Raw genomic sequence first — 62062 nt, 5'->3', positions numbered from 1 at the left:
TTAAATCCGTAAAAAACAGTGTCTTTGTTAAGAAGTCTAGTTTATTCCTGTAAATTTTCAGCGATTTCTATGGTCATTTGATACCCCATTTGAATCTAAAATTAGACCCCTATCAGTCTGCCTTATTTGAGTGACATAGTTTTTTATTTCATTTAGTAAGAGTCATATCTCCCCAACGGAAGATCATTTTTCAAATCCGTAAAAAGGGTTTTCTTCCTCTATGTGTCTAGTTTATATCTAGAAAGTTTTATAACTTTTTATGCTCATTTGATATTTCAAACCTGTTAAAAATCGAGACACATAGAGGAAGTTTCAAACTTTTTAAGTTTTATAACATTTTATAACATGTCTCGGTTTTTAACAGGTTCAAAATATCAAATGAGCATAAAAAGTTATACAACTTTCCAGATATAAACTAGACACATAGAGAAAGAAAACCCTTTTTTACGGATTTGAAAAATGATCTTCCGTTGGAGAGATATGATTCTTACAAAATGAAATAAAAACCTATCTCACTCAAATAAGGTAGACTGATAGGGGTCTGATTTAGGATCCAAATGGGGTATCAAATGACCATAGAAATCGCTGAAAATTTACAGGAATAAACTATACTTCATAACGAAGACACCATTTTTTACAGATTTGAAATTCAATCTCTAGTTAGGGAGATATGACCCTGACAAGTTAATCCTGATTCGGACAGCGATTTGTATCACAAATCGCTGTAGTGTTTAGCGAGAAACACTACAAATCGCTATAGCGAGGTCCAACAACACTATAAATTGTTGTGGGTCTCGTTAGAGACCTGAAAACACTATAAATCATAGTTAAAACACCGAAAAATACTACAAATCGTTGTAGGGCTCGTTGGAGACCCCAAAGCACTATAAATCATAGTTAAAAGATCGAACAACACTATAAATCATTGTGAGGCTCGTTGGAGACCCAAAAATACTACAAATTATAGTAGAGACTCATTAGAGACTCAAAAAAATCATAACAATAATTTGCTGAAGAATATTGCCAATCAAATAACAATTTATTGAAGAAGTGCTACAACAGTCATGATATGGGGGCCAAAATCAGAACATTTATAAAATCTGGATACAAGGTTCTGGTAATTAATCAAAATAAAATAGTAATTGACCATGAAAAATTCTGAAAATTTACAGGGATGAACTAGACACATAAACAAAGAGAACCCGTTTTACAGAATTGAAAAATGATCTTCCATTAGGAAAATAAAATTCAAACAAAATGGATCAAAATCTGAGCCGTTAAAATGATACAGGGTGACAGGGTTATGGTTTTTTACCCGAAACTGGTACGAAAACACCATAGAAATCACTGAAATTTGGTATGAACAAACTAGATTCAATTTAAAAAACAACCCTTTTTACGGATTGGAAAAATCATCTCTGGTTATGGAGAAATCACTTCCGCAAGTTGGTCCTGATTCTGCTAAAATCCTGACGGTGCAAAATAACAGGTTTTGAATCTCGATTTTTAAAGTGAGTCAAACAAACTCAGAATGATCTGATTTTTGGTGGAGAGCATGAAGACATATGCATGAAGTTGCAGTAAAAATTTAAAATTAAAATGAGCTCTAGTTACATACAAATCGATAGATCTAAAATACACAAGAATTCAAAGTATAATCTAGAAGGCAACTGAACATGATGAAATCAAACTGCACATGGGTGGATGTTCAAACATGAGATCTAATGCCTTAAAATATGAATGGGTAAAAACTTTGAATCAGACTCCACAACTCTTTAAGTTGAATGATGCTACCCACGTTGGGAGGAGCCCCCAGACCCCTCTCCTATAAGGGTAAAAACTCTGAATTAGGATCTACAATTCATTTAGTTGAATGATGCTACCCACGCTGGGATGAACCCCCGGACCCCCCTGCTGTAAGGGCAAAAACTCTAAATCAGGCACATAAGTAGAGAGAGAGTGAGAGGGTTGGTGTTCATGGCCTTCTCCAGGAGGAACCCTTTACCTCCCTTGATTTCTTCTCTAGAGAGAGAGAGGGTTTTACAGTATTTTACGAAGAAGGAAGAAGAAGAAGATGACGATGGAGCAATGTATGATCGTCTGTTGGATGTGCACAAAAGTAGAGAGAGAAGAGAGAGAGAGTGAGAGGGTTGTTGTTCATGGCCTTCTCCAGGAAGAACTCTTTGTTTCCCTTGATTTCTTCTCTAGAGAGAGAGAGGGTTTTACAGTGTTTTACGGAGAAAGAAGAAGAAGACATGTTTGTCCTTTTTTTGAATAGAAAAAGAAGAAGACTTTGAAGAGTCAACATCATCCTCGACTTTCTGGATGGAGGACATGTTTGTCCTTTTTTTGAACTGTTTGTTTTTTCTTTTTTGAATGAAGGGCATTTTTGTCATTTTCTCAAACCATCACTTTATGAGTAGAATAGCAAGAAAGGGTACTTAAGTCTTTGCAACAACACCAGAGTCCGATACAAAGTTATGTCAACATACACGGGAATACGAGCCCCATGTGCTTGTATACGTGGTGCTCATTCAAAGCCCCGAACACAGACGTGGGATTCAGTGAATCATCAGGGGCGAACATACACAACCCTCTCGGCGCGTTTACATTAAGCTAAAAACCCTCTTTCGGAGTCGGGCCCCAGGAGGAATGTAGTCGGGCGGAGGCGGGGACAAAGTCGGGGCGGTCCAAAATTTGTCCCTCCATCCTGGCACGGGTCTTGATTTTAACCTTAAAAGAGAGGAACGAAAGCTCGTGCAGCTAGTCAGAGGAAGGAGAGAAAGAACAGATTGAGAGATTCGAGAAAAGGTTTTATGTTAGTGCGAGGAATATATATCGAAAAATAATCGTACTGTAGGGTAAAAAATAATATGTTTTACAAAATGTCTTAAAATTTCATAAATTTGTCTGTTGTCCAAAATCATAAATATTATTATTTTTAGGATTCCTTTGAGCATTGGCACCTATCATTTTCAGTGTGAATTTCCTCTATCTTAACCAAAAACGCCTTAGTAACCGCCATAGTGACAAAAGTTTGTATCGGCAATTTTTCATTTTTTAAAAAAGAAATTTAAAAAAATCATAAATCTCATGTTTTTTGGCAAAATCTAGGTAATTAAAAATTATAAAAATTATTTTTTATAAGAAAATTTTATTAAAATTTATTTAAAAATAAAAATATAGGATTTTTTCATGATAAATAGTCGTTTAAAAAGTAAATATCATGTTTAAGTCATGGTATTTATATTTTTTTCATAAATCTTGTGATATTTTGAAAATCTCACGATAAATTGTCGTTTTAAACTTTCAGGCAATTTCTTACGATATTTGTCACATTGGCAGCCGCTACCTCAGTCGACGCTTAATCTCTATCACCCTCACAACTGATGGATGCCCTAGTGGTGAGGCTATGACGGATTTTGTCAAGACTGGAGGAGTTATCACTTGGCGGCACAGAGTGGCCTTGGTTTTCTAATCGAAACACAAACCTCGAAACCTGTCAAATACTTGAGTTATCATGCATTAAAATTTTACCAAATTTGCATAAACTAAGTACAAGCGAACTTTCTTTTAAACTCAAAGTGACAAACATCGTAAATACTTGAGTTATCTGGCATAAAAAAGTGTAATAAGGTCGCATAAAAAAACTATAAAAAAAAAACAACTTGAACACATAAACCTTATAAATACTTTAGTTACCTCGCATAAAAAATGTAATAACGACGCATAAAAAATCTATGATTTTTTTCTTAACTCGAATTGATAAACCTCATAAATACTTGAGTTACCTCACATAAATAATTTTCGAAAGTCACATAAAATAAGTACGAGGGAACTTTTTTTAAAACTCTCGAACCTCTAAATATCATAAATACTTGAGTTACTTTGCATAAAAAAAAATTAAATTGACATAAGAAATTTGCGAAATTTCTTTTAAACTCGAACCGACAAACTGCGTAAATACCTGAGTTACTTCACATAGAAAATATAATAACCTCACATAAAAATTTTATGAAATTTCTTTTAAACTCAAACCTTCAAACTATCCAAACACCTGAGTTACTTTACATAAAAAATGTAATAACTTTGCATAAAAAATTTACAAATTTCCTTTAAACTCGAACCGACCTCGCAAATACTTGAGTTACCTCGCATAAAAAATTCACGAAATTTGCATAAAATAAGTGCAAATGAACTTTCTTTTAAACTCGAACTTCCAAACATCACAAATACCTGAGTTATTTCGCATATAAAAATATCAGCAATTCGCATAAAAAAGTATGTGAATTGTCTTTTAAACTCGAACTGACTCATGTTATATAAATAGTAGCGGCCAAGACATCGCATATTCTAGGGCTCGCATTCCAACGCTATTCTCGCATAATCTAGGGTTTTCTTTGTGGTCCTCAAAATAATTTGGCAGCTATTTCTGGCATTCAAGCAACCTTTTCCTGGCATTATGGCGACTGAGAATCCTCTATCTGTGAACAAAGTTGTCCTTCAACCATTGTACCATAAAGTATGTGAACGTCTTGAAACTTAAAAAGAGTGAGCCACACCCTCATCGTATTTGTCTCAAATAAGGCAGAAAGAGAGGTTTTTAGACGTTTACCATAAAAGATGCAGGCTGAAAAAATTGTCACTCTGTAAGGAGCAACCACAAATACTAGCTCAAAAAATGGATGAACGAGTTGTCACAATGATGTCTCCTATTCTGAAAGCATCTAAGGAGGGGGAGATGGAGTGGGAGCTCAGCAAAAGAGCATTTATTTGACTCATGCAATCACTCAAAGGTTGTTGGAGTCTTTCTCAGGATTTGATTTTCTCAGGACTTTGAATTTTCTGATGAGATTTCAAAGTGTTTCCCAAGTTCAAAATCATGATTTTCCAAGATTTTCACATTCTTAATTTCATTTTTAAATCCCAAAGTCGATTTTCTCAAAGATTTGATCTTCCTGAGAATCCATTTTCATTTCAAAAATCATTTTCCAATGAATTTCCTGATTTTCTTAAGATTCTCAAATCCATTTCCTCAAAAAAGTAATTCAAATCTCAAAATCGATTTTCTCAAAGTCCAAGTTTTCCTGAGAATTCATTTTTCAATGCAAATTTCTGATTTCTAATGAAATTCAATGATTTTCCAAGGAATTCCATTTTCAAAGCACTTTCTTAAGCATTTTCAAGTGCATTTCAATTTTCCAAGCAAACATCATATTTCTCAAACTTGCATTATTTTCAAAATTTCATATCACATGCCTGATTCTTTGTGCATTATAGGAAAATAGAGCATAATTTAGATAATTTAACTTAGTTAAATCACACATTTGATCTTTGGTTTGATTACCTCTCGTAAAGGCGCTAGGAACGGTTGAACCTCGTACCGACAGGCAGATCCCATTCCATGGAATTTTCCCACAAATTTTTAAAATGAAGGCGAGTAATTTTTAAAACCATTTTCAAAACTTTGGTCGAGATTGACTCGCAGGATCGTTCTTCTCACTCACACAGAGGGAGGGAGAAAAATTTTGCCACGATAACACTGATCCAACTGGGACTCAGAGGAAAGAGTTCTAATTGAACTAGGACTCTCAGATTTTTTGGATTTTCTGAGAAACAATTAAGGTGAGTTTGAAAAATAAGTGAAAACAAGATAGAATTGAAGTTCGGTTCAGAGTCCTGATCTGATTAGGACTTTGAAGAGGAGTCTAATTTGACTAAGACTCTGGAAATTTTTTATTTTCTAAGAAGTAAATGGCGAGATTTAAACCAAGCTTTTGAAAACCAATAAAACTGAAGTGAGAAAACAAACTTTGGATAGAACCCTGATTCAATCAGGACTCTGGGATAGAGTCCTGATTCAATCGGGACTCTAGGATAAAACCACAGAATTTTGAAACTCCCTGATAAAGGTATAACAATTTTGATTCTTGAAGGGATAAATAGAAGGATTTTTAGAAAGATTCTCTCAAAATTGAAATCAGGGTCAGAGTCCTGATCCAACTCAGACTCTTCAAACAGAGTCATGGTTCAACTAAAACTCTATGTTTTTTACTTCTCTTTGAAAGATTTTAAAAGATTTGATTAAAAATAGATAAGAATAACGATTGAAGATAGAGTTCTGATTCGATTAGGACTCTGAGAAAGAGTCTCAATTCAACTAAGACTATAGAATTTTGGCCAAAAACAAAGGATTTTGATAGGTTTTCTCAAAAACAAGTAAAAAGGGTAGTAAAAAATAGAGTTCTGATCTGACTAGAACTGTAGAAAAAGGGTCTTGATCCAAATAGGATTATGGAAAAAGAGTTCTGATTGAACTGGATTCTAAATTTTTGGACAAAAATGACAAGAATGGGCAAGGGATATGACTACATCTGGTTTAAAATCAGAATAGAGATTTGAAAATGTTCAAAAAGATGAAAATACAAAGTCCTGATCCAACTAGAACTTTGAAATTTTTTAGATTTTTTATAAATAAAGGAATCCAAAAGTGACACCACTTAACTGGGTCTCATCTAGGAATTGAAATCGATTAAAATTAAGTTTAAAATGAATCCATATTATTTTCTGAGAAAAACACTTCAAAATATAAGATCCTCGAGGTTGACAAATGGTAGAATGTCGATTTGAAACCCAGGTTTTAAAATTGACTTTGAAAGAAAAGTTTTAAAAGCTCGAATCTGGGTTTAATATTTTGAAAACAGGAGTTCTAGATCTCGATAATGATATGAAATGACATTCAATGATATGCAATATAATGAAATGATATGTCGAATGCATGCAATAATATCAGTGACATATGAAATGTAAACACTAGATGAGGGTCAAAATTTGGGGTATTTACAATTGCCTCTCTTTGCTACTAAACCGATTTAGGGCTGAGCTTAGTGGTAAAGAAAAACACACCAAATTTGGGTTATATACAAAAAATGCCCCAGTTAGAAGAATCTAACTAGGTATGAAAGAATTTGCTCTAATGAAAATGGTAGATATGGAAGGGAGAATGAAGAAGAAAAATTTATTTTGTAGAAACGAAATTCAGGTTTTGCCCTTAACCTGGATGAGACGAGAAATACCTTGTGTAGAAACAAGGCTCACGCTTGACCCTTATCCTGACCGGGGATGATACTTCATGGAAAAACAAGGTTCAGGCTTAACCCTAAATCTGAAAGGGATGATACCGAGTGGAAAAACAAGGTTTTGGCTTAACCCTTAACCTGATCGAGAAATAGAAATGATGGAATCCTCGACTGAAGAAACCATGATGGGACCTTCGGACTTCCGCACGATAAATCCGATAGAGGTTTTGCAAAAGGATGGAAATTGGGGTCCTTAAAGCTTGAAAAGGGGTCGATTTTGGGCTGAGACTAAATAACTTTTGAAATTAATGACCTTTTGCAAGAAAATGATTTATGGCTTAACCTCGAGCCGAAATTGGATTGTCTATGGTGGGACAGTGGGGACACAGGGAAGTGTGCAAATCTAAGAACCCAGGCGCTCAGATCAAAACAAGAAGAGAAGGATCTTGGACAACTACTGTTATTTGATCCTAAAAGGGATAAAAACAATGCTTGAATACATCAAATTAGATATCAAGCTCTCACTTCATGTCAGGATAACTTGAAAAGATTGCCAACAAGATAAAAATTGTGATTGATTCAAAAATGATTGAAATGTAAGTATATTTATATGAAAAATATTTTCTCTTTTCTACCTGAAGTATTACCTCTAACTTGACCTAACTCCATATAATTAAGATTTGAATTCAAATTGCTTGCAATTGACTTTCTTTTAAGGAGGCTATCAATTTCCTTGATATGAACGGAAAAGAAAGAATTCTCATTGTGAAAGCAATTGGTGAAAGAATTTTGATAGAAGAATTTTACAAAATTAAAGAAGATTCTTAGAAAATTTGGCAGTTTGATGTCCTCGGATTCTTTTCTGAGGATGGTCTTTCTGTACTCTTTTTTTTTTTACAGAATTGGAGGTTTTTGGGTTTCTCGAGAACTTATTACATCATCCTTCGATCAAATTCTCTTTTTTCCAGTTACATTGGGGCATTTAAAAAAAAAATGTTTTATCTACAAATGTCCTGTATGCAGGTAGGATAAACAAATCTCTCATTTTGCACGCATGTGCACCCATTTACATCATTTTGTATTCATATTTGCATACATCTGTATTCATCGGCATTGGCATTCATTTGTATCAAATTTATTACCCATTCAGGATAAAGGATAATTTTGAGACCTCGATAATCATTCTTGTCACGATTCTCAAATATTTTAAGAGCATCGGTCTCTTTCAAAATATTAAGTCTCAATTTAAAAACAAGGTATACTTTCAAAATCTAGTGCTCAAACTGGTATATTTCAAAAATCCAATGCTCAAACTGGTACGTTTCAAAACCCAGTACTCGAACTGGTACACTTCTGAAATCCAGTATTTGAACTGATATGTTTTCAAAACCTAGTGCTCGAACTGGTACATTTTCAAAATCCAATGTCTATGTTGACATATTTTCAAAACCAGGTCTTCATGTTGGTGTTCCTTTTGAAATTGAGTACTTGTGTTAGTGTCTCACCGGTTGGCCGTGTCAGTCGACCTCTTGGGCTTAGTCTTCGTGTTGATCATCCATCAAAATTCAAGTTCTGTACCAATTTTGGACCCCAGGCACCCAATTTTCAATTTCGACCTTCGGGTCGCCGAATTTCCAAATTCTCAATTTTCAATTTTCAATTTTCAATTTTCAATTTTCAATTTTCAATTTTCAATTTTCAATTTTCAATTTCCAATTTCCAATTTTCAATTTCCAATTTCCAATTTTCAATTTCCAATTTCCAATTTCCAATTTCCAATTTCCAATTTCTAATTTCCAATTTCCAATTTCCAATTTCCAATTTCCAATTTCCAATTTCCAATTTCCAATTTCCAATTTCCAATTTCCAATTTCCAATTTTCAATTTCCAATTTTCAATTTCCAATTTTCAATTTTCAATTTTCAATTTTCAATTTTGACCTTCGGGTCAATCAATTTCCAATTTTGACCTTTGGGTCAATCAACTTTCAAATTCGATCTTCGAGTCATTCAAATTCCAATTTCAAAATTCTAATTTCCAATTTAAACTTTTGGGTCAATCAATTTCCAATTTTGACCTTCGGATCCATCAATTTTCAATTTTCAATTTCCAATTTCTAAATTCTAAATTCCAATTTCCAAAATTCTAATCTCCAATTTCCAATTTCAACCTTTTTCGTCACTCAATGTCACTTTCAATCATTTTCTCTTGCGAGAAACCCTTTTTACACGGAGAGTTCGAGGGACCTTGTTCTTTTCGCATGCTATCCTTTGTTCACTTAGCCACTTTTCAGGGAGAGTTTAAAGGGACTCGTATCTTCATGAACCGTTTGCAAAACAAATTTTCAATTTCACACAAGAAATCCTTAGTTCAGGGAGAGCTTCAACGGAAGTTTGCTTTCCTTGTAACCCCAATTTTATACTATGTCATTTCATCATGGATGACCCTCTTTTCAGGGAGAGTGTGATTGACTCGTTTCTTCATGACCAATTCACTGACCTCACAATTACCGACCCCTTTTCCATAAGAAAAGCCTAATGTTAGGAAATTTTGACAAAAGCTTAATTTCTCTTCGAAAGTTCATTTTGCAAACACCTCTTCTTCAGAGAAAAGAGGAGTAATTTCTATTTCCTATTTCTGAATCTTCTCATTTGGGGAAAGGATAAGAAAATCTTTGTCATGGATGCATTGAGTTGCGCTTCAAATGCTCGCTTTCACGAAGGATTTCAATAATATTTTGCCAATTTGTCATTAAATATTTATTGATTTCAAAATCTTTATTGCACAAAAACTTTACCTCGGAATACCTTTAGTATTACTTTCGAAAGGACAAAGCTTTCACGAAAAATGTTTCAAATTCAAAATCTTTCCATCTTTCCATTGGCCAACCAAAAGGATGAAGAATAAATTCTCGATATGGCCAACAAAGAAAATTCAATGTTGTTGCAAAGCCATAAGTGATCGGTATTGATCGCAGTCAATGACACATTTTTTAAAGACCATTCTTGAAAAATAAGGCAGTCAAAATATTCTGAGTGACACAGAAAAATACATTCAATTTTCATATCTCTTCAATCGTTTAAACTACAATTAAATATCTACAAAAGAGATCTCTCAATTGTCGTAAAGATGAAGACAAGCTATGCGAGTTAGACCCCTGGGGCCAAAGAAGATTTGGATCATCTCAAAGAAAAAGGAGTTTGTGATGGATCCTTCTATGTGAAGTTCAGATCACCATCAAGATGAAGGCGGCTGCAATGATCCTCCCAACAAACTCTAAAGGATATTTAATTTCTGCTATCACCAAAAGATTTCCAACCAATGAGTCAATACCGTCAAGATAAACCTTGAGGCAAAGAAGAATCAGAACATCTCTGAGTTGAAGGAGCTTGTGACGTACCCGTCAAAAAAAAAAGAGAAAAGTCAGGACATCTTCAAAATGAAGGATTATGTAATCCCCAAAAACCCAAGAGAGCTTCATTTCTGCAACAAAAAAGGAAAGTACAGAAAGATCGACATGAGAAAAGAATCTCAAGATATCAAACTGCCAAATCTGCAAGAATCTTCTTTAAATTTTGTAAAATTTTATTATCAATAATCTTTCACTAATTGCTTTCACAATATCAAGAATACTCGTTTTTTTGTTTATATCAAGAAAATTAATAGCCTCCTTGAAAGAAAGTCAATTATAAGCAATTTGAATTTGAATCTTAATTCTATGGAGTTAAGCCCAATTAAAGGTAATACTTCAAGTAGAAAAGCGAGAATATTTTCGCACAGATGTGCATCATTTTTAATTATTTTGAATCAACAACAATATTCAACATTTTGACAATATTTTCCGGTTATCCTAATGTGATGCGAGATCTTGAGGTTCATCTTTGGTGCATCCTGACACTATTTGTTATCCCTTTTAGGACTTGATAACGAGAGTTTTCAAGATTCCTTCCCTTCTTTGGTATAATCTGAGCACCTGGGCTCTTAGATTCGGACACTTCCCTGTGTCTCCACTGTCCCACCATAAACAATCCAATTTCGGCTCGAGGTTAAGCCACCAATCATTTTTTTTTTGCAAAAGATCATCAATTTTAAAAGTTATTTAGTCTCAACAATGAGGCGCCCAAAATCAAACCCCTTTTCAAACTTTAGGGACCCCAATTTCATCTCTTTGCAAAACCCCTATCTGATTCATTGTGCGAAAGTCTGAAGGTTCCATCATGGGTTCCTCTTACCAGAATCTCATTATTTTCATTCCCGGTTAAGTTAAGGGTTAAATATGAGCCTCATTCTGATGAGGTATTTCATTTCCCGGTCAGGTTAAGGGTTAAATCTGAGTCTCATTTTGATGAGGTATTTCATTTTTCGGTCAGGTTAAGGGTCAAACCTGAGCCTCATTTTTACACGAGGTATTTCTCGTCCCATCAAAGTTAAGGGCAAAACCTGAATCTCACTTCTTTGAAAGTAAATTTACTTTCTTCATTCTCTATTTCATATCTACCATTTTTCATCAGGGTTAATTTCTTCATACCCAGTCATATCTTTCTAACTAGGGCATTTTATATAGCCCAAATTTGGTGTGTTCTTCTTTGCTACTAAGCTCGTCCTGAAGTCAACTTAGTAGCAAACAGGGGCATTTGTAAACACATCAAATTTTCCTCATCCATTCTCGAATATACCCCTCGTGCAGTGCCAACACTAGTAGGTCAGTGCAGGAGTTAAACCCCAAATTTGTGTCAGAAAACTGCCATTTTTCCTACTTTTATTAAGAAAATTATCATTTTACCTCTAGGTCATTGATGTCTTCTTTTAAATCGTTGTAATTTTGAAAAGATTTTTATATGAAAAACATGTGAAAACCATACATCAAATAATAAAAACCGGTTCTCACTAGTGGATGAGACCGGGTCGAACTCAGGGAACGGGAATATGTTGTATTCAAACACACAAGTCTAAACTATTCTTTATTGCCGAATTATTGAAATGTAAAGTGTTCAAGAAAAGTAAAAACAACTAACTATTACAACAAATGAATACCCTTCGCAGAGGGCGTAAAGTGCAATATTTACAAACCCAATTAAATGCCTAACTTCTAAAATAAAAGAAAAGAAAAGAAATCTTCTATCTTTATGTGCTTCGTGTCATAGGTGCACTTCAGCTTCACTCCTTTGCGATCATGCACAAGTCCAACAAAACACAAGCAGTACACAATACAAGAATAAAACTAGAATGATGCTATCTAAAATGCACGAAATGAATGTTGAAAATTATATTGATATAAGCAATGATAATACTACACGAATGTAAGTATGACTAGGCATGCATTGTTTACTAAATGAAATTTTTATGCTAAATTGAACATATACTAATGAAATCAAATGCTCTTAACCTAAATGCTAAACACTAATGTAATTGGTTGAAAACTAAACACTAACAAATCATTTTAACAATTCATCAATTCAATTAACAAAGCAATTACTAGAAAGTAACTAATAACTAAACAGAAAAATCATTATATGATACCCGAACACCAAAATGGATTTCCATTACATTACAATCCATTTCCAGCAACACACTCTAGAGATCAGCAATCAAACAATGGATTTTCATTACAGCAACACAAACAAATAGATTCTGATCAATCAAACAAAGAACACTAGGAAATCCAGTAACGCAAATTGGATTTTCATTACAACAAAAATGGATTTCCATGGCATTACAAATGGATTCTGATCAGTCTTGCTTCACCAGAGATCAGATAATCTATTGCTGAAAAAAAAAATAGAGATGCCGGAAAAAGAAAACACGCTGATCAAAGATTAGAAACAAATGTATTGATTTGTTTTGTTAATCGATTGGAAATATCTCAATCCGGCTTCTTCAATTGATCAAACAAGGCTCACTCGTGCTGGAATTTCTTAAACATCATTCGGTTAATCAATCCAGATTTTGATTATCAAAGAATTACTCACCGGAAAACAATAGCCGCACGGTGATTAGAATTCAGAAATTTTGATTACAATATTTCTATCGGATTCAGATATCCGATTGATTTTTCACAATTTATCACTGAAAATTCAATTAATAGATACTTCATGGAACTCAGTCAGATCAGTCATCAACAATTGCAGATCATCACAGCATTCTAGCAACATACTCGTCCATCGCCGGAATTCTTTACAGAAACTTTTTTTCTTTTTATGTTTTCTTTTTTTTTTTTTTTCAAATTGAGATTCAGCAGATTATCATTCAGAAAGAATTAAAAACGAAGAAGAAGAAGAAGAAGAAGTAAGAAGAAGAAGAATAAGGAATAGATGACTTACCGGGAATTGAAGGAAGAGGTGGCTTCCACTTCATGCGCCGCCATCGATTGAAGAATTCCTTGCCACCGGATGATGAAGATCGGCTGCTGGAAGAAGAAGAAGAAGAAGAAGAAGAAGACGAAGAAGTAAGAAATCCGGTGAATGGGAAAGGATAGCAAAGGGCGAAAACCAGAGAGGGAGGGAAAGAAATTTTGGCGCACAAAAAAATGAAAAGCCCTTTGGATTCTGTTTTACGCCCTTTTTATAAGGGTTCAAACCGGTTGGAACCGGTTTGTAACAACAACTGTTTATTTTCAAAACTTCCAAACCGGTTCCAGCCGGTTTGGTTTTCAATTTCATCTTTTTAGAAATACAAACTGGTTCCAACCAGTTTGTATTATTATTTATAATTTTTTTTTTAATTTCAAAAATTACAAACCACAAAATGGTTTGTTTTTATTATTATTATTATTTTTATTCTTTACAAAAGTAAAGAAAACCGTATGAATCAGTTAATTATGAAAATTTTCAAAAACAAAACTATTTATAAAAGAAACTTCAAAAACTAATCTACTATATATTTTTTCTTTTCTAAAACAAACACTTAAAATGAATATAAAACTATTTTTCTCCATTTTTTTTATTTTTTTCTTTTTACTAAAAACTAAAACCAACTACAAAAACTAAAATAGGCATAAGAATGTAAAATACAACTATTTTTCATGCATTTTCTAATTTTAAATCATTTTAGCACATTTACTCAAAAACTAACATAAAATTGGGTTTTTGAAACATTATTTCATAAAATCATGCATATTTAAATGTTAATAATCCCTGAATTATATGCATGATCAGTCATTCTGGACCCGAGTCAGTCAGAGTCAACCAAGCTCGTTGGTTAGTTCAGAATGGTTAGAATGTTTGTCATTTCTAGCTCACTCAAGTTCACAATGAACAAACCATTTCCATTTTTTACCATTCCTGCCAAAATAGGCTCATTTCTCACTGAGATCCAAGCCAATTGTCTCTCAGTTAGTCATTCCCAATCAATCATATTCCTCTTAGTCTAGCTTGAGCTCACGAGGAGTTCAAGTGCTCCAGTTTTAGTTCAAATCCACTTCCAAGTGATTAGGAGCCCATTTTAGCCCGTTTCAGCTCTTTCAACTGAAATTGAGCTGAGTTCAATCAGTTGAGCTAATGTCCGAGCTTTGATTTTAGTTCATCTTAGTATTACTGATCTTTGTTTTAGCTCAAGCCCAGCTCTGGTTCGTAATTCACTTCACTCCAGTGACTATTCCGTACTATTTCTCTAAAAATGATAGCTTTTCTTGAAAATTTATCCATGGATTTAAGTTGAGTCAATGTCTTGTCAGTCCAGTTGAGTTCAATAGCTTTTCTTGAAAACCCTAGAACCCAACTCATTTCAGTTCAATTTAGCTTAAACCTCGATTTTCAGTGTCATTATGGTCCGGTAGAGCCCGAAAATCATTTATTGAACCATTTTGCAAATTTTATCAATTTTAACACTTTTTGAACTGGTACAAGTGTCAATCAAAGTCCAATATTCAAAATTCTTCATTCAGGGTTAGCATTTCGCATGACATTTCATATCACTTCTCATTATTTCACATCATCTCTCAGCATTTCATAACATTCTATCACATTTTATTTCATTCTCGAATTTCAAAACTCCAATTTCATAAATTTCAATCGAGATTGAGTTTTAAAAGTTTTCAGAAATCAGTTTCATACCCTGGGTTTCCAAAATTGACATTTTTACTCCCACGATTCTAAATTTGGAAATATTTTTTCGAGATAAACAATATGGATTTCTTTCAAACTCAAATTTTTAAATTCTAAACTGGATTTGCTTCGCAACGGTGTATTAAACTTCAAATTTCTAGCTCATTTCAAAAACTGCCAAAATGACTCGTTTCGTACGAAAATTTTCTAAAAAGACCATTCTACCCCTGTGATTATCAAAATGAATTTCAAATTTGGAAAGTGAGCTCACTCTGAGAATGTTTACCTACTTGTATTTTCTTTTTCCATATAAACATTTCTTTTGCTTTTTTATCATTTTTTATTATTTATTATTTATTTATTATTCTTTTTTTAGAGGTGGGACCCACAAAAAGGGGGGGGTCGACCAGCCTTTCCTTTCCTTTTTTTTCTTCCTCCCCTTTCCTTCTCCTCTTTCTTTTCTTTCCTTTCTTCTTTCTTCTTTTCTTTCTTTCTTCATTTTCTTCTTTCTTCTTTTCTTTCTTCCTTTTCTTCTTCTTCTTTCTTTCCTTTTCTTCTTTCTTTCTTCTCTTTTCCTCTTCTTTCCTTCTGCCCTTGGTCTACCAACCCCTCTCTCTCTCTTCTCTCCTTCCTCCTTTCTCTTCTCCTTTTTCTTTCCTTTTCTTTCTTTCCTTCTTTCTTTCCCTTCTCTATTGTCCAACCACCATAAGGTTGGGACCTTCTTACCTTTCCCTCAAGGATCTTACGCCAACCTCTCCCTTTAGAACCTCTCTCAGCCGCTTAGCTCTCTCATCTCTCTCTCTCTCTCACCATATCCCAGTCTCTTTCATGCACTTCTTGCCTTCAGCCCTCCAAACCGGGCAGCTTCATCTCCAACCACAGGTGTCGATCCCATACAACGCCACATACCTCCACTGCTCCTTCAGCTACATCAAGCCAACCTCTTTGCAGTATAGCAGCAACCACCGCTGAAATCTTGGGAAATTATGATTTAAGTTTGGGAAATACTTTGAAATATCATTGGAAAATTCAGAATTATGAGAAAATCAAATCTTAAGAAAGACTTGAATTTTTTTTAGAAAATCGGTTTCTCTGAAATCGAAATTGGAAAAGGATTTCGAAAATGATGCAAATTGGATAAATGAATATAAATTTTAAAGATATTTCCTTGCGGAATTGGGAAATCCTTTTAAGTTTGAGATATGCAGTGCATTTTTTAAGTTAGCCTAAGAGTGCAGGCTGAATGCGGCTAATACGAAGATCATAAATTTAGGTTTCATTCATATTTCAGACTATGGTCAAAAATACAAAATCTACCGAGTTTATAAACTCCATAAGAGCTTGTGCACGTGCCATTCGTGTCAACCAAAGTAAATTTTGGAAAAACGTGCATAAATGATCCATCATATATCAGAGTTTGCAGAAATTAAACTATATGCAATGCAGTCCTATTCTAAGCAAAAATGTAAATTCTTATTCCAAATTATTACATCTTTACATTGAATAAAAACAAAAAAAATTAAGATTAAGTCTTGTTCTTGAATGTTCCTGCAAAACTGGAAAAACATGTTAGCACAGAAATGTAGGTTTTTCTGAATTTATCCGAAAATATGAGAAATTATTGGATATTATTCAGATATAAACCCAGAATCATACTCCCTTTGATATAAACATGAAATAAGTAATAAAATTTAAAAATATATTAGGAAATTCGAAATTGGGGTCAAAATGACCAAAATGCCCTTGATGACCTTGAAATGAAGGTTTTCTAAGAGAATTTTTGTAAAAATTGGAAATTTGAAAATCAAATGAAATAAAATCAAACACAATATGATGAAATATGATGATATTCATGAAAACTTAGAAAATTAAAGTTTGGAATTTCAAAATTAAGGTCAAAATGACCAAAATGCCCCTGATAACAAGACTATGGTCTTGAAACCAGGGTTTTCTGGAATAAATTTTGCAAAAATGAGAAATTAAAATACAAATGACATTGAAATTAACCCTAATATGACATGACATGCTTATTTACATGATAAAAAACCTAAAATGGCAAAAATATCATAAAATATTAAATTTGACTCGATTTTCGCATTTGAATTTAAAAATAAACTAACATATAAAGCAAATGAACTTAAATTTAAGCCAAATTTGGCATGGGCACTTAGACTAACCCTAGGAACAGAATATAATCCTAAAATCTATTTTTTGGTATTTTTAAATATAGAAATTCTAATAAAACCCTAAATTTTGTGATTTTTGCCTAAAATGCCAACTGTAAATTAGATTTTGGATAATAAACTTCCATAAAAATTTCCCAAATTTTATGGGGTGACAGAAAACAGTTAGACAAAGATTTTTTCCTTTTACACATTTTAGTTTTGACCTATGGTCGGAGCTGGACAGCTCCGACAAGTCGGATTGGAATTCGGCGACTCTCGGATTTAGGGCAGACAAACAGGTTTCAGAAGAAAAATGTGGGAAAAATAGAAGACATATGAAAAAATGACTGAAATTATAAGAAAATGTCTTTGACAAACAAAAGCAATTTTAATCTTTTTACAGAATTGGGATTCGGGTTACGGTTTGGAAATGAGCACACTGTTATCAGAGACCTGAATCTCTGAAATTCTCAAGCATGAGAATCTGTCAAACAAAAAAGATAAATTTGGGAAAATACTTAAATAATCCCCAAAAATCCCAAATTTTTGGAAAATGATAGAGGAATGGGTTAGAAACAACTTTCATGTTGGAAGTTTTGATAGACGACTTATGGGTTGAACAGACACAACACATTAGGGTTGGTCTATACCCTGATAAGGAAAAATCAAGGTTTTCCGAGAGGTCTGGGAAAATCGATTTTTAACAGAGGTCAAATCTATTTATAAAAATCCCAAAATTTGTAGACAATTAGTATATTTCATCTTGAGTCTACTATGATGAAATGCTATAAAATGTTGATAAATGACATGAAATGTCATGTGAATTGCTAACCCTGAATGAAGAAATTTGGATATTAGACCCCGATTGACATTTATATCAGTTCAAAAAGTGTTAAAATTTATAAAATTTGCAAAATGAATCAAGAAATGGTTTTCGGGCTCTACCGGGTCAAAGTGACATTGAAAATTAGGGTTTGAGCTGGATTGAACTGGGTTTTAGAGTTTCAGAACTCAACTGGACTGACAATGCACTAACTCAATTGACATTTTCGACTAAATTTTCAAGAAAATCTGCCATTTTTAGAGAAATGATGCGGAATGGTCATTGGAGTGAAGTGAAATATGAATCTGAGCTGGGTTTGAGCTTGGATAAAGGTCAGTAATACTGACATAAACTAAAATTGAAGCTCGAACACTAGCTCAATTGACTGGATTCAGCTCGATTTCAGCTGAATGAGCTCAAATGGGCTAAAATGGGCTCCTGGACACTTGGAAATGGTTTTGAACTGAAATTAGAGCACTTGAACTTCTAGTGAGCTCAAGCTAGACTCAGGGGAATATGACTGATTGTGAATGACTGACTTAGAGATAATTTGCTTGGATTTGAGTGAGAAATGAGCTTATTTCTGAAGAAATGATCCCATTTTGGCAGAAATTGTCAGAAATGAAAATAGTCTGTTCACTGTGAGCTCAGGTTGACTCCGTCTGACTGGGGTCCGGGATGACCTAGGGGTAAAATGGTAATTTTCCTAATAAAAGTTGGTAAAATAGTGATTTTCTAAAATTGACTCGAGGTTTGGCTCCTACACTGACCTAACAGGGTTGGCACTGCACGAGGAGGGTTGTCTAATAATGAATAAGGTAAATTTGGGGTGTTTACATAGGCATAACAGTACTTACGTTTATCATATCGATTTGTAATATGAATAAGCAATTATACTGAATTATTGTATCGATTTGTAGTGTTTGCTAGTGTCAATTATTATGATATTTGTCGTATGAATTGCGTCAAAACATGCTAATACTATAAATCAGTACTTTTATTGGCATGGTAAATAATAACTCGAAGATCATTACAAATAACTTAATCACCTTTTTTTTGGCAGGATCAACCCATTCTTTGTAAAGATCTTTAATTATTTCTCTTCGATGAGTACGTACAACCACCAATTGAAACAATATTGAACATAACAAACATCTGAGAAACTATATCGATTTGAATGGTGCAGTGGACTGCCATTACGAATGAGCTCGTTTGCTTGCAAAGGATATGTGGGATCTGACTCCTGATACAAAGTTGTTGTCAGAACTTCTGCAGAAGAACATGGAGCTACCAGTTGCAGAGTATACTTTTGAATATGCTCTTATTGATTTAATATCTGATAGATCCTTAGCTGCACAACAAAGGGTGATCCGACAACTGACGACGGTAAAAGGTGGTTCGGCAGCAGATGATGGTAAAAGGTGGTCTGGCAGCAGATGACGGTAAAAGGTACTCCGGCAACAGACGACAACAAAGGTTGCTCCCACGACAGCAGACGACGTAAAGGGTGCTCCTCCAGAGGTGTAAGGGTGATCCAGAATGGAGAAGGCCACATATTTCGAGGTTGAGACTGATCAAGTAGAGGTGTTGCTTAGGGCAAAAACAAATGGTTATCCTCCATTTTCTGGCTGGAGGGGATTTTGGTACATTACTCGAAACATCATTTCATGATGCTAATGGCAGGAAAGGATACTTTAGTCTTTGCAAATGTACTGGACTTCGATGCTAAGTGATGCAGACACACACGGGGAAACAAGCCCCATGTGCTTACATACGTGGCGCTCATTCAAACCCAAGAACACACACATGCCTGGGGGGGACATATAACCTGCTTTGATGAAACATTTTACAGGCAAGTCGAACTATTCTGACATTCATTTCCCAAATTCAACCTGAAGAAAGGGTTCAACTCGTGGGTTGAATTTGGGAAATGGAAATTTTTGATGAAAAATTCTTAATTCATGATTTGAATGGACCATCATAGGGGTTCAACCCTTTCTATCATGAACACGCACCTGCCTGGACAGAATTATGTGGATGTTAGAATAGTTCAGCTTCTGCAAAGGTGGGGAAGTCGACGGACCAACTGCCTCTCTATAGCCATGGCCGCACTCGCTTTCTTATATTGAGGGTTAACTCATTTCACACTCGGAGAATCCATTCTAGTCGAAGGGTGCACCTATGCCTTTCAGTCCTGGTTCCTCCGACATGTGCCAACCAGCGCAAGTTTGTTCAAGTACAACGACAAAGAGGTTCTTCCAGTTGCACGATACAGATTCTTGATTGACAACCTTCAAGAGGAAGAGATCGTGTGGGACTACTTTGATCGTTAGGAATCACCTCCCAGATATACCTATGCATATGGCAAGCGATTCAAGCTACTTGGCCCATTCTTCTGCACCTATTATCATTCAGAGCAATGTGTCAGGCAGTTTTCTCAGAGGCAGAAGCGCGTAGAAGCACATATGCTATCAGGGATCATGCCAGAGTTTGATCTCGCATCAGCGTAGTGGTCCAGAGCATACCATTCTGTCAGATATGACTGAGATTCTTTTGTTACTCTCACTCTTTTTTGGGGTTTTCGGGTGTCCAATGATTATCAGAAGTGTTGAAAAACTCTTTGTCCCCCTCCTCTCTGTCAAGTTTATTATGAATATAATCATATATTTCTTTAATAAAATTCTTTCAATTTTCATTCTATCATGGTTTGACGACCTCGCCTAGGTAACAAAACACATTTTTAGTTGTTTATTTTGCAAAGAATGACAACACAATTGTCGTGTTTTAAACGACGACTCAATCCCTAGTAATGAGATATTCTTTCAATTGTCTACCAAATTCTCAGCAAATATTTTCTTCTCATTCAAAGTCATTCTCAGGACCTAACCCTCAGTTTTGCCCTACAGAGAGCGTTCGTGATACTTAATGGTTCAGACAAGGTCAAAAAAGAAAACTACACCAATCAAGCGCATAGTATACTCAATAGCCTCAGAAGAAGAGATGATCTCCCTCCGATTAGTCAGGAGTCAAGGTTAGCAAAATAAGGACGACATCGATCCTCAAATGTATGCCCTTTTTCAAAAGATGATGAAGAAGATGATGAGTGAACAAGGTGGAGCTAGTTCATAGAAGATTTCCACCAAGAAGAAGGCCAAGGGCCAAAAACTGAAAAAGCAGATGAAGGTGTCTAAGAAGCGTATTGAGGATACGTCTGCCGAATCAGAATCAGTGGATGATAAGACGAGAAGAGGGTCGACCCACAAATTCAAAGATCAATCTGTCAATGATCCTGACCAACCACAACTCAGGGATGTGGTTAAGATGCTGAAAGATCTGCAAACCCGTGACAAGGGCAAGAAAGTCTTCACGTGCGAAAACTTTTATGATGGTTTAGACGAGGATGACAGTCTTGACAATCTCCTAAGAAAGTTCATCAAATTCGATGATTCCGGTGATCCAAAGGCATATCTCGCTATGTTTTTCGCTAAATGTGTCAATTTCAAGCGAGACAACCAGGCGCTTTTCCTTTGTTTCCCTCGCAGTCTAGAGGAAACCACAACTAAGTGGTATTCAAAACATGTGAATCCGATCAAATTGAAAGAGTTTGACAATGTGGTGAATATGTTCATCGAACGATTCCTGTTCAATGCCCAGGCACTTCCAACTCTCAGTCATCTCTGTGGCCTCAAGCAAAAAGAAGATGAGAAAGCCTGAGATTTTATTCATCGATGAAGGTCAGCTTGTAACAAGATGAGAGGCCCGATATCAGAAAGACATGCACTATCATTAATATTGAGCAACTTTTCACAACACCTGAGAGGACTTATTTATACTGCATCATCAAAAACTTTCATCAAGCTGACAGAACGAGCCGAATGGCTCGAGCTAAGCATGAAAAATAGAGTTTATGAAGGCTTCATATTTACCAAGGGCAGCAATCAGAATAAGCAGAAGAAGAAAGCTCACTTTATTCTTTCTGCCAATGATAACAAAAGCAATAAGAAAAATCATGATAACTATTCAGAGGTATCCAAGGGCCAAAAAGAAAAGTTCTTCAACAATGATAAGCCTCTTCAATCTAGTCCTCAGCATAAAGAGAAAAATCAAGAAAAGCCAAAGCGCAAGGATTGGAGTACGGATCAAAAGTTCACCCCTCTGGACCAAACACTTGGAAGCGTTCTGAAATACATGCTCACAAAAGATATGATCTGTACCTAAAGCAGCTGATCCCACAACAATCATTGGCAGATTCAAAGAAAAGTTCTGCAAATTTCATCGGGCAATAGAGCATGATACTGAGAATTGTTTCATTCTGAAGAATATCATTGAAGATTGCATCGACAAAAATATCTTTATTGAAGACGAGGAAGACACCAGTCGACCATCCTGAGCAAGTTTTCTAGGAAATTGACAATGTCAAGACTATGTCACTTCCATCATTTTATCATTTTGAAGGGACAATGCAGTCCCAGTTCTCTTATCAATTTGTTATTTTCTTCTTCAATGCATTAATAAATTTATCAAATTTTCTCATGACTTGACGCCATCTTTTATATTCCTCCCTTACAAAATGCTCTTCGATCAATCAAGAAGCTCATTGTCAGTTTTTACTTCATTATCTTCAGAGAATTCCCCAGTTACACTGAGGCATTTTTCTTGAATTTTTTTTTTCCAAAATGTTCTGTATGCAGGAAGGATCAAACAAATCTTTCATTTTGCACTAATGTACACCCATTTATATCATTTTGCATTCATTTGCATCAATTTGCATTTGCATCAAACTTCTCTCCGCTCAGGTTAAGGGGTAAACCTAAATCATTTTCCATGACTTCCTCAAAATGCTCTTCAAATTTATTTCATCCCCGTTCAGGATAAGAGGTCAATCTGAAAATAGGCCATGAACAACTAACTATGATGGTTCATTCAAATCATGAATTAAGAATTTTTCATCAAAAATTTTTATTTTCCAAATTCAATCCACGAGTTGAACCCTTCTTTCTTAATAGTGACCTTTACCCCTGTAGCAGCGATCGTTCTTAGGCTGTAAAATTTTTATTTCCTAAATTCAACCCATGAGTTGAACCCTCAGTGGTGGTTTCGTCACTTGGCGGCTAGCGGCAGTCCCACTTTGCGTCAGTCAGAAACCCTAATCAAATCTTCTTATTATCCTGAGAACGAACCTCAGGAGGTTGGACGCCTTCTGTCGAGTCCAACCAATCCCCGTCGAACTCTCTCATCAGTCATCATCAGCTTCAGAGGGAGCTCCCAAAAACCATCATGGCGGAGCACATTATCAAGCCATTGGTTAAACTCGCAGACGTTCAAGGCAAGGGACGGGCTCTAGTCGCGTCTCAGACCATCGTCTCCGGCCAAATCCTTGTGAGGGACAGTCCCATCCTCATATACCCTGCTCACCACCAGGGCCAGTGGCCGTCCTCCTGCACTCGCTGCTTCCGGAAACTTCCCTGCCCAGGCCCTAACAGGAACAGTAACATTAACATTAGCCCTACGCCACCGCCCAGTCTTTCGTGCCCTTGGTGCTCGGATCACGCCCCTTTCTGCAGCATCGCGTGCCAGTCTTCCGGCCTTGCTTCCTCACATTCCCAGTGGGCCTGCAAAGCCATGTCTTGTCTCCGGTCCGCTCCTCTCAGCCCCGACCTTCAAAGTCAGGCCACTTTCCTCATAGCTGCCTACAACCTCGCTTCCGTCTCTCCCTCCGATTTCTGCCTTCTCTTGTCGCTCCAAGGCGACGGCGTCGAGAATGCGGAGTCCCAGATCCTCCATTCCTTCATCTCCGCCGTCACCGCTGCTCATCCCCTTCCAAATTTCGCAGAAGCTTCCCCAGCGTTAACCGCATCGCTCTTGTCCAAGGACAAGCAGAACGCCTTCGGGCTTATGGAGCCCCTGCACCCGAGCTGCGAACGATCGGTGAGGGCCTATGCCATCTACCCACAAGCTTCCTTTCTCAACCACGACTGCCTCCCGAATGCTTGCAGGTCTCCTTCCTTCTCTCATGCATCTCATTTTTACCTTCTTCCGCTAAATGTCATGAACGCCCCAATTACTTTCCTTTTGGCAAGCCCCTAATGTAGCTTACACATGCTCGAAGAACCGGGGTCTTCCGAACTTTTCTCTGTTGCTGTGTGATCAATGGCATGCTTCCTTTTCTTTCTCTCTCAATTCATCTATGGTTTGCTGCAGGTTTGATTATATTGACAACCCTGGTGATGGAAATACTGATATTATCATTAGGGCCTTGCATGACATTGCACAAGGCAGAGAGATATGCTTGAGCTACTTTCCTGTCAATTGGAACTATGCGGACAGACAAAGAAGGCTTCTGGAGGATTATGGATTCGTATGCGAGTGTGATCGTTGTAGAGTTGAGATGAACTGGAAAGATGAAGAGGACATGGATGAAGATGAAGATATGGGTGGTTTGGATGGAGGGGACGGCAGCGGAGACGATCAGGATTTCCCCCATGCGTACTTCTTTTTAGGATATTTGTGCGACGGAGAGAATTGTGGGGGAACTATGGCCCCTTTGCCTCCAGATAATGGCATGCCTTCAAATGTCATGGAGTGCAATGTCTGTGGACAATTTAAAACCCAAGAGGACGTAGATAATGATGTCAGTAAAGATGGCATGCTGGATGAGCGAGAAAATTGAAGGTTAGCTGTATCTGTTTTTTCCTGCACATCATGCCTATGCAGTTTATCATCCGAGTTTCTTCATCAATTTTGCTAGCAAATCTTCAAGAACAATGCGTCTTCACTTTGGTGTTTATGGTCGAGGAGAAACATCTATGCCCTCAAAATTGGCAAGAACTGGATCGGAAGACTGTTTTAGTCATCACGAGTTGGCATTTGGAATGAATCGGCGACATTACAAATATTGAAATAGGATTTAGGCAACGAGTATGTCCTTTTTTTTTCTTTTTAACTTCAATTTTTCCAACGTAGCTTTCTTTTGTATGCACTAGCTAGTTCATTATCATAATCTTCTTATCCTTTTCCATGAGAACAACCATTCTGTTCTACTTCTACTTCAACCCATTCTCCATAGATGTCTTTTCACTGCAAACTTAATAATGTTTGTGTCACTTCAAAAATTTGAAAAAATGTGATTACACCAAACTTGCAGCAACTCTATCTTGCCAGAATAGACATTCATCAGAGTAAAATCATACTTGTGCTGTTGTGTTCCCTTCATTGATATGAGACGCGGTTATTTTATTATTAAGAAAAAAAAATCTAGCAACTTGCATTCCTTAATGATGCTGCATGTGGTATTACTAGGTATATTCAGACAATGGTTTGAAACAGTATGGCATACAGTCGAACTCGAACTCGAACTCATGTATGACATCATTATGTTCTTGAAGTTTTAATTTATAGTGCAATTAGCACAAGGGGACCGACAAGATGTGGGAAAAAACTTGGGTACAGGACAAAGGAAACGCAAAGTTGCTTCTGAATAGAATTTCAACCTTCTGAGAGGATCTATCAGGAGGGTATGAGAAAAGGATACAAGATGTCATATTGAGAAGCTTGTGATGAACATAATAAACTAGCGACTTCCATCCAAGTCTATGTAGGTTAACGGTAAACTTCAGAATGTTGTAGTCATCGATGCGACTGCTCAACGACTTGTAGAACGGCTCAAAAATGGTGTTTTGGCAGTTTTGAGCGTCAGCCACTTGGCCCCTTTAACACCTTATAAAACTGAATAACTTCAGCTAAACAAGTCAGGTTGAACTGTGATTCAATGGCTAAGGCGATGAGAATATACTTTGAGAAAGGTAACTGAGTGCTTTCACGACAAGGCTCCACTTGAAAGACTACTGTTGTCCCCGTTACTCCACAGTTCCTTAGGAACTTCCACTGCCATTTGACAGCCAAAACTTTTTCTATGACTACTAGCAACGTATCCGCTATCTGTACTAACAAAAAAATAAAGTTGTCCTTCGTAATTTGGCTCCACTGGACATCAACCAAAGGAGAATTGCATAGCGGTTTACCCCTATAAATAAGAACCCCTATAAATAAGTGACAACCTCAAGAGTTTAGGATCATTCAATAGCTTAATCCCTGACTGCTAATATTGTGAGAAAAGTCATTCCCTATCGTTATTTTGCCCCTCATTCATTTTGGCTTTCGTTCTAGTACGCAGGAGGTTCTATCAGATGGATGTCTCAAATTGAAAAACCAAGCTGTGGTTTGCCAAAATTTGGACAGTCCTATTTGACCAAGTTCCCAATAATGGAGCGTGTTGGGGAATAGGTCGAAACTAAAAGTTAGGACAACGATGAATAATGGGTTGCCTTTTTATTAATTTAAAACTGTCCAAGACGACAGTAAAATGATACACACATGAAGATTGCAAAACGATTTACGTGGTTAGGCTCTCACTCCAGGTCATCTGTTTGATTATTATTGTATTTATAGACTTGGAAAGACCTCTGTGTTACACGTTTTTTAGAGTTCAAGGGTCTCAAGAGGTCCACACTATTTTGGGGTTTGGACTCTTGAGAATGCTTATTCATACAAGTCTCCGAAATATGAGACTCTAATGAGAGTCCTCCAAGACGCAGGAGTCAAGACCAAAGTCCTGAGATAGACCAAGTCCACCATGAGCCTGAACAGACTCACGTGTCCTGCGTGTCTTCTAACATATGGTTTGGCTGCTCATGGTAGTGCAATATGCATGATGGGTTTCATTCATTGGACAAGGCACCTTCTTGTTGATGCAATGGTGCAGCAACGAGTCCAAGAACTGATTTTAAGGCTCAACACCAACCACGGCGGTGATCTGTGTTAAAGTCCGGAATCCATGACTTATCATGCTGTGATTTCCTTTTGAAAGTTTTGCTCTTAAGGGTAGTTCTTGTCATTCTGTAACAACTGTTCCAAGTCCAATGTTTGTTTGTATCATAGATGCTATGTTTTAAATGTCCATTGTTTGATGATGATCTGCGAACAACTTGGACAGTCATAAATAATGGGTCAAATAACTTGTTTTGGATCTTATGACCCGATCCGTTCACCATTTATATGTTTTAACAAGTTTATTATCGTTTTTTGCTCAAATATGGATCCAATTACAAAATTATGTTTAAAAATCATGAAATTTTGCCCTGAATATGTATTTAGAATTGGATTTTTGCCCCAAATATAAGTTTTTGCTTCGAATATGGATCTCGAATTGGATTTTTGCCTCTAATACAGATTTTTTCTCCAAATATGGATCTCAAATTGGATTTATGCCAGAATATGAATCTCGAATTGGATTTTTTCCCTGAATACGGATTTTTGCCCCAAACATGAAATAACCATCAAGTGAAGCTGACCTCCAATATGAAACTCGAATTAGATTTTTACCCCGAATATGATTTTTTGCCTCGAAATGCATGACAGGATTTGATGAACAAAATAACCATAAAGTGAAGTTGCATTTCTTATCTTTTAGAAAGCAACGGTTTATTTTACTTGCCTATGTGATTCTGAAATTTTTACAAAATGTCTCCGAGTACATGGTGAAGGATTTTGTACTGGGATTCTCGTTGGGGGTAGCATCCAGCAGGTGCAATGGAAACTTGATCAGGAGCACCTTGTGACATTGTAGTGAAATGAGCCAGAAATATTTGTACCTCCTGAAGGGGATGCTTCCATCATTGCTATAGCCTCTAGCAAAGCCACCCTTATATCCCGAAGCAGGTTATATGTTCCCCCCCGAACAGGGCAGTTAGCTACATCTCATGATCGGGGGTCCCAAAGAGCACCACGTATGTAAGCATGTGCGTCTCGTATCCCCATGTTTGTCAGCATTAATTAGCGTTGGAGTTTGATAAGATTGCAAAGACTTAAGTACCCTCTCCTCCATTGGTGCCAAAAAAAATGACGGTTCTTGAAAATGAGTGGTTGTAAAGACTTAAGTGCCCCGAAGATGATTATTTAAGACTCAGTCTCTGCACTGCAGGATTATCCGAGAAAGAAATCTCCCCTGGAGGAGGCCATGAACATCAACCCTCTCACTCTCTCTCTCCCTTCTATTTCTGCTTCTGTGCACATCCATTAGAAGATCATACATTGCTCCATCAAGCACCGACTGACCTATACATTGACTCTTGTGAAGCCTGATTCACAGTTTTTACCCTTACAGGAGGAGGGTTTGGGGGCTCCTCCCAGCGTGAGTATCATCATTCAACTAAATGAGTTGTAGATCCTGATTCAGAGTTTTTGCCCTTACAAGAGATGGGTAAAGCCTCATCTCACTCTCTCTCCCTTCTCTCTCTACTTCTGTGCACATCCAACAAACGATCCAACATTTCTCCATCAAACACCGACTGACCTGCACACTAACTGTAGCATCGTTCAACTTGATGAGTTGTGGAACCTGATTTAGAGTTTTTGCCCCTACAGGAGGGGGGTTTGGGGGCTCCTCCCAGCGTGGGTAGCATCATTCAACTTGAAGAGTTGTGGAGTCTGATTCAAAGTTTTTATTCATTCATATTTTCAGGCATTAGATCTCATTTTTGAACATCCACGCATGTGCAGTTTGCTTTCATCATATTCAGTTGCTTTCTAAATTATACTTTGAATTCTTGGGCATTTTAGATCTATCGATTTGTATGTAACCAGAGCTCATTTTAACTTGAATTTTTTACTGCAACTTCATGCATATGTCTTCATGCTCTCCACCAAAAATCAGATCATTCTGAGTTTGTTTGACCCACTTTAAAAATCGAGATTCAAAACCTGTTATTTTGCACCGTCAGGATTTTAGCAGAATCAGGACCAACTTGCGGAAGTGATTTCTCCCTAACCAGAGATGATTTTTCCGATCCGTAAAAAGGGTTGTTTTCTAAATTGAATCTAGTTTGTTCATACCAAATTTCAGCGATTTCTATGGTGTTTTTGTACCAGTTTCGGGTCAAAAACCATAACCCTGTCACCCTGTGTCATTTTAACGGCTCAGATTTTGATCCATTTTGTTTGAATTTTATTTTCCTAATGGAAGATCATTTTTCAATTCTGTAAAACGGGTTCTCTTTGTTTATGTGTCTAGTTCATCCCTGTAAATTTTCAGAATTTTTCATGGTCAATTACTATTTTATTTTGATTAAATACCAAAACCTTGTATCCAGATTTTATAAATATTCTGATTTTGGCCCCCATATCATGACTGTTGTAGCACTTCTTCAACAAATCGTTATTTGATTGACAATATTCTTCAGCAAATTATTGTTATGATTTTTTTGAGTCTCTAATGAGTCTCTACTATGATTTGTAGTATTTTTGGGTCTCCAACGAGCCTCACAATGATTTATAGTGTTGTTCGATCTTTTAACTATGATTTATAGTGCTTTGGGGTCTCCAACGAGCCCCACAACGATTTGTAGTGTTTTTCGGTCTTTTAACTATGATTTATAGTGTTTTCGGGTTTCTAACGAGACCCACAGCGATTTATAGTGTTGTTGGACCTCGCTATAGCCATTTGTAGTGTTTCTCGCTAAACACTACAGCGATTTGTGATACAAATCGCTATCCGAATCATGACCAACTTGTGAGGGTCATATCTCCCTAACCAGAGATCGGATTTCAAATCTGTAAAAAGTAGTATCTTCGTTATGAAATCTAGTTTATTCCTGTAAATTTTCAACGATTTCTATGGTCATTTGATACCCTATTTGGATCTAAAACCAGACCCCTATCAGTCTGCCTTATTTGAGTGACATAGGTTTTTATTTCATTTTGTAAGAGTCATATCTCCCCAACGGAAGATCATTTTTCAAATCCGTAAAAAGTATTTTTTTTCTCTATGTGTCTAGTCTATATCTGGAAAGTTTTATAACTTTTTATGCTCATTTGATATTTCGAATCTGTAAAAAACCGAGACATGTTATAAAATGTTATAAAACTTAAAAAGTTATAAAATGTTATAAAATCCGATTTGTAGTGTTTCTCGCTAAACACTACAGCGATTTGTGATACAAATCGCTATCCGAATCAGGACCAACTTGTCAGGGTCATATCTCCCTAACCAGAGATCGGATTTCAAATCCGTAAAAAGTGGTGTCTTCGTTATGAAGTCTAGTTTGTTCCTGTAAATTTTCAGCGATTTTTATGGTTGTTTGATACCCTATTTGGATCTAAAACCAGACCCCTATCAGTTTGCCTTATTTGAGTGACATAGGTTTTTATTTCATTTTGTAAGAGTCATATCTCCCCAACGGAAGATCATTTTCCAAATCCGTAAAAAGGGTTTTCTTCCTCTATGTGTCTAGTTTATATCTAGAAAGTTTTATAACTTTTTATGCTCATTTGATATTTCAAACCTGTTAAAAATCGAGACACATAGAGGAAGTTTCAAACTTTTTAAGTTTTATAACATTTTATAACATGTCTCGGTTTTTAACAGGTTCGAAATATCAAATGAGCATAAAAAGTTATAAAACTTTCCAGATATAAACTAGACACATAGAGGGAAAAAACCCTTTTTACGGATTTGAAAAATGATCTTCCGTTGGGGAGATATGACTCTTACAAAATGAATTAAAAAACCTATGTCACTCAAATAAGGCAGACTGATAGGGGTCTGGTTTTAGATCCAAATGGGGTATCAAATGACCATAGAAATCGTTAAAAATTTACAGGAATAAACTAGATTTCATAACGAAGATACTACTTTTTACGGATTTGAAATATGATCTCTGGTTAGGGAGATATGACCCTCACAAGTTGGTCATGATTCGGATAGCGATTTGTATCACAAATCGCTGTAGTGTTTAACGAGAAACACTACAAATGGCTATAGCGAGGTCCAACAATACTATAAATCGCTGTGGGTCTCGTTAGAAACCCGAAAACACTATAAATCATAGTTAAAAGACCGAAAAACACTACAAATCGTTGTGGGGCTCGTTGGAGACCCCAAAGCACTATAAATCATAGTTAAAAGATCGAACAACACTATAAATCATTGTGAGGCTCGTTGGAGACCCAAAAATACTACAAATCATAGTAGAGACTCATTAGAGACTCAAAAAAATCATAACAATAATTTGCTGAAGAATATTGTCAATCAAATAACGATTTGTTGAAGAAGTGCTACAACAGTCATGATATGGGGGCCAAAATCAGAATATTTATAAAATCTGGATACAAGGTTTTGGTATTTAATCAAAATAAAATAGTAATTGACCATGAAAAATTCTGAAAATTTACAGGGATGAACTAGACACATAAAAGAAGAGAACCCGTTTTACAGAATTGAAAAATGATCTTCCATTAGGAAAATAAAATTCAAACAAAATGGATCAAAATCTGAGCTGTTAAAATGACACAAAGTGACAGGGTTATGGTTTTTAACCCGAAACTGGTACAAAAACACCATAGAAATCGCTGAAATTTGGTTTAAACAAACTAGATTCAATTTAGAAAACAACCTTTTTTATGGATCGGAAAAATCATCTCTGGTTAGGGAGAAATCACTTCCGCAAGTTGGTCCTGATTCTGCTAAAATCCTGACGGTGCAAAATAACAGGTTTTGAATCTCGATTTTTGAAGTGGGTCAAACAAACTCAGAATAATCTGATTTTTGGTGGAGAGCATGAAGACATATGCATGAAGTTGCAGTAAAAAATTCAAGTTAAAATGAGCTCTGGTTACATACAAATCGATAGATCTAAAATGCACAAGAATTCAAAGTATAATCTAGAAGGCAACTGAACATGATGAAAGCAAACTGCACATGGGTGGATGTTCAAACATGAGATCTAATGCCTTAAAATATGAATGGATAAAAACTTTGAATCAGACTCCACAACTCTTCAAGTTGAATGATGCTACCCACGCTGGGAGGAGCCCCCAAACCCCCCTCCTATAAGGGTAAAAACTCTGAATCAGGATCTACAACTCATTTAGTTGAATGATGCTACCCACGCTGGGATGAACCCCCGGTCCCCCCTGCTGTAAGGGCAAAAACTCTAAATCAGGCACATAAGTAGAGAGAGAGTGAGAGGGTTGGTGTTCATGGCCTTCTCCAGGAGGAACCCTTTACCTCCTTTGATTTCTTCTCTAGAGAGAGAGAGAGGGTTTTACAGTATTTTACGAAGAAGGAAGAAGAAGAAGATGACGATGGAGCAATGTATGATCGTCTGTTGGATGTGCACAAAAGTAGAGAGAGAAGAGAGAGAGAGTGAGAGGGTTGTTGTTCATGGCCTTCTCCAGGAAGAACTCTTTGTTTCCCTTGATTTCTTCTCTAGAGAGAGAGGGGGTTTTACAGTGTTTTACGGAGAAAGAAGAAGAAGACATGTTTGTCCTTTTTTTGAACAAAAATAGAAGAAGACTTTGAATAGTCAACATCATCCTTGACATTCTGGATGGAGGACATGTTTGTCCTTTTTTTGAACTGTTTGTTTTTTCTTTTTTGAATGAAGGGCATTTTTGTCATTTTCTCAAACCATCACTTTATGAGAAGAATAGCAAGAAAGGGTACTTCAGTCTTTGCAACAACACCAGAGTCCGATGCAAAGTTATGTCAACATACACGGGAATACGAGCCCCATGTGCTTGTATACGTGGTGCTCATTCAAAGCCCCGAACACAAACGTGGGATTCAGTGAATCATCGGGGGCGAACATACACAACCCTCTCCTTATATCCAAGCCTTTGAACTACTTTCAGTGCAGAAGAATAGGACTGTAACATTTTTGATTCGCCAACAAAAAGATAGAACATTGCGGATTTGTGCGAATGCCTGATACAATTGCACCCATAAAAATTATGAATCAATGAGCTAAACAGAAACAAGTGACAAATAAACAACTCCATCTTATTGTTTGATTCCCAAGTATTCTATTCCTCTTATGAGAAGAAAGGTTGCTTCTTTCTTTCTCATAGCCTCAATTTCAAAGTGGGGATGGGAGTTCTCGCATCTCCGTTTGTGTACTAATTTCTCCAGGCGTCTCAGATAGAGAATTTCATTCTCCAAAACAAACAAAAACAGAAAGAAATTTGTCTCTTTATTGTGTATTGATTTTGTGTGTACCTGCTCAACAATGTTTCCTGCTTCAGACAGAGAATCTTGGCTCTTAGTGGAAATCTTGGCGAGCATAATTGTGTGAATAGTATCAATTATGGCAATCAAAGGGACTACCGCAAGAGTCACGAATGCGCGCTGCCATACCGCCGTAAATCCGATAACGAATTCGAAGACGAAGGTCGCCATATAGTGAATGAAGTTCCCCAACTGCAACGCAAAAAATAAAGGACCGTAGATTAAAAACATCAAGTTGCAATCTTCTTTTCTCCTCTTTCTTCTCTCATTGCACCATCAAAAAAGTGACAAAAGGGCATTGAAGACTATATGAACATATCGACGCCCATGAATTCCTTCATCTATCTCTCCTTGTGAAACAAAAAGAAAGGAAATCTATCGCAATTGAGAGAGAGAGTTTGCTCCCTCTCTGCAAAACCCTACCCCTAATTTTCAAAAAACGAAGGAAACTACAGAAAAGGGAGCGGGAAAAAAGATCCTCGCCTCTCCCTCAGTCGGCCGTCGCTGACGCTAGTTGATGCTTTTTTTTTTATAATAAGGGTATGTAGAACACAAATAACACTAAATAATGAAGCACGAAGCGCGGGACGTGCCGTCAAACATCAAAGCAGGTTATATGTTCCCCCCCGAACAGGGCAGTTAGCTACATCTCATGCTCGGGGGTCCCAAAAAGCAACACGTATGTAAGCATGTGTGTCTCGTATCCCCATGTTTGTCAGCATTAATTAGCGTTGGAGTTTGATGCGATTGCAAAGACTTAAGTACCCTCTCCTCCATTGGTGCCAAAAAAAATGATAATTCTTAAAAAGGAGTGGTTGTAAAGACTTAAGTGCCCCGAAAAGATGATTATTTAAGACCCAGTCTCTGCACTGCAGGATTATCTGAGAAAGAAATCTTCCCTGGAGGAGGCCATGAACATCAACCCTTTCACACTCTCTCTCTCCCTTCTATTTCTGTTTCTATGCACATCCAACAGAAGATCTTACATTGCTCCATCAAGCACCGGCTGACCTGCACATTGACTATTGTGGAGCCTGATTCAGAGTTTTTACCCTTACAGGATGAGGGTTTGGGGGTTCATCCCAGCGTGGGTAGCATCATTCAACTAAATGAGTTGTAGATCCTGATTCAGAGTTTTTACCCTTATAGGAGAGGGTTCTGGGGGCTCCTCCCAACGTGGGTAGCATCATTCAACTTGAAGAGTTGTGGAGTCTGATTCAAAGTTTTTACCCTTACAGAAAAGGGGGGTCTGAGGGCTCCTCCCAACGTGGGTAGCATCATTCAACTTGATGAGTTGTGGAGTCTGATTCACAGTTTTTACCCTTATAGGATGGGGGTTTGGGGGCTCCTCCCAATGTGGATAGCATCGGTCACCGACTGACCTGCACACTAACTGTAGCATCGTTCAACTTGATGAGTTGTGGAGCCTGATTTAGAGTTTTTGCCCTTACAGGAGGGGGGTTTGGGGGCTCCTCCCAACGTGGGTAGCATCATTCAACTTGAAGAGTTGTGGAGTCTGATTCAATGTTTTTACCCATTCATATTTTAAGGCATTAGATCTAATTTTTGAACATCCACGCATGTGCAGTTTGCTTTCATCATGTTCAGTTGCTTTCTAGATTATACTTTGAATACTGGTGCATTTTAGATCTATCGATTTGTATGTAACCAGAGCTTATTTTAATCTGAATTTTTTACTGCAACTTCATGCATATGTCTTCATGCTCTCCATCAAAAATCAGATCATTTTGAGTTTGTTTGACCCACTTCAAAAATCGAGATTCAAAACCTGTTATTTTGCACCGTCAGGATTTTAGCAGAATCACGACCAACTTGCGGAAGTGATTTCTCCCTAACCAAAGATGATCTTTCCGATCTGTAAAAATGGTTGTTTTCTAAATTGAATCTAGTTTGTTCATATCAAATTTCAGCGATTTCTAAGATGTTTTCATACCAGTTTTGGGTCGAAAATCATAACCCTGTCACCCTGTGTCATTTTAACGACTCAAATTTTGATCCATTTTGTTTGAATTTTATTTCCCTAATGGGAGATCATTTTTCAATTCTTTAAGACGGGTTCTCTTTGTTTATGTGTCTAGTTCATCCCTGTAAATTTTCAGAATTTTTCATGATCAATTACTATTTTATTTTGATTAAATACCAGAACCTTGTATCCAGATTTTATAAATGTTCTGATTTTGGCCCCCATATCATGACTGTTGTAGCACTTCTTCAACAAATCATTATTTGATTGGCAATATTATTCAGCAAATTGTTGTTATGATTTTTTTGGGTCTCTAATGAGTCCATACTATGATTTGTAATATTTTTTGTTCTCCAGCGAGCCTCACAAGGATTTATAGTGTTGTTCAGTCTTTTAACTATGATTTATAGTGCTTTGGGGTCTCCAACGAGCCCCACAACGATTTATAGTGTTTTCGGTCTTTTAACTATGATTTATAGTGTTTTCGGGTCTCTAACAAGACCCACAACGATTTATAGTGTTGTTGGACCTCGATATAGCGATTTGTAGTGTTTCTCGCTAAACACTACAGCGATTTGTGATACAAATCGCTATCTGAATCTGGACCAACTTGTCAGGATCATATCTCCCTAACCAAAGATCAAATTTCAAATCCGTAAAAAATGGTGTCTTTGTTATGAAGTCTAGTTTATTCCTGTAAATTTTCAGCGATTTCTATGGTAATTTGATACCCCATTTGGATCCTAAACCTGACCCCTATCAGTTTGCCTTATTTGAGTGAGATAGGTTTTTATTTCATTTTGTAAGAGTCATATCTCTCCAGAGAAAAAAAACTTTTTTTACGAATTTGGAAAATGATTTTCCGTTGGAGAGATATGATTCTTACAAAATGAAATAAAAACCTATCTCACTCAAATAAGGCAGACTGATAGGGGTCTGGTTTAGGATCCAAATGGGGTATCAAATGACCATAGAAATCGCTGAAAATTTACAGGAATAAGCTATACTTCATAACGAAGACACCACTTTTTACAGATTTGAAATCCGATCTTTGGTCAGGGAGATATGGTCCTGATTCAGATAGCGATTTATATCATAAATCGCTGTAGTGTTTAGCGAGAAACACTACAAATCGCTATATCGATGTCCAACAACACTATAAATCGCTGTGGGTCTTGTTAGAGACCCGAAAACACTATAAATCATAGTTAAAAGACCGAAAACACTATAAATCGTTGTGGGGCTCGTTGGAGACCCCAAAGCACTATAAATCATAGTTAAAAGACTGAACAACACTATAAATCCTTGTGAGGCTCGTTGGAGAACAAAAAATATTACAAATCATAGTATGGACTCATTAGTGACCCAAAAAAATCATAACAACAATTTGCTGAATAATATTGCCAATCAAATAATGATTTGTTGAAGAAGTGCTACAACAGTCATGATATGGAGGCCAAAATCAGAACATTTATAAAATCTGGATACAAGGTTCTGGTATTTAATCAAAATAAAATAGTAATTGATCATGAAAAATTTTAAAAATTTACAGGGATGAACTAGACACATAAACAAAGAGAACCCGTTTTAAAGAATTGAAAAATGATCTCCCATTAGGGAAATAAAATTCAAACAAAATGGATCAAAATTTGAGTCGTTAAAATGATACAGGGTGACAGGGTTATGGTTTTCGACCCAAAACTGGTATGAAAACATCTTAGAAATCGCTGAAATTTGATATGAACAAACTAGATTCAATTTAAAAAACAACCATTTTGACAGATCGGAAAGATCATCTCTGGTTAGGGAGAAATCACTTCCGCAAGTTGGTCGTGATTCTGCTAAAATCCTGACGGTGCAAAATAACAGGTTTTGAATCTCGATTTTTGAAGTGGGTCAAACAAACTCAAAATGATCTGATTTTTGATGGAGAGCATGAAGACATATGCATGAAGTTGCAGTAAAAAATTTAAATTAAAATAAGCTCTGGTTACATACAAATCGATAGATCTAAAATGCACCAGTATTCATAGTATAATCTAGAAAGCAACTGAACATGATGAAAGCAAACTGCACATGCGTGGATGTTCAAACATTAGATCTAATGCCTTAAAATATGAATGGGTAAAAACTTTGAATCAGACTCCACAACTCTTCAAGTTGAATGATGCTACCCACGTTGGGAGGAGCCCCCAAACCCCCCTCCTGTAAGGGCAAAAACTCTAAATCAGGCTCCACAACTCATCAAGTTGAACGATGCTATAGTTAGTGTGCAGGTCAGTCGGTGAACGATGCTATCCACATTGGGAGGAGCCCCCAAACCCTCATCCTATAAGAGTAAAAACTGTGAATCAGACTCCACAACTCATCAAGTTGAATGATGCTACCCACGTTGGGAGGATTCCTCAGACCCCCCTTTTCTGTAAGGGTAAAAACTTTGAATCAGACTCCACAACTCTTCAAGTTGAATGATGCTACCCACGTTGGGAGGAGCCCCCAGAACCCTCTCCTATAAGGGTAAAAACTCTGAATCAGGATCTAAAACTCATTTAGTTGAATGATGCTACCCACGCTGGGATGAACCCCCAAACCCTCATCCTGTAAGGGTAAAAACTCTGAATCAGGCTCCACAATAGTCAATGTGCAGGTCAGCCGGTGCTTGATGGAGCAATGTAAGATCTTCTGTTGGATGTGCATAGAAACAGAAATAGAAGGGAGAGAGAGAGTGTGAAAGGGTTGATGTTCATGGCCTCCTCTAGGGAAGATTTCTTTCTCAGATAATCCTGCAGTGCAGAGACTGGGTCTTAAATAATCATCTTCGGGGCACTTAAGTCTTTACAACCACTCCTTTTCAAGAATTATCATTTTTTTTGGCACCAATGGAGGAGAGGGTACTTAAGTCTTTGCAATCGCATCAAACTCCAACGCTAATTAATGCTGACAAACATGGGGATACAAGACACACATGCTTACATACGTGGTGCTTTTTGGGACCCCCGAGCATGAAATGTTGCTAACTGCTCTGTTCGGGGAACATATAACCTGCTTTGGATATTTATTATTGTTTAATAAAAAGCACTAAGGAAGGATTGCTAATACTTTTCAGAAAACGAGTATGATATTAGTAGGGTTTTCCAGACCAGAGAGCCGCAGAGACGGGAGCCTAGGTTAGCTACGTTACGCAGCTGTTAGCTAGGGCTCCAACCAGCCACATAAACAAAAAAGGAGCAGCAGAAAAAAGGCGCGAGTTATCAATTACCGTTTTTGAGGTTTGGTGTTGAAAACAAACGACCAGCATCCGCAGGGTGACTTTTTTCTCCTCCCCCTTCCTCTCTTTTGCTTCTTTCGTTTTTTCACCCTTGAGCGAGACAGCCGGGTGGTGGAAGTGGGGTCTTGGGGTTGGGGTGGATGGGATGAGTGAGTGGGCGGGAAGCGGACGTTATCACCGACGGGGTTTTGCAATGATTTGCAATTAATAAGGGAGTGGTGGTGGTGGTCGTTCTGCTGCTCGCTGAAAACAATAGCTGGTGAGGTGACGATAACAGCGACAATAATGATGTTGAAGAATGCTTCTTCGTTGCGGGTTGGAGGCAGGTTCAACTCCAACGGTCTTAACGTCGTCATCGGTGGGGGTTCGAACCCCAGACCTGCCACCAAAGCGTCATCCCCCAATGCTGCAGATTCGCTCGCCCCCAAGAAACGACCAGAGAACGCCTCTTCCTCCGCCCCGAGGACCAAAGAAACCAAAACCAACGGCCACTCCCCAATCGGTCAGTACATTTTCGGCACCCCTATTCCTTTCTTTATGCTCTGCTTTCTCTTCTTCTTCTGGGTGAGGTGCCCTTCCTCTGATGAAATCGAGAATCGCCCATGCTTTCACATTTATGCGTCACGATGATGACCATAGAGTGCAAAACTCTTTCTGGTTGAGGGATTAGTGGAGGCTTAATATTACCCAAATTTGGTGTGTGCCTTCTTAGCGCGAAATTGCAGACTCGACGAAAGATTTTTTTTTCTTGTATACCGCAGCCAAACTTGTAGGGGGAAGCTTGCCGCTATGATCTTGCCTTTGCTTTGAGCTTGCTGTATATCTCAATATGCGATGATGATCTTTCGTCATTATTCTTATAAATCTTTAGCATCTGTTGGAGACAACTTTTGCTTGGAGTTGTAATTCATTCCCTTACAGCGTTTCAGATGTTGGTTTCCAACCAATATCTTTTCCATGGCTCGGTGGTTTACATAGACCTTACCTTGCTCCTGTTTATCAATCTTGGTGGGCTAACGTGGTTCTTTTGTGGTGGTCTTGTTGATTAAGGTTGCATCACTCTTTGTTCCATTCTGAGCGGTAGTTGTTCATTTACATGTTCTCTTATCAACTCTATGAGAAGGCTTCTGTAGTTTTCCCCTTCTTTTGTTTTCTCTGTCCCTTATTGAAGAACTCTCAGATACTGGAAGCGAGGAGACTGAGCTCGATACCTCTGAGGCTGATGATTCGTCATGGATTACTTGGTTTTGTGGGCTAAGGGGAAATGGGATTCTCTGTGAAGTTGACGAGGGTTACGTACATGATGAGTTTGGCTTGTGCGGCCTTCCAGGACAGATTCCTTACTATGGCTATGCCCTTAACATGATTTTGGATAATGACAACTCGATGAGCGGTAAGTTCTCTATCATAATCACTCTGGTTCATGCTTGCATACTTGTATTTCTTTTCCCTCGTTTTCTCTTGCCTATGCATTTCTTGTTCGGCCAGTTAGTTGTTCAACAACAACAACAACAACAACAACTACTACTACTACGCCTTCAACCCAAAACAATTGGGGTCTGCGATATGAACCAACAAAGAAAATCATTCCGTGTCTTCCACATGAATCCTTCTCCTCCAATCATTTCTATCCAATGCCATGTCCTCGGTGAGGTTCAAAGCATTTACATCCTTTCCTATCATCTCCATCCAAGTCTTCCTAGGCCTACCCCGACCTCTTTTAACTAATATATTTTCCCATTTCTCCATCCTTCTAACTGAAGCATCATTAGGCCTTCGCCGAATATGTCCAAATCACTGTAAACGATTCTCTCTCATCTTATTTTCAATGGATGCAACACCTACCTTCCTACGTATCTCCTCGTTTCGAATCTTATCTTTTATTGTATTTTCACACATCCATCTAAGCATACGCATCTCAACTACACTTATTATTTGAATATGATGTCTCTTGGCAGCCCAACATTCCGTACCATATGCCTAATAGTCGTCCTATAAAACTTTCCCTTCAACCGCAATGGCATTCTATGATCACACAGCACTCCAGTTGCACTTTTCCATTTCATCCACCCAACCTTTATCCTATGATTTACATCTCCATCAATTTCTCCATACTTTTGAATGATAGATCCCAAATATTTGAAACAGTCATCCACCGGTATTTCTTGCTCACCAAGCTTCACTACACTCCCATCACTAATTCGTTGTGTACTAAACCGACATTCCATATATTTTGTCTTACTCTTACTCAATTTAAAACCTCTTGCTTCCAATGTTGTCTCCATAATTCTAACTTAGTATTAACCCCAACTCTAGACTCATCAATCAAAACAATATCATCAGCAAACAACATACACCTCGACACATTTTCTTGAATTGATCTCGTAAGCTCATCCATCACTATAGCAAATAGGAAAGGGCTTAAAGCAGATCCTTGATGTAACCCAACCGTTATAGGAAAATTGGTTGTCACCCCTCCACAAGTGCGGACATTGGTTAGTACTCCTTCATACATATCTTTAATTATACTAATGTACTTGAGAGAAACACCTTTCTTCATCATTGACCACCAGAGAACGTCCCTTGGTACTCTATCGTATGCCTTCTCCAAATCAATAAAAACCATATGCAAATCTTTGTTCCTTTCTCTATTTCTCTCAATAAGTTGTCTAAGAAGATGTATAGCTTCCATAACCGATCTTTCAGGCATAAAACCAAATTGATTCTCCGATATCATGACAACCTTCCTCAACCTAGACTCAATCACCCCCTCCCAAAGTTTCATAGTGTAACGCCCCGAAATCTTAACCTAAATTTTGAGGATTTTTTTTCTTCAATACAGCGGAAACCAGTCATACCGTAGGGCTAAGCATTCAAGAACATTACAGATGGAGCAAGACCAAAACATTTTTTTCATTTCAATATCAATGAAAATTAAGATCAGAGTTCTCACACTATCCTTTGAACAGTAAATCCAAAATCCTGATCGAAGCCTCATCCCGCAGCCGCTCCTAAATCCAACTCTTCGCCTCGCCTGAAAATTTATAGGAATTAGACTACAACTGTCTAAGTAGGAATTAATGTAATTTTTCTTGCAGGTATATCATGTGTCAAGTATGTGGTGTGAGTGCTGAATGTGATTTTCAACCCAGACAAGAATAACTAAAGGACTACGCTACAACAGTTAACAATTTATTAGAAGCTAACAGGCAAGTAACATCAATAGCAGCATTTAAATATCCCATAACCACATATGCGATTTCATGCAACAATTCAGTGAAATGCAATTATGACAATTACATAATTCAAGTAAGCATGGATACCCCATGGTACTTTCATTAGGCATAAACGAACACCAATCAATATCATGAATTACAAATCAAGCAGAACAAGACATTTAACATGCATTAGAAGTTAAACATGTATCCATCATACATATATCAATTAAAGGAACATATAACATATGCATGTTCTAATGCATAACATGAATATGCACGATTTATGAGCAATGCATGATTCCTTTATCTTTTCTTAAGGTCTTCCTTTTCCATATACATGCCCTATTAAATGCATACAATTTAAGTTCCTCTTTTTAATTACCGTTGTCGCAGATACACCAAACAAGTACAAACCCCGAGGTCAAGTAGGTTCTCAGGGTAACTTAACACACAATTTGTATTTTATTACTAGGTTTCAACTTAGCCCTTGACCGATATTAGGAAACAACACCATCCATCGGAACATTAGACGTCCACATATAATGTCGGAGACACAAAGGATACCCCACGCCCACAAGTGCCACTTTCTTGGTACCATAAACAACAGTTGTATCAAACACACCACTCCCGGGTAAAGTGGCGGTCTCTCCCTAAAACCGTGGCCAGGAGAAGGAACCTCAATTCATTATATTTTTATTAAAGTTAATTATTTAAGTTTGCAACACCATATGCAAAAGTAAAGTGAAAAGGCTCGCTGTAACGCCCCAAAATTTCGACTTGTGATTTCGAAAACCTTATCGAAAAACCTTTCAAAGATTTAAAGTTTAATATTTAAAAACAACAGCGGAAGACATTTAGAAAGGAACACAAGTCAACAATCCTGGGTACGTTAGCTGAAAAACCATCATTCACATGTACAACATCTTAAAGAAATTTAAGAAATAAGGCAATCGATTAAAATCTGCAGTTTATTACAAAATGAGCCTTTTATTCAAAAGTTCAATAAATCTAAGAAAAACTCCAAAAAGTCCCAGAGCCAAGCCGCCAGTAGAAAGAAAATGAATCTTGATCCACGTTGCACTACGCCATCGGCCGCCAGTGAAGTCCTACTCCTCACCTGCCCATGAAATGGGTGAGCTTCATAACAAACCAGTAGGTGCACGAACAGATAAGTAGAATGAAAATAAAACAGGACATTCATGAGATAAGCAGTTATGATATTTAAGCAATTAAAGCAGTTGTAGTCTATTCTAGCAAATGTAATAAGTGCAAAGAGAAGCAGTGTAAGTCACAGTCATCTATATCTATTCCTGAATATATTCTTTAAGTTCTGATATTAACTGGCCTGTGGGTACGTACAGACGCGAAACGTAGTGTTAAATATGTATATGTAAATGAATATATTTCTGTACTGTATTGTACCACTTGTACAGCATACTGTACTGTATTGTACTGTATTGTACAGCATACTGTACTGTATTGTACTATTGTACTGTATTGTACTGTATTGTACAGCATACTGTACTGTATTGTACTATTGTACTGTATTGTACCACTCGTACAACATATAAATATCAATGGAAAGGTGAGAAGACATTATTGCCGCCCAACATTTTTTTTTCTCTCTTCCTTCTTACCTCTCTCTCTATCTCTTGCTACGATAGTAAGGTGACTCCCACATCTGATTTCTCACATGGTATCAGAGCCAAGGGCGTGGTAATCACGATCATCTGGAAGGCCCCTAAGGACCTTGACGTGCGTTTTTGGGCGTTCTCAAGGAAAGTGTTTTTTTTTTTTCATCTTTTCTCTGTTGTTTCTCCGTTGAATCACTATATTTTGACGTCGTTTCTTCATTTCCTCATATCGTGCATCTTTTCCTTCTTACATATTCTGTTATCCCCAATTTTATCAACCCTAATTTCTGTTTTCCCCAAATTTGGGAACCCTCATTTCTCAAAAGTGCCTCTTTTCTCAAACTTCTTGTGATTTCTTATCTATTTCTTGCAATATAGTTGATAAATCGTACATTCTGCACGATTAACTAAAAAATCGTGATTTCCAAAACTCAAAAATTTCTGTCCGTACGGTTCTGTCCGTATAACCTACGAATTTCTGTCGTGTTGTTTGATTCATCTTTGATCTTCTTCCTTATGGATTCTAAAATCAGCCCCGGATTTCTTTCTCAACTTGTTTCTCACAAATTAACTCATGATAACTACTTACTTTGGAAACGCCAAATTCTGCCGTTTATCCGAAGTCATGGTCTTTCCGGGCATCTGGATGGGGGATCACCCGCCCCACCTATGACTATTACGCAAGAGGTAACTGGTAATGATAGGAAGGTGAGTTGCATTGCTATTCCAAATCCTGCGTATGATGTTTGGTTTCAGAAGGACCAATCTGTGGTTGCCTATTTGACTGCCACGTTATCTGATCGTATATTACAAACTATCTCTGACCATTTTACTGCTGCAGAACTATGGAGACATCTTGCTCACTCTTATTCACAGGTTTCTGAATCACGTGCACTTCAACTGAAATGGCAGTTCCAATCTATGCGAAAGGGAACTAAGACCATTACTGAATTTCTATGGGATATCAAAATTATCATTGATCAGTTGGCCGCTATTGGATATCCTGTTTCTGACAGAGATGTTGTTCAGCAGGTATTGGGAAGCCTTGGGCCCCAATATCGTATGTTTTGCACTGCATTACAGGTTGCCTCTACACTTCCATGCTTTGAGGATTTACAGGCCAAACTCCTACAGTATGAAGTTAGTTTGACTCAAGATCATCTTATTGATGATCCTCATCCTGTCATGTTTACATCTGGGTCTACCTCATTTCGTCTACTTGCTGCTCATATGGGCCGTGGAGGACTCCTTCCTACTCCTACTGCTCCACCTGCCACTAGAGGTACCCGTGTCCCTACTTGCTTCCATTGCAACAAGCGTGACCATGTGAAAGCAGATTGTTGGCACAACCCACAGAATCGCAACAAGGCAGGGAGGCCAGGACCAAGAGCTGGACAAATGAATGTTAGACAGTTTCAGGGGCAGCCGCAGGGAAATTTTCGAGCACATCAGGGTACTGATCAGGGACAGAGTGCAGGGTTGCCACATGATGTGCAACAAATTCTGATGACTGCATTTAACAACATGAATTTGCGTCAGAATGATGATGGAGTTTGGTATATTGATTCTGGAGCAGCCGCACATGTTACTTCTGATGCAGGTAAACTTTCCAACATGGTTCCTTATATTGGCACTGGCACTATTGTCACGGGAGATGGTTCCCACCACCCTATTTCTCATACTGGAAATGCATCTCTCTCTTTGTCACAATCTACACTACCATTGAAAAATGTCTTACTCACTCCTGCCATTGAGAAAAACATTTTATCTGTTTCTAAATTGGTTGATGAAACAAATTCATCCATGGAATTTACTCCGTCTTCTGTTTGTCTTAAGGACCTTCGAACCAAGAAGATGCTCGCTAAGGGTGAACGACGCGGAAACATGTACGTCTTCGAAGCAGCCCCCGGGACTTTGAAGACGTCATCTACCGTGTCTCCATCTTTTCCTGCTTATTTGAGTCAGTCTTTTTCTGTTATGCAATGTAATAAGCCAGTTTCTTGGCATCGTCGGTTAGGTCATTGTAGTCAAGGGTTCCTTGACAAATTGTCTTCTCAGGGTTTTATTCCCAAAGTCAAATTAGATCATAAGTGTCCTAGTTGTAATGTCTGCAAGAGTCATGTACTTCCCTTTCAAAGTATCAATAAAAGAGCTTCCAAGCCATTTGAAATTATTCACTCTGATGTTTGGGGCCCAGCTCCTGTTTCATCTCTATCTGGCTCTCGTTATTATGTGTTATTTCTTGACTCTTTCACTCGTTACACTTGGATTTACTTTATGAAATCTAAATCTGAAGTGTTCAAACTTTTCAAACAATTCCATGCTCTTGTTCAGAACCTTTTCAATTCAAATATCACTTATTTCCAGTGTGATGGTGGTGGAGAATACATATCTCATGATTTTAGTGAATATTTAAAGGACCATGGCATCACACGTAACTCCTCTTGTCCTTACACTCCACAACAGAATGGAGTAGCAGAACGTAAGCATCGGCATATTGTTGAAACCGCGTTAAGTATGATGCACAATATTGATATTTCTTTCTCTCTTTGGACTGAGGCCTTTCACACTGCAGTGCATATCATTAACAGGTTGCCTATGGAATTATTAGGAGATCAGTCTCCTTATTATTTGCTTCACGGTTCTCACCCTTCTTATGATGATTTGCATGCTTTCGGATGCATTTGTTATGTCCATGTGGATCATTCTTTACGTAACAAGTTTCAGGACAGAGCAGTTCAGTGCAGATTTCTGGGATATGCCGATGGGTATAAAGGATATAGATGTTATGATCCTATTTTGGGTAAGATTAAGGTGTCTAGAAATGTTGTTTTTGATGATGACCATTTCAGCACTTGTGATACTTCTCAGGTATATGAGCAAACTACTTATGATCCATGGCTTTGTGATACTTTGCTATATGACTCTATCAGAGATCCTGTTGTTGATGAACCAATTCAGTTTGAAGCAGACAACTCCATCATCCAGGATGCACCTTCACGGTTTTCAGGTTTGGTTTATGCCCGTCGAGGAGCCCCTTCAACTCCATCTCACGAGGCTCCCCCTCTTCGACGATCCACACGTGAAAGGCATCCTATCCATCGTTGGGTTAGTTACAACAATTTTTCTCTTGACTTTCAGTTGTTTCTAACCAATGTGGCCAAAGAGAAAGAGCCGTCTACTTTCCATCAGGCAGCCCATTCTCGAGCTTGGGTTGAAGCTATGAACGAAGAAATGGCAGCACTTCATGAATGTCATACATGGGATATTGTTCCTCGACCTGTTGATAGAAATGTTGTTGGTTCCAAATGGGTTTACAAGATCAAGCGTAAACCAGATGGTAGCATTGAAAGATATAAAGCTCGCCTTGTTGCACGCGGATTCACACAACAATATGGGCAAGATTATGAGGAAACTTTTAGCCCTGTTGTCAAAATTGGCACCATTCGTGTGATCCTCATTTTGGCACTTCAGCATGGTTGGTCTCTTAGCCAGTTGGATGTCAAGAATGCGTTCCTACATGGGGACTTGAAGGAAGAGGTGTATATGGAGCAACCTCCTGGATATAGTGAACACGATGCGGCTACATGGGTTTGTAAATTGAGAAGGTCTCTTTATGGTTTAAAACAGGCATCTCGGTCTTGGTTTGAGAGTTTCTCCATGGAAATTCAGCAGCATGGCTTTTCTAAGAGTATACTTGATCATTCTTTATTTATGTATAAGAATGATCATGTTACTACTTGGGTTCTTATATATGTTGATGACATCATTATCACTGGGAGTGATGATGCACATATTGCCTTGGTCAAGTCTTTACTCATGGCCAAATTCAAGATGAAGGACTTAGGCCCATTGCGATACTTCTTGGGAGTTGAAGTCGATAGACAAGATGATCGACTCACTCTAAGTCAACACAAGTATACTCTTGACATTCTTCACACCACTAGTATGATTAATTGTAAACCTCTTAGCACCCCATCTGTCTTAAATCATAAGTTTAGTGCAAAAGAAGGCCAATTATATCATGATTCCACTTTATATCGCCGCATTGTTGGTATGTTGCAATATCTTACATTTACAAGACCTGACATTGCTTATGATGTAAATCAAGCATCTCAGTTTATGCATGCTCCCACTGATTGTCATATGGAATGTATTAAGCGTATTCTCAGATATCTGAAAGGGACTATTGGAGATGGATTGCTCTATCACAAAGATGAAAGCTTCACTACAGGACACCGTTTACTTACATATTGTGATGCAGATTGGGGTGGGGACCCTGATGAGCGTAGGTCGGTTTCAGGATATTGTGTTTTTATTGGCCCAAATATTGTCACTTGGAGTAGTAAGAAACAAAAGGCCATTGCTAAATCCAGCACTGAGGCAGAGTACAGGGCAATGGCAGCAGGGACAGCTGATGTCACTTGGGTACGACATCTTCTTCAAGAGTTGAATGAACCTATCTCTTCCTCTCTGCTTTTATGTGATAATCAAAGTGCCATTAATATTTCTTTTAACCCTATTCATCATTGTCGCACGAAGCACATTGAGATTGATCAGCATTTTGTTAGACAAAAGATTGAAACAGAAGAAATTGAGGCTTCGTATGTTAGATCAGAAGACCAAGTAGCAGACATCTTCACCAAAGGATTGGTTAGTCATCAATTTTGGTTACTTAAGGGCAAGTTGAGCATGATTGAAGATCATCCTCAACTTGAGGGAGGCTGTTAAATATGTATATGTAAATGAATATATTTCTGTACTGTATTGTACCACTTGTACAACATACTGTACTGTATTGTACTACTGTACTGTATTGTACTGTATTGTACAGCATACTGTACTGTATTGTACTATTGTACTGTATTGTACTGTATTGTACAGCATACTGTACTGTATTGTACTATTGTACTGTATTGTACCACTCGTACAACATATAAATATCAATGGAAAGGGGAGAAAACATTATTGCCGCCCAACATTTTTTTTCTCTCTTCCCTCTTACCTCTCTCTATCTCTTGCTACGATAGTAAGGTGACTCCCACATCTGATTTCTCACACGTAGAAACAGTCGAGACCGATCCGGGGGTTTATTATGTCAGGTGTTTTCATTAACCCGGATGGCTGACTGAGTCCGCTCCTAAGGGGACGGTCAGTGACCAAGAGAGTAAATCCCCAAAGGCATTCGTGGCCCATGGATGCATCCAACTTCTGCAGAAGTGCCTGGGAGTTACCACCTAAGATAATTTATGGTAATCCCAATTCCCCTAACTCCGATGACTGGGGAAAATCGAGTCTTTTGCTCGTGGGGTGGTTGTTAACAACCTGTCCATCAGAGTCTTTGTACCATCCATCCTCTCCCTTGATGAACCGTGAAGATCGAATGGGTACGATGGGGGTTTCTTAACCGCCGCCCCATCCTACATGCTCTGGTCTATTAGACCCACTCGAGCATCTTGCCTGTGAAGGCGAATGGTCACCTTTTTATGTGATCTCAGCCTTTTGCTAATTGCACTCATCGAGGTTGCCACAACCTCATCATCCCACCATCGTAACCCACATGGGACGTACTTGTCCAAAAGTACGATCGTACCTTCCCAGAGGTACAACTACGATGAGAGGGCAGCATAATGGTTTATGATTCTTTTGGTTCATACATAACCTGAATTGCTCTCTGAGCAGAGGGGCCTGCGGAGGCCGGTATCATCTCATGGATATCAATAAGGAATTTCTTAATCACTTTGAGGTACTGAATGACCTCCCGTACTATTGTATCATATTTTTCTTCAGGTCTAATTACCAAAGTAACTTTGTGGGTTCTCGATAGATAGCCTATCACGAGGTTTTATAAATGTCTGTATTATGCTTGGCATGCTCGAATACTAAGAATCAAGAAGTCACCTCCAAGATTCATCAGGCAATAATCAATAAGGCATTTATAGTAACTTATAACAGTGAGCCAGGCGAACATACAGGAATAAGGTCTTTCTAGCAATGAGTCTACTCGTAGAGCTTCAACAATAAGTATGAAATTTCAAAAGAATACAGATGCAGAAACACAACACAAACAATCACCAGTTAGGAAATTCTACGAGTGAGAATGCATGCCAAATAAACTATTCTATCACAAAATCCTTATAATTTTATTTCATTCTTACAAATCCATCGTGCGACTTTCCCCTACCTCGGGATGTCGTGCAGCTGCGTGCGTCTACGCGTGTAGATGATACGAGGCTCGGGCCGCGGAGCCAGAGCGGGGGGTTTCCGATGCGAGGTCTGGGGGGGTGGTTCCCGGCGTCGGCGGCGGGCGCAGCAGGGAAGGAGACCGGCACGGGGAAGGAAGCTCGAGAGGGGAGGCTTGCCTCCCCTCGCCCTCCAGCAATGCTCATAAAGAGCTCGGGGGGGGGGGTGATGAAAGGGGAAACCTCGGTGGGTTTCCCCAATCAACCCGAAAATGAAGGGGGAGAAGAGGGGGGGTGCGGCGCTCGGGACCCTGCGTCGGGTTACTTAAAACCCTAAAATAAAAAGGGGCCCGGGTCGGGTCCGGACCCGACCCGGCCTGGGTCCAAACAGATTTTTTTTTTTTTTTAAAATGGGATTTTACACTCGCATCCACCCCTGCGAGAACCATCACGGGAATCCCGCCCATGGAAACACATAGAACAATGCAATAAAGATAAAATGTGATTTTTGCGATGCATTTAAACAATTGAAGAAAGAACAACCCAAAGCCCAAGGCTCTCCAGGCCCAACGATGATTCATTTAGATCATCGATGCATCATATGCAAAAATCATAACGACTTGCAACGTATGCAATAATACCAACATGATTCCAAATGCACATTCATCCATACCATTTTAACAATGTGCGTGAGCTTCCACAGTCATATGCAAGTGTTCACCATCCATGTGCAAGTGCTTTCATGTAACCACTTAACACACATGCATTCGTCCATAATTCATAAGTATATGAGAACATTTATGCAAGATTTTCCATGCTAAACACACATTGATTTCATGTATGCACTTTCCAAAACCAACTTTGCAGTAATATGTTAACAAGCACCAAATACCTCACATGTTACAAACTATAAAGCATGCTAACACGTGCCATTAAATATTCACAAACTCAAATGTATGTATATAATAACCGATAGAGTTATCAACATAAATTTGTTAACATTGAATTAACTTATGTATGTCCTATACATGCTTAGACACTGACCTGTGCCAAAAACCGAAAGTTTCTCAATAGCTTTATTTCCCTTGCACCCAAGTTAACGACCCAAGTACCCGCATCGGGTATTCAATGAATATTGCCCATTAGGCAAGATTTCCTAGACACCCACTCAGCGGGAGGGAATAGCAGTAATTAACTTGCTCATTTACCATTTAAGGTACCATAGTATTTTTTTTAAAACAAGCATAGTAATTTGCTGATTTTCATTACACATGCAATTCTACCATTTGCATTAAATCTTTTAATTCTAGTTAGGCATCTGACATTGTATATCTTAAGCCATTCACGGTTGTAGTGGTTCAATCAAAATTCTAGAATGTTTATGTCATAGAAAAAAAGCTGTCAATCATAATCCCACACAGTCAACACAAAAAATGAAAATTTCCAAATCATGACTAACTTATGAAGTACCTATTTATTTCTATCCCTACCAAAAATCACCAAAATCCTACTATCAGTTAGAGATTATGGTCTTTGAGCATATCGGGTGTAGTGAGTCCGCATAGCAGATATAATATGAAAGAAGAAACAAAACCTATTTGCTAAGGCATGTCTTTATGAAAAGAAAAAAAGAAAACTCTAGGACATACTCATCAGAATATGCAGATTGTGATTCCATAGATCATAGCAATAAAAAGAAAACATAATCTATCATTTATCATATTCAAGTGTTGTAGACCGTTTCAATTATGGATTAAATAGGAAAAGAAATACACTCTCAGGAAGGTATGAATTTGAGATATAGAACCACTGATACATGGATGCCAAATACAAACATTTTCAGAGTTAAGGTAAAATGCAAAAACGTAAGTTTTGCTCGTGGACTTCACCGAAAAACACTCAGTCCATGATTTCTGCCTTAGTATCTACTTGCAGAAGAATTTGCCAATGTGAACCCCAACAACACAAATTTCTATTTTGTGACTCGCACAGGAAGTAAAAAGTGTAAATAACATGCAGAGACCAAGTGTCATTTTTTTTGCAAATTAAACTGATGTACACATAAACTAATATAATTTTTTGTTTTTCATTGGACGTATTATATAAACAGTCTATTGAAAACCCTGTAGACATATTTTTTTCTTTATTTGGGTTCATAGCAGCCGATACCTCTAAATTTTGGTTTGGGGATTCACGGCAACACAAACCCCCAATGTAGTTCGTTCCTAACACCGCTGTCCAAAAATCAGAAACCCCCAACTCGGGTATTTGGGGTTAAGAGTAGTATAAACCCTATTAGCATAAATCTGAAAATTCATGAATCGGAACCTCTCGCCATTTTACGAAAACCCCAATATCATTTGGGTTTTCACAGTAGCCGAAATCCCCAATTCTGCCAATTTGGGGTTCCCGATAGCCATTAAACTCCACCCCGTAGCATAAATCTGAAAACCCGAACCCATTTAGATTTAATAAACCCAAATCCCCCTTTCATTATTCGAAAACCCCCTTTTCTTTCAATCGATTTAGTGCCTCACTGTAACCCCATCAATGCTTGGACACCGGACACACTAAAACAAGAAAAGAAACAGTAACCCCTACCTTTTTCCGGCGAGGTGGTTGCTGCTACAACGAAGGAGTGGTCGGCCGGCCGGCCCTGGTGACCTTGCAGTCGCGCGCAAAAACGAGAGAGAGAGAGAGAGAGAGAGAGAGAGAGAGAGAGAGAGGGTTTCGCTGCTCCTTTTTGTAGAGGGGAGCCCGAAAAGGGAGGGTTGTTACCCTCACCTCCAGGGGCTGCGCATACCTCACCTCCCCTCTTACGAGTTTGGAAGTGTTAGGGTTTTGAACCCTAACACACCCCTTTTATCGGGCAGCCCCTTATCAGGCTCCTTTTTTTTCACTTTACAGGGTGCGGGTCGGGTCCCGCGACCCGCTATGCCGGATCCACCTTTTGTGTGGATCCGGGTTAGCCCCTTTAGTGCTAGATCCACAATGAATGTGGATCCGTACCGGATTTTGGGTCCATATGTTGGATCCATTTAGGTCCAACCATGGATCCAACCCCAAATAATTAAAAAAAAATTATACTAATTTTATTCTCTTAAAAATACTTTTATTTATTTATTAAATATTGTTATTATACATATATATATATTCCCTTTTTGGATCTGGGTAACAGATCTCGGGTCCAAATGGATAAAACTACTCATCGAATTTTTACGGGTATTACACATAGTATGACTCATGAGTTTTATACCACGATAGTTTGTGCAATCTTGTATATCACCCTTATTCTTATATAGAGGCACCAAAGTACTCTTCCTCCATTCATTAGGCATCTTATTTGTCCGCCAAATCTTGTTAAAAAGATTTGTCAACCATTCTAAACCTTTCTCTCCCAAGCATTTCCAAGCCTCGATAGGTATACCATCTGGGCCAACTGCCCTTCTTGATTTCATTTTCTTCAAAGCCTTTGCAATTTCTTTCTTTTGAATCTTGCGCATGAAGTCACGATTCATCTCATGAAAAGGAATGGAGAAGTCTCCAAGATCCTGAGCATGACTTCCATTAAATAGCTTATCAAAATAATCTTTCCATCTCTCTTTAATCTCCTCATCTTTGACTAAAACCCTTTGTGTTTCATCTTTGATACATCTAACCATACCCAGATCCCTCGATTTCCTATCTCTCATCTTAGAAAGCCTATAAATATCCTTCTCGCCCTCTTTGGTATCCAACTTGTCATAAACCTCCTTATATACCTTATCCTTCGCATTTGAAACTACTTTTTAAGCTTTCTTCTTTGCTATCATATACTTCTCCAAATTCTCATTATCACGACTCTTACTTAGATTTCTATAACACTCTCTTTTAACCTTAATAGCTAATTTGACATCCTCGTTCCACCATGATGTATCCTTACCTAGTGGTGCACCGCCTTTAGACTCACCCAATACCTCCTTAGCCACCTTTCTCATGCCACCCGCTATCTTATTCCACATTGATTCTAAATCCTCCTCGAGACACCAATTAACCTCCTTAACTACCTGCTCTACAAACATTCATTGTTTAGCTCATTTAAGTGCCAACCACTTAATTCTATGATCTATCATATGTCTATCCCTTTTGCGGCATTGTCTAATTCTAAGATCTAAAATTAAGACTCTATGTTGTGTAACTACACTTTCTCCCGGTATAACCTTACAATCGATGCAACAACCCCTATCTCTCTTTCTAAGTAGGAAAAAATCTATCTGACTCGTATTAACCCCACTTTTAAATGTTATTAGGTGAGACTCCCTCTTCCTAAACCAAGTGTTTGCTAAGATCATATCATAGGACAAACTAAAATCTAAAATCCTTTCTTCACTTTTGTTTCTTTCTCCTATACCATAGCCTCTATGGATACTTTCAAATCCATCCCTACTAATGCCTACATGTCCATTAAGGTCACCGCCGATGAAAAACTTTTCTCCATAAGATATCCCTTGTACTGCTTCATCTCAATCTTCCCAAAATTGACGCTTAATAGAATCATCTAAACCTACTTGAGGTGCATAAACACTAATAATATTAATAATATACGTACCTAATACTAATTTAATAAGTAAAATCCTATCACCCTTCCTACGGACCTCAACTACATTATCTATAAACTCACGACTCATAACAATCCCTACTCCATTCCTATTTCTATTTATTCCTGTATACCAAATATTATATCCCTAAGGTTCTATCGTTTTTTATCTTCTCACCTACCCATTTGGTCTCATGTAGACATAAAATATCAATCTTTCTCCTACACGTAACATCTACTAACTCTACCAACTTACCAGTTAAAGATCCTATGTTCCAAGTGGCTAACCTAATTTTATGGTTTTGGACTAACTTCTTTACCCCCACCCGTCCAACAAAGTGAGGGAACCCTTGCCTATTTGACACCAAACCCGGGCGCCGGTGTGACGCGTCGCTTTCGGACGACGACCTAGCAACCTTTGTCCATTTATCACTGCCTCCGGGCTTATAGAGTACATCGCATCGCTCAGTAGGGAACGCCCCAACGAAATTCTCATATTGGTTCATATTCATAGGGTATGACAAAGTTTTTATGCTGGCTGTCACCGGCCTACCGCAACCCTCCTCCTTTATCCGGGCTTGGGACCGGCAGTGTATAACTAAACAGTTATACACAGGCGGAGTTGGCCAGTTAGTTGTTAGTTTCTAATATTTTCCATTGTGTGCCATAATGGAAAACTCTGAAGCAGATCAGCTTGGTATCACTTAGAAGTCGTAAAAGAGTGTTCTACAGACAAGATATTGTACTCAGAATCATGTAGCAGCAGTCCTCATCATGATGTTAGAAGGTGCTTCTTTCACCAACTTATCCGACCAAGTGGGATTAGCTGGGTGTTGCATTTTACTTCATAAAGAATATCACATTTAATCCCACATTCTTCTGATACTTGGGTGCATCCTGAATCTTTTGACATTCCTCAAGGGAACTAAAGATTGGACAAATTTAATTTTTTTGTATTCACTATAGATATTCCATATATATTCTTTTTTGTTTCTCGAAGAATGAGAACAATTTTCTTTAATATACAGCATATGGAGTATCAGTGTGAAACTGATGATGAACAGCAGCCTATAAGATAGAGGTGCACTGTTGGTTCACAAAAGGGTTTGAACCACTGTCTAGCTTGGAAATAACTCATAGTGCTGATGTCCTAATTTGTGATTGTTGATTCTGATTTTTCTTCAGAAATAACTTATCTTCTCTTTTATCATTTAACATGTCCATTTCGAGTCCTGTTGATTGTAGATGGTTTTAATCACAAAATAAGTGCTTCTGAAACCGTAATGAGACAGGATTATGTTGAATTGAATGGTGTAGGCATGCATTTTTTTGGGGATTCCATATTCTTTTGCTATTTCCCTTTTTCCTATAATTTTCTTTGAGAAGGGATCCAATATTTGAATGTGGCCACTTTTTGTTGCACTACTGAGTTCAGAGGATAAAGCACAACGGAGAAGAAAAATGCAAAGACTATTTTAGGGAACTCGTGGTTTGGTTCTTAAATTCAACTACTACCTTGTCAGAATAAGGAGAATTGTGAGATCTCATCCTCAGTGCACCTAAGATCAAATTCCAATAATAGTGGCAGAAATATGATATTATCTGACAACTATGGTATATCTTTCCCCTTTCAACAGGGAAAAAAATGGAAAGCTATGATGTTCTGAGTCTATTTTAATCACAGTCCATAATTGTCTAGTTTTTCCTTTTAGTCTTCATTTCAGTTTCCTCATTTATCCTCATACCTCCGTGCTGTTGACATGTTCTATTGAAGTTGATAACAGCATTGTTCTAAAAACACATTTAAGTGAAAATAGTTATCATTTCTAATTTAATGCATATCTTTTTTGTTTCCTATTCATTAGTACTAGCTCTTGGATAGGGCGAAATGTAAAATTGATATTTCCTTCTAACTTTTTAGGTATTATATGAGTTTAAGTTTTGCATCTATTACTTTAACGATGTTCTGCAATATCTGTTATTAATTGTTGATAAGCAACCATTCCATTTCTCTTTTGGTGGGTTCCATAATGCTATGTAGCTGCATAACTAGCTGATATACTTTTATTAAATCTTCTACGTGTTAAAATCTTTCTGGCTCATAGTTTGGTTTGTATATAGGACACTTCTTGTAATTTCCACATTTATGGAAATTGGACTTTGATTTTATTGACCTTCTACGTGTTAGCGTTCTTGGTTCATAGTTTTGCTTATATATGACACAATTCTTGTCATTTTCACATTTATGGGATCTTTTCATCTTGAAAAGCATCTTGCTCAGTTTCTCTTATTACTCTTAAATGTACATATTTTTGTTGGCTAATAGACAAGTTTCGTTGGGGCGTTCTCTACTGAGCGACGCATTGTACTCTATAGGCCCAGAGGCAGTGATAAATGGGCAAGGGTTGCTACGCGTCACACCGGCGCCCGAGTGTGGTGTCAAATAGGCAAGGGTTCCCTCACTTTGTTGGACGGGTGGGGGTAAAGAAGATAGTTCAAGACCATAAAATTAGGTTAGCCACTTGGAACATAGAGTCTTTAACTGGTAAGTTTGTAGAGTTAGTAGATGTTATGTGTAGGAGAAAGATGAATATTTTATGTCTACAAGAGGCCAAATGGGTAGGTGAGAAAGCAAAAGTGATAGAACCTTGGGAATATAAGATTTGGTATACATAAATAAATAGTAATAAGAATGGAGTAGGGATTGTTATTAGTCGTGAATTTATAGATAATGTAGTTGAGGTCCGTAGGAAGGGTGATAGGATTTTACTTATTAAATTAGTATTAGGTATGGATATTATTAATATTATTAGTGTTTATGTAACTCAAGTAGGTTTAGATGATTCCATTAAGCATGAATTTTGGGAAGATTTAGATGGAGTAGTATAAGGGATATTTTATGGAGAAAAGCTTTTCATCGGCGGTGACCTTAATGGACATGTAGGCATTAGTAGGGATGGATTTGAGAGTATCCACGGAGGCTATGGTATAGGAGAAAGAAACGAAAGTGGAGAAAGAATTTTAGATTTTTGTTTGTCCTATGATATGATCTTAGCAAACACTTGGTTTAGGAAGAGGGAGTCTCACCTAGTAACATTTAAAAGTGGGGTTAATACGAGTCAGATAGATTTTTTCCTACTTAGAAAGAGAGATAGGGGTTGTTGCATCGATTGTAAGGTTATACCAGGAGAAAGTGTAGCTACACAACATAGAGTCTTAATTTTAGATCTTAGAATTAAAAAATGCCGCAAAAGGGATAGACATAGGATAGATCCTATAATTTAAGTAGTGGACACTGAAAGGAGCTAAACAAAGAATGTTTGTAGAGCAGGTAGTTAAGGAAGCTGATTGGTGTCTCGAGGAGGATTCAGAATCAATGTGGAATAAGATAGCGGGTGGCATGAGAAAGGTGGCTAAGGAGGTATTGGGTGAGTCTAAAGGCGGTGCACCGCTAGGTAAGGATACATCATGGTGGAACGAGGATGTCAAATTAGGTATTAAGGTTAAAAGAGTAAGAGTCGTGATAATGAGAATTTGAAGAAGTATATGATAACAAAGAAGGAAGCTAAAAGAGAGTTCGAAACGCGAGGGATAAGGTATATAAGGAGGTTTATGACAAGTTAAATACCAAAGAGGGCGAGAAAGATATTTATAGGCTTGCAAAGATGAGAGATAGGAAATCGAAGGATCTGGGTATGATTATATGTATCAAAGATAAAACGCAAAAGGTTTTAGTTAAAGATGAGGAGATTAAGGAGAGATGGAAAGATTATTTTGATAAGCTATTTAATGGAAGTCATGCTCAGGATCTTGGAGACTTCTCCATTCCTTTTCATGAGATGAATCGTGACTTCATGCGCAAGATTCAAAAGAAAGAAATTGCAGAGGCTTTGAAGAAAATGAAATAAAAAATGGCAGTTGGCTCAGATGGTATACCTATCGGGGCTTGAAAATGCTTGGGTGAGAAAGGTTTAGAATGGTTGACAAATCTTTTTAGCAAGATTTGACGGATAAATATGATGCCTAATGAGTGGAGGAAGAGTACTTTGGTGCGTCTATATAAGAATAAGAGTGATATACAAGATTGCACAAACTATCGTGATATAAAACTCATGAGTCATACTGTGAAACTTTAGGAGAGGGTGATTGAATATAGGTTGAGGAAGGTGGTCATTATATCGGAGAATCAATTTGGTTTTATGCCTGAAAGATCAACTATGGAAGCTATACATCTTCTTAGACAACTTATTGAGAGATATAGAAAGAGGAACAAAGATTTGCATATGGTTTTTAGTGATTTGGAGAAGGCATACAATAGAGTGCCTAAGGATGTTCTCTGGTGGACAATGATGAAGAAAGGTGTTTTTTTCAGGTACATTAGTATACTTAAAGATATGTACGAAGGAGCAGTAACTAATGTCCGCACTTGTGGAGGGGTGACAACCAATTTTCCTATAACGGTTGGGTTACATCAAGGATCTGCATTAAGCCCTTTCCTATTTGCTATAGTGATGGATGAGCTTATGAGATCAATTCAAGAAAATGTGTCGTGATATATGTTGTTTGTTGATGATATTGTTTTGATTGATGAGTCTAGAGCTGGAATTAATGCTAAGTTAGAATTATGGAGACAGACATTGGAAGCAAGAGGTTTTATGTTGAGTAAGAGTAAGACAGAATATATGGAATGTCGGTTTAGTAAGCAACGAAGTAGTGATGGGAGTGTAGTGAAGCTTGGTAAGCAAGAAATGCCGGTGGATGACTGTTTCAAATATTTGGGATCTATCATTCAAAAGTATGGAGAAATTGATGGAGATGTAAATCATAGGATAAAGGTTGAGTGGATGAAATGAAAAAGTGCAACTGGAGTGTTGTGCGATCGTAGAATGCCATTGCGGTTGAAGGGAAAGTTTTATAGGACGACAATTAGGCCCGCTTTACTATATGATACGGAATGTTGGGCTGCCAAGAGACATCATATTCAAAAAATGAGTGTAGCTGAGATGTGTATGCTTAGATGGATGTGTGGAAATACAATAAGAGATAAGATTCGAAACGAGGAGATACTTAAGAAGGTAGGCGTTGCATCTATTGAAAATAAGATGAGAGAGAATCTTTTACGGTGGTTTGGACATATTTGGCGAAGGCCTAATGGTGCTCCAGTTAGAAGGATGGAGAAATGGGAAAATATATTTGTTAAAAGAGGTCGGGGTAGGCCTAAGAAGACTTGGATGGAGATGATAGTATAGGATATGAATGCTTTGAACCTCACCGAGGACATGGCATTGGATAGAAATGATTGGAGGAGAAGGATTCATGTGGAAGACCTAGAATGATTTTCTTTTTTGGTTCATATCGTTGTTTTGGGATGAAGGCGTAGTTGTTGTTGTTTGTTGTTGTTGTTGTAGACAAGTTTAAGGTTCATTACCATTCATGATACTGTTTTGCCTTTAACACGATACACTGTAATTGCTTCAGGCGAGCTGGATGATGAAGAACACCATGAGATTGAATGTGCAGCCGAGCTATTTTATGGTCTTATTCATGCACGCTATATTCTTAAAAGCAAGGGTTTAAGTGCAATGTTTAGCTTCTTTCTTTGATTAATGAATGATATAATTTTTGAGGTGGCCCTGTTACTAATGCATTTCAGGTTACTACTTCAGCATGAGAAGTACAAGAGCGCTGATTTTGGGAGATGCCCTCGAGTTTATTGTGGAGGACACCCTTGCCTTCTTGTTGGTCCATCAGACATTCCCCATAATGGCTGTCTGAATATCTACTGCCCAAAGTGTGAAGATCTGTACTTCCCAAGGTCCAAATACCAGAGCAGTATCCTTTTGGAAGCAAAGTCCTTTCTTGTTATTTCCTTTTGCTAAATTGTTCTATTCTCGTCTGTTTCAAAAAGAGTTTTGTCCAAGCCCACCTGGATTTCCTCCCTATGGAGTCAGCCTAGTAGTTTTGATTTTTTTTTTGAAAGGCAAGCTGGGGTTAGTCAGACCCCACTAGTTATTATTCAATGTACCACTGGGTTTTGAGCCAGCAACGTCCCACCACAAGGAGACGTGCACTGACAGCTCCTGCCAACCATGCGGAGCCCCGTTGGTAGTCAGCCTAATAGTTTTCCTACTATGGAAGTTCGTACTTTCATACGGCTTCTTTTTAAGCTTTAGTTTTATGCCATTGAGGTTGTGTATATGATCCATGAAAGAGTTGAAAAAGTTTAATTTCTTGTATGTACATCAACCCAGTGTCATGTGAACAAAATGGTAGTTTGTTCCAGCTTTTCGAAAATTTTATCTGGTTTTCATTGTTTTGCTAGTTGTGTTGTGCATCTTCTGGTACTAAGACATACTGCAGCGCTCTGTGACTACAAGATAATCATTTCTTCAAACTCTTCTGGTTTGATATTGCATTGCCTAACTGCCATCTAGAGATGGATGGGGCTTACCTTGGGACCACATTCCCACACTTGTATTTGATGGCTTATCCTTCTGCAAAGCTAGCACCACCTGTTCAAACTTACACGCCCAGGGTTTTTGGGTTCAAGCTGCACAACGGTTCCAGATGATTTTTTTTTTCTTTTCCCTTTTTGTAAGGACAGATTTGACCTCTTATGAGTCAGTTTAGTAGCCCGTGAAGGGAGACTGCCTCTGCATGCTTAGATTTATGTTGTACAACTAGAAGCCATATGAATCTGCTTCTAAGTATAACATATTCTGCCTATCCTTTGTCGTAAAGGCACCATATAACTTTGTTCTCTTCCACCTCTTTTTTTGTTTTCCTCTCTCTAATAATTTGGCCATCTGGTTATGACTACTAACCTTGTTATGCTCGGAAAATTGCCACAATGAGGCATGAGCTTTAGCTGATAAACCATTGTGATATTTCTGTAAAGATCTCAGGTAGTAGTTGGCGCTGTAGGATTGAAGCAGCTAGAATCATTGATATGTACCTGTTATGATGCCCTTGGATATTATATTGCTGTGTTAATAAATCACCAAGTTTCTGCAAATGCTTTGGTCTTTTCCCTTTTGTGTTCAAGAGGCAAAGCTTTTATTATCATGTATACTTAATTTTGAAGGATCGCTCCCAATGGTTTTGTAAATACTTGCTCATCTGAGGTAAAACATGTGTTCCTTTTGGCACTTATATGAAGGCCGGCTACCTTATATGCATAAAGAAACTTGGTGGTCGAAAGAGGATGTTCAAAATCTATAAGAATAAGAAACTATGTTTTAAAGAACGAAAAAAGACAAGAAATATAATATACGAAAAATGATCGTTCTGTACATAAAAAATGACACGTATTTTGAAATGTCTTAAATTTTTTTAAATTTGTCTGCTGTCCAAAATCGCAAATATTGTTATTTTTATAACTTTTTAAGCCTTCACACCTTTCATTTTCGATGCAAATTTCTTTCATATGTGAATTTTCTCCGTTTCCATTGCTAACGCCTTAGTTGCTGGCAGTTGATGCTTCGGTCGACGCTTAATCTTCATTAATGTATCAAAAATTAGTCTTTGGTGGATCCCCTGGTGGTGTGGGTATGGCAGATTCCATTGCGATTGAAGGAGCCACCACTTGGTAGTGAAGAATGACTTGGGTTCTCTCATGAAAACTCGAACCACGAAACCTCACAAATATTTGAGTTATCGTGCATTAAAATTTTACCAAATTTGCATAAAATAAATTTAAGCGAACTTTCTTTTAAACTCAAATTGACAAACATTGTTGAGTGTACTTTTTGCAATATGATGATTTTAAAAGATATTTTCAATAAATATTTTAAAAAATCAGCAACCAAATATATAAAATCGGAACTTTCATAATTGTGGTGAGTACGGGTCAAATCTACAGGGAATGAGATAATATCCAAATTTAAATCTAAATACTTTAATTTATTAATATTTCAAAATGTCTACGATGAAAAGTACAAGTTAATTAAAAGATTAACTAAAAAAATATAAGAATCTAACTACGTTGTCCAAGCACTCCTTCAAGTTCAAAAGGGTATTTTTGTTCTTTT

General features: G+C 37.6%; 2 protein-coding genes across 2 annotated transcripts; both read left to right on the top strand.

The window, feature by feature from the left end:
* Positions 1 to 23299: 23299 nt before the first annotated feature.
* LOC149833567 (histone-lysine N-methyltransferase ASHR2-like) lies at positions 23300 to 25106 on the top strand. Its single transcript, XM_090012901.1, has 2 exons — positions 23300 to 24105; positions 24311 to 25106. Exons 1-2 carry the CDS (start codon positions 23387 to 23389, stop codon positions 24777 to 24779), a joined length of 1188 nt encoding a protein of 395 aa, XP_089869027.1. The 5' UTR covers positions 23300 to 23386; the 3' UTR covers positions 24780 to 25106.
* Positions 25107 to 38710: 13604 nt separating this feature from the next.
* On the top strand, positions 38711 to 60849 carry LOC149833566 (putative casein kinase II subunit beta-4). The gene is made up of 5 exons (XM_090013458.1): positions 38711 to 38924; positions 39594 to 39815; positions 59511 to 59616; positions 59686 to 59864; positions 60467 to 60849. The coding sequence occupies exons 1-5, from the start codon at positions 38711 to 38713 to the stop codon at positions 60601 to 60603; spliced, it is 858 nt and encodes a 285-aa protein (XP_089869584.1). The 3' UTR covers positions 60604 to 60849.
* Positions 60850 to 62062: the final 1213 nt, after the last annotated feature.

The sequence above is a fragment of the Nuphar pumila genome, chromosome 7 (assembly GCF_984573655.1).
Source record: "Nuphar pumila chromosome 7, dmNupPumi1.hap1.1, whole genome shotgun sequence".
In the NCBI taxonomy this organism is placed as follows: domain Eukaryota; kingdom Viridiplantae; phylum Streptophyta; class Magnoliopsida; order Nymphaeales; family Nymphaeaceae; genus Nuphar; species Nuphar pumila.
Note: the sequence above shows the minus strand (reverse complement) of the source record. Positions and strands in the feature narration are given on the sequence as shown.

Coding starts and splice junctions, on each gene's coding strand:
- LOC149833567 (XM_090012901.1), top strand. CDS start 23,387: ATGGCGGAGCACATTATCAAGCCATTGGTTAAACTCGCAGACGTTCAA. Junction 24,106..24,310: donor TGCCTCCCGAATGCTTGCAG/GTCTCCTTCCTT, acceptor GGTTTGCTGCAG/GTTTGATTATATTGACAACC.
- LOC149833566 (XM_090013458.1), top strand. CDS start 38,711: ATGTTGAAGAATGCTTCTTCGTTGCGGGTTGGAGGCAGGTTCAACTCC. Junction 38,925..39,593: donor CAACGGCCACTCCCCAATCG/GTCAGTACATTT, acceptor CCCTTATTGAAG/AACTCTCAGATACTGGAAGC. Junction 59,617..59,685: donor AGCAAGGGTTTAAGTGCAAT/GTTTAGCTTCTT, acceptor AATGCATTTCAG/GTTACTACTTCAGCATGAGA.